Source organism: Talpa europaea (assembly GCF_964194135.1).
Source record: "Talpa europaea genome assembly, chromosome: 11".
NCBI classification, from domain to species: Eukaryota; Metazoa; Chordata; class Mammalia; order Eulipotyphla; family Talpidae; genus Talpa; species Talpa europaea.
In genome coordinates, this window is record NC_140078.1 from 73,986,608 (window position 1) to 74,058,696 (window position 72,089).

At 44.1% G+C, this 72,089-nt stretch overlaps 2 protein-coding genes and 1 pseudogene across 3 annotated transcripts in view; 1 reads left to right on the forward strand and 2 right to left on the reverse strand.

Annotated features, from left to right (window-relative positions):
• Positions 1–27,673: 27,673 nt before the first annotated feature.
• On the reverse strand, positions 27,674–28,719 carry LOC311180124 (zinc finger protein with KRAB and SCAN domains 7-like; the record flags this gene model as incomplete). The annotated part of the gene is made up of 2 exons (XM_084247785.1): positions 27,674–27,965; positions 28,297–28,719. The coding sequence occupies 2 exons, from the start codon at positions 28,717–28,719 to the stop codon at positions 27,732–27,734; spliced, it is 657 nt and encodes a 218-aa protein (XP_084103911.1). The 3' UTR covers positions 27,674–27,731.
• A 13,770-nt stretch (positions 28,720–42,489) lies between these two features.
• LOC311180016 (U6 snRNA-associated Sm-like protein LSm3) lies at positions 42,490–42,798 on the reverse strand (annotated as a pseudogene). Its single transcript has one exon. The product of its transcript is annotated as a U6 snRNA-associated Sm-like protein LSm3 (transcript).
• A 23,691-nt stretch (positions 42,799–66,489) lies between these two features.
• The window catches only part of LOC311180126 (zinc finger protein 445-like), a gene marked incomplete at both ends in the record, with an annotated part of 8,545 nt that continues 2,945 nt past the window's right edge, over positions 66,490–72,089 (forward strand). The window contains 4 exons of the mRNA XM_084247787.1: positions 66,490–66,918; positions 70,446–70,614; positions 71,214–71,414; positions 71,888–71,998. Of these exons, the coding sequence (XP_084103913.1) occupies positions 66,490–66,918; positions 70,446–70,614; positions 71,214–71,414; positions 71,888–71,998 (910 nt within the window). The remainder of the gene's footprint in view (positions 66,919–70,445; positions 70,615–71,213; positions 71,415–71,887; positions 71,999–72,089) is intronic.

Below are 72,089 nucleotides of genomic sequence, written 5' to 3' on the forward strand. Positions count from 1 at the left end.
TCATCCCATTAATTTCTTGTGTATAGAAAAATATTCAAGAGCTATTTATGTATGTATACAGAAGTATGTATGATGTTTTGTATTCTTTTTCCACAAATGATAACACATGATGAGTCAGATACTGAATTTTTTCCCCCTCAATAACAGTCTATCTTAGAGATCTTTCCTGTCAGTATATATGTCCACCCATAGAGTGGTATTACTCTATGGATACATCATAATTATTTACCCACTCCAATACTGATAGGAGATTTTTAGGCAGTTTCCAATCTTTTTTTATTAACAGCAACAGTATCATGACAAAACCTAGGGCATACATGAATTCACATGTGTGTAGGCATATAAAAGTTCCTTGAAGCAGAACTGCTGAGTCAAAATTTATGTGACTGTACTTTTGATATTACCAATCAGTCCTTTACTGGGCTTAGTTGAATGTGTAACTCACACTCCCCATCAGCGTAAATTATATGAGAGTGCCTGTCTCCTCTCTCTCTCATCAATACAGCTGTCAAAGTTCAGGATCTTTGCCAAACAAACTTGCATTTCAAGTGAGTACATTTTTAGGAATCATTTCTCTTTTATTTTCTGTTAACTATTCATATGAAAAGTCACTATAAAGCTACAGTAATCTAGACAGTGTGGTATTGGTGAAATACACAAATCAAAGAAATAGAACTGAGAGCTCAGAAATACAATCACAAAAATAAAGTCAACTATTCATTGATAAAAAAGCCAAGGCAATACAATGGAACAAAGACAGTCTTTTCAACAAATGGTGCTGGAACATCTGGATATCCACAACCCCCACAACCCTCAAGATGTTAGATGAGATCTTAAATGCTTCATAAACATTAACACAAAATGGATCTAACTGTAAAATGTAAAACTATAAGTCCTAGGAGAGAACACAGGAGAAAACCTAGATGGTCTTCAGTATTATCAGGATTTTTTAAGATACAAATTACATGCCCATGAAAGAAACAGTAAGTTGGACTTCATTAAAATGAAAAAGTTCTGCTCTGTGAAAGGCAATGTACACAGATTGGAAGGAAATATTTGCAAAAGACACATATATCTGATTAAAGATTGCTATCCTTTGTATAGTTTATAAAAGAACTCTTTTAAACTCAGCAACAAAAACCTCATTTAAAAAATGAGCTTCTGCTCTCCTGCACTGTTGGTGGGAATGCAAACTGGTCCAACCACTATGGAAAACTGTGTGGAGATTTCTTGACCTACTAAACATAGAACTTCCATATGATCCAGCAATTCCACTCCTAGGTATTTACCCAAAGGACACAGAAACATCAATTCCAAAGAGCACTTGCACCCCTATGTTTATAGCAGCACTATTTACAATAGCTAAGCTTTGGAAACAACCCAAAAGCCCAAAAATAGATGACTAGATCAAGAAGATGTGGTACATACACACCATGGAATATTACTCGGCATTCAAAAAAGATAAACACACGCCATCTGCAGCAACATGGATGGCGCTGGAAGGGATCATGCTCAGCGAAATAAGCCAGAAAGAAAAAGAAAAATACCGGACGGTCTCACTCATAGCAGGAATCTAGACAACTTAAATAAGGGACCAGGAAAAAGAATAACTATAAGAAAGAAAATATCAAAATCAACAAACAACTATGAACCAGAGACACTCTATGGGGGTTGGAGGGTGGGGAAAGGAGGGCTTGGGGTCAAAATAAGGGGGTTGTAATTGTAAGAGGAATATAAAAATAAAATTTAAATAATAAAAAAAGAAAAAAAGAAAAATGATGTAAAAAAATATAAAATAAAAATAAATAAATAAATAAAAAAACGAGCTTCCGAAAGCTTAATAGAAACTTCACCAAAGAAAATATAAAGTATTTGGGGGGTGGGGGGCGGGAGGGGAGGGATTGGGGTCAGAATGAGGGGTTTGCAATTGTATGGGGGAATATAAAAATAAAATTTATTATTTAAATAAATAAAAAAATAAAAGAAAAAAAAAAAGAAAAGAAAATATAAAGTATCCAAACAAGTGCTTGAAATGATACTCACATTCATACATCATTAGGGAAATACAAGTTAAAACAACAAATGACCTGCCACTACTTAACAGTGCTGGTGAGGATGTAGAACAAGAGAAACTCATCCATTCCTGGTGGGAATGCAAAATGCTATAGCCAATTTTGGAAAACAGTCTCACAGTTTCTTAGAAAGCTAAACATACTCTTACCTTACAGTCCAAAATTGTGCTCCTTTCAAAGGAGCTGGAAACTTATGTCAAACACCTGCAGATGGGGCCTCCCTGGTGGCGCAAGGGGTTAAGCACAGTACTATGAAGCAATCCACAGCCTCTGCAGCAAGAGGTCCATCCCTGGCCGGCCAGGGAGAAACCCACATGTCGAGCAGACCTCTCCTGTCTCGCCCACTGCTCCCCTCAGCAGTGTACTTCGGTCCATCTGCCTGTTCTGTTCCCTGCTCTGTCTCTGGTGGATCCTCTCACCCCCCACATCTCTGGCATGTACCCCAGCTCTTGTATGCATAAATAAATAAATCTTTAAAAAGAGAAAAAAACCTGCAGATGGATGAAATAGCAGTTTTATTCATAATTGTCAAAACCTCAGCAACCAAGATGTGCTTCGATAGGTAATAGATTAACTGTGGTCCATCCAGACAATGGAATATTATTCAGTGCTAAAAATAAATATGCTATCAAGTCATGAAAGAAACTTAAAGGCATATTATTAAGTTAAAAAACCCAATATGAAAAGACTATATCTATTGTACAATTTCAAATACATGGCATATTGGAATAGGTAAAACTATGGTGACTATAAAAAGATGAGTGGCTGCCAGCGGCTGGGGAGAGGAAAGGATGAGTAAGTAAAACATAGAGAATTCTTAGGGCACTGGAACTATCCTGTATGATACTCCAGTCTTGCACCACATAATGATGTTACACAGTAGTCCCCACATACAGCCTAGGTACAGGCAATACTATCTAGGTTTGAGTAAATACACCCGACGGTTTTCACAATGATGACGATGCCTAAGGTGGACATATTATATATTTGCCCAACCTATAGAATGTATAATACCTGAGTGAACCCTAATGTAAATTATGGACTTTGGATAACTATAATGTGTCGATGTAGGTTCATCATCTGTAATAAATATATTAATTACTCTACTGGGGGAAGCTGATAGTAGGGGATGCTGTGAATGGGGGTAGGGAGTACATGGAAATACTTTCTGCTAAATTTTGGAATCTAAAACTGCTCTCCAAAGAGTTTTTAAAAAATGAATAAGTAGAACATGGAAAAAAAGGAATCCGAATAATTTTTACAGCAAATTATCAGAACTCCTACTCTGCAGATACAAAAAACCCTTAAAAGTAGATCTGCCTGCTTATCAAAAATGGCTTGTGAGTTTTAAGTTTAAAAGAACAGAAGAAGACTCAGAGAAGCTAAGCAATTCACTCAAGGCCGCTTGATTAGTTAAGCTGTGGGACTAAATCGTGAACTCAGGGATTTTATTTCCAAAAGTTCAAATACTTCCATCTAAATAAGCCTTCTGAAAGCCAACCGTCTAAGCAATAGTTTCCAAACGCTACTTCACTATAAAGCCTTAATCTGGCAAACTGTAAAACGAAAAGCACAGTAATTGCACATTCACTGACAGGTTGGCCACTGCCTTTCTTGCAAAAAATAGCTTTTATTCTAAGCGTGTACTTAGCATTAAAGTACATTCTCTTTGATAATCGTGATATGGGTGATTACGTTTGTTTTTTTAAATACCATGATATTACTGAATTAAAAGATGGGAATTGGTCCATCCCTCAAAAAAATAGGGGGGAAAAAGCCCCCAGAAGTGTGGGAGCCACTCCAGGGAATCTTAAACTGTTTCTCTGCATGAGCTTAGGGAAGACTGAGGCACAACAGAAAGGCCTGAGCTGGAGCCAGGCTACCCCGACCGCTGCGCTCAGAGCGGCGGACCAGCCTGTGACTGGGGCACCAGGACAGACGCGACTCGGACGTGCCGGCCGCACTCCTTTCCCCAAGCCGGCGCAGCGCGCCCAGTCGGGGCCGCCCCAACACAGGGCGGACCTGGGCAGCGCGACGGGCCAGAGCCGAGGACCGGCCAGCGCGGGGGGCGCTGCCCCGGCGAGTTCAAGCCCGCACCCCGGGCCCCTCTCTGCGCATGCCCGCCGGGCCCGCGCTCACCCGCTCACCTGCGGCCGGGCCGCGGCTCCGGCCCTGGGCACCGACGCCTCGGCCGCGGGACGCCGGGAGATGACACGGAAGCTGGACGCGACGGCAGCCCGGGCCCAGAATAATGGCTGACCCACCCGGTCCCGCGACTTCCGGTTGCTCGGCGCGTCTCCCCCTACCCTGCTCTCTAGGAAGCCACTTCTCTATGGTTCCCTGCTTTTCCCAGAGGAGGAGAGGTTAGGAGAGGGGGTTTTCCTACCCTTGGGTCTCCGTGGCCTGAAACTACGGAGTAGAGGCTGCTGCATTCTGGACCCAAAGGATGCAGAGGTGCATAACCTGGCCCAGGTCCTCGGGACGGTTATTGCCTCCTGAAGGAGTTGGACCGAGTATCATGGCTTCTACCCCATGGGCTTTGGAAAGGCGCCAAAGTGACTGTTCGGGTCAGTCTAGTATCTCCCTGCTTTAGAAGTGTCAGTCTGGGAAACAGCAATATGCAACTGAGGCGCTTCCCTGTCCAAGAAATTGTGCAGATGGTTTCCTTTGAGTTTTGGGAAATAATGGAGGTATTGACAGTTACTATGCAAGTGAAGGGAGTATATGTAGATACTAAATTTCTTAAGTTTAACATTAAAAGCAGCTTCTGCTTACTGCCGAAAGAATATGCCACAATCAGCTCTGAACCCCAGTCACCTCTGCCTACCTGTGACTTTGTATAACTCTTGAGGAATGGTTTCTATCTATCCATCTTGTCAGCCTCCCATCTCAACTGTGCCTCATGACATTTCAGGGTATTTTGCTTCTCTGAAGCCTCAGAAGTCGGCTCAACCAGTTCTCAAGCACAGCCTGGAAGTGGGAGAAAATATTCCCAAGGACAGCCTTGAAAGAAGGACAAGTAAGAATTGGTGCGTAAATGCCCAAGCTTCAAGTCCTTTGGTAAGAAAATTCTCAGCTAAGTTCTTTATGGATTCTAAGGGGACCCCAAATGGGATTGAGCCTGTTTCCTACCATGGAACTACGCAATAACTCACTCTTTATTGGCTTTTCTTCCTTGGCTCTCCTTCTTCCTGCTCTCTCCCTTTTGCTTCTTGTTATTTGGATCACCTCCCAAATAACTTACCTCCCCTTATCTCAGGCTGCTTTTGGAGAAACTTATATAACCAACTTTTAAAAGTCAGATAAGGTTCTTCCCTCCCACAATACCCACTTTTGTGAACATCTATGTATTCCTCTGCAGACTATCTTGTTCCAGAGAATCCTGAAGGCAGTTCTTTAAACCTCTAAATAGGACTTTGGTATCCAGAGACACAGATGAGTGAGCTTCAGTAAGCCATTGTTCCGAATGATATGGTAATGAGAAGGGTCCCTAGCCAGTTACACACTGCCATGGGAAGGAAGACAGGCTCCACCAGCTAGAAGACACTGGGAATCAGCCTCATGGGGAATGCACCTTAATGAGGTGGCATTCATTTACAAAAGTAAATGAATCTTGACCTATGTTCCACTGTGAATGTAACCCAGCTGCTCTGTTTTCTTTCTACTTCTCCCTCTGCTACTCATTGCCTTCCCTCTAAGTCTTTTCTATCCCTTATAATCCCATGTTCATTCTAGTGCATTCCTTCATACTTTCTCTTCACTGTGGCTCCTAATAGATTGGCTTCTTTACATACATCACTTCAGCTTTACTCCCTGCTACCTTATTTTTGCTACTCCTAATTCAGAATTTCCAGACTCCAGTTGGCTCAGCCACTAAATGTCATCTGTTCTGGGACCATTTTTTGCCCTGGGCAAATCAGAAGTAGATAATTCACCTGGATAAAAACTATAAATATATCTGGTACCTGGAACTTGGTGGGCCTGGGAGATTAGTTTGTATGAAATTACCTCTTGTGATCTCCAGATTTGGAGTCCACTAGGCTGAGTTTCAGGACTGGTTACAGTTTTTGCATGTCCTATAATCTATATAGTCAGATGTACCTATTAGTTTGAAATGGTTAGTCAGAGGAGTGTGAACATTATAGGTCCTGTATTTGTTTCCCAGAAAGTAGTCTGCCATTTCTTTTCTTACCCCTCATAAACCTACCTTCTGGAATGGGAAAGGCCTGCAACAAACATGGCTGGTTTTATACAGCCACTTGAGGTCAACTAATAGTTCAGGTTTGAAATAGAGATGAGGCTGGGTGGGATGAGGGGAGACTGTAACTGGTTGTACAATTCTCCTAAGGAAATAACAGAAGGATACTTTCTAACAGCTAGAGAGCGCTCCTTTATGTATTCTGAGTAAGAAAATAAACTTCATGTTATGTTTGAATCAGAAACAAGCCAGAACCAGTTTACAAAAGCTGTTAGTTGCTTTTTAAAAAAAAGCAAATTGAACTGTTTTCTTCCCACTCTGAACAATGGAAGGAAGCAGAAAGGAAAAAATCAGTGATATTTATAACAATAACAGATATTTATTGGAGAAATTAGAACTATTTTGTCAAAAACAGTTTAATGACTCCAGTTTTATAACATCAGAGGTGATTAAAGACAGTCTAGTTTCTAAAAACAATCTAACATTATAGTATATTTTATTTAAATTGAGTGGAAAAAAATCAAACAGGAAGTTGTCACTGAGAACATAAGAGTTGAAATGAAATTTAGTCTTATGGGATTTAGATTCAGTTAAAGCTCGTTTCAGTTTCAGTTTTCTTCTCAGTTCCAAGTAAGAATAACACAGCACACACCACCAATGAAAAATATCCCACTAAGGCTAGGTAAACACTGACTTTGCTCTCTATGCAGGATTCTTTGTCTTTCACATTACATTTCCCACCAATCAAAGCTAGATATAAAATAAGTTTTTATTTTACACATTTCCTCTCAACTAAAACGAGATATATTTATTCTACACAAGGACAATTCTATACAACTAGGATAGGATGTCTGTGGTTAAAACTCTAACCCCTTCATAGTCCTCAGGAATATTCAGGGTACTAAAAACATAAGTGAATAAAAGTGAGTGTAAAAGAAGCCAGTGGAAGACAAGAACGGGGATAGTAAGACACTAAGTGTTTAGTGCTACACATTTCAAAAGAGCTAGACTTTGGCAGAACAGAAAGGTACATAGGTTGAGGGAGACAAAAATTAGCAATTGAGAGACCGCAGAGAAAACACTGCTGTTGGAGAGACAGGTTTCCACCAGAACAGGAAGTTAAAAAACAAAACAAAACCCAAACACATTCAAAGATATAGACCCTGAATTCCAGAGAGATCATGAAAGGGCTTGAAAGGATGGCAGAACTGCGTACTTAAACTCTGGCTGAAGTAAACTGCTTGTAGTCTTGAAAAACTCCTGGAGGAAGATGGGCAATCAGTTCAAATTATATTGTAGAATATTTACCTGGTAGAGTACAAGGACCAATTGTCAACATTTATTCCTGCAGCTCAAGACAAGTATCAGTCTAGAAGATGGGTCTATTATCTTAGCTTGCCTGGGGCAAGAAATGCCAGGATTTGTATTCATATCTCAGGGGTATCCTTCCTAGAAGTTATTTATCTCAAGATCACAGTCTTTTAAAATGAAAAAAACCTACTTGAAGAATTTCCTACACTACGGCGCAGTGATGGGGAAGTGTTTTGGTCACAGAATACCTGCTCGGCAATAATAAATGCTCAAAAAAATAACCCTGAGAGGCACATAGGATAAGTCAATTGCCTGTTTTCTAAAAGCAGTGTTAGCAAGACCAGTAGACATCTGTCATGGGGAGTTTCCATGTAGGTAACCAGCAGGTCAGGATGGCTGGCACGACAAGAGGCCTGGAAGACAGACCTTTTCTTTAATTTTAAAAGGGCATGTAATAAGGGGGAAATGATGGTAACACCTTTACTGTTGCCAGATGTGGGTAATCCTACCCTTGTGCCTGAGGAAGCATTGGTACAGGGATAACTGATGATAAAACAGTCCTACCCCTGAAAGCAGCAAATCTGTTCCAGAGCCTGAATAACTATGTAAAGAGGATCTTTTATATTACAAAATGATTTGTAAGTCACTATCCTATTAAAATAGGACAAAATCAAAACAATCCCTATTCACATATATACGTCACACCTTCTACTTCTTTCCTTCCAGCGACAGCAAAAATGAAATACATAAGCCTTGAAACTAAATTACCTGATGCAGTGATAGGCCGTAAGTCTAACTCAAGAGAAGATACCTCTTCCTTATGAAGCCATGAAATAACTGTCCAGCTATAAACACCTGTCATGGAAGGGACAACCCAGGACAATCCCAACTGGTCTCCCACTTCCATGTGAACCACCGTGGCAGGCAGAGGCACTTTGGTATAATGAAGAAAGCGTGGACTTGAAAGGCAGATCTGAGTTCAAATCCTGACTCCAACCTCTTACGAAACAGTCACCTAACATCACTAAGACTCCTTTTCTTATACAAGTATTAGATGAGATAACATGTTCTTAATTCCTGAAATAATAGATTACTTTGTGCATAAGACAAATAGCATTTAGAGTTAAGGATTCACTGTAAACAAATAGAGGAAGGCTGGATTGAGAATGGGGAGCTTTTATGTGTCCTCAGGTGGATTTTAAGGTAAGGACTTAAATGTTTAAAATATTGGTTGAAAGGGGACTAAGGCCTTTTCTGTGGACTGCACATGAAGAAAAACAGCTAGGGAGTACCTACAATTTTGATGGCTCAGTATCTCTCCCTTTTTCTGGGAAAGGCTTTTTCTCAATGATAAAAGGAGAAACAGGACAAAATCTCAGCAAGCTTCCTCACTTTCTGGCTTTGAAGGAATTGTGAGAAAGATCTTGTAGTTACTGACACCATCTTGCAACCAAAATTGACAACCCCCTGTGTGGCAGATCTGGGGTTAGAACACCTCTCTCTGATCCTAGCTAAGCTCTACATATCATATAGGCAGAATCTCCTGCGAAATTTTATAGTGATTGTATCTCTTAATGGATTATGAAACAGCAATTGTTTCAATTTCCTAAGGGTGCCTTTTTTCTGTTTTTGTAGACATGCATTGAAAAGATGTGACCTAGGTGGTTCTAATAATCTGCAGATCCCTCTACAATTGTGGGAGAGGAGGCTGTAGTAAATTTTTGCTGTGTTCTTTTAATATAATAGTGATGAAGTGGATTATACATTTTGTTGACAAGTGTAAAGTCAGCTAGTCTTAAAACTGCAAAAGACAAGAACTGATGTTTTTGATTTTACTACGCAGGAAACAGGCTCTAAAAGGAAATGATCTGCTCCTGCTTCCACTGCTACTGGGTGCCAGTATTACCTTTCAACCCCAAGACTTTAGAGCCCTGTTTCTACGAATTGAGTGAAAGTGGGCATGGACTCGTTGCATTTTAAAAATACTGCACTTCTTCCTGAATATAAAAGTAGTACATTCTCATTTGTAGAAAATCTAAAAAGCATAAAAAAGCATAAAGAAAAAAATAGAAATCACCCTATTATTCTATCATCCAGAGAAAAATCATTGTTGATATTTTGGTTTGATACTATTTTATCTTATTTCTCACACATAAATTTTTTATCTTCCATTTTATCCACGAGGATTATTTCACCCGTGGCAGTACATATTCTTTAAAAAATGTTTACAATAGCTGCAAAACTATCATATGGGTAGACCATCATTCATTTAAACCCTGTACTGCTGACGATCTAGTTTTTTTCTTTTATTTGTATACCATCCCAGCATGAGTATCCCTTCTGTTCATCTTTATCTACTTCTGATTATTTTCCCTGTATGGGTTCTTAGAAGTAGAATTAAGATTGATGATACTGAAAACTGCTTTTCCAAAAAAGTAGGAATTAGTTCTATTACCAACAATATGTGACTTACGAGGTTTCTTTCTCCTCGTTATGTTTTCTCTGGTGTTGAATAAGCTGGGAGCTGTAACGATAGGCTTTCCCACACTCACTACATTTATAAGGTTTCTCCTTCGTGTGGGTTCTCAAATGTAGAATAACTTGAGAAGTCTGCCTGAAGGTTTTTCCACATTCATTACATTTATAGGGTTTCTCTCCAGTGTGAACTCTCTGATGATCAATGAGGTTTCGATTAGAAGTAAAAGCTTTCCCACACTCATTACATTTGTAAGGTTTCTCTCTACGATGAAGTCTCTGATGTTCATTAAGGGTCTTTCTTAAGATGAAAGCTTTTCCACACTCATCACATTCATAAGGCTTCTCTCCTGTGTGAATTCTCTGATGGTCCATAATCTTTGTATTAGAAACACATGTTTTCCCACATTCCTTACATTTGTAAACTTTTTTTCCTTTGTGCATTCTCTGATGTTGAGTAAGGTTTGAACTACGGCTAAAGGCTTTCCCGCACTCAACACAAGTGTAGGGTTTCTCCCCAGTGTGAACTCTGTGATGTGAAATAAGACCTGAACTCCGACTAAAGGCTTTCCCACACTCCTTACATTCGTAAGTTTTCTCCCCGCTGTGGATTCCCTGGTGCCGAATGAGGTGTGACTTACCACTGAACGATTTCCCACATTCACTGCATTTGTAGGGCTTCAGTCCAGTGTGGATTCTCCGATGGACAACCAGGTTGGAGCTATGACTGAAGGCTTTCCCACACTCCTTACACTTATAGGGTTTCTCTCCTGTGTGAATTCGCTCATGTACTGTAAGGTTTGCACTCTGACTAAAGGCTTTCCCACACTCAGTACATACATACTGTTTCTTTTCAGCCTGAATTCTCTCATTTGTTGTTGGGTCAGAACACTGGCTACCATCTTTTTCAGATTCTTGGTCATTCACTTCTGTGATAGTTTTATTGTCTTTAACTGTCTTATGTTTGAAATTTCTCGTCTTTCTTCTCATTTTCTCTGTCTTGCAGCATCCCAGTGGCCTTTCGAGTCTTCTTTCCTCTCAGATGAACTTTCTAAATTTTCACTTCCGTAGCAACATCTCTGGAGTTCACTTGAAAGTGAGAGATTCTGATTTTTTCAGGAATAATACTTTAGAATCAACATCTCTTCAGTGCCAGTTCCACCATCTGACAGGAAAAACAGAAATTGCATATGTCACCTGTTCTCTACACTGCAGGAAGGAGAATAATCCAAACTAACAAGATGAGATAGACCACAGGGTCTCACAAAGAAGGGTAAATATTCAAAGCTGGGAGGAACTGATTGAAAAAGATGAGAAAAATGAGGTTAGCATAATTCTAAGGTAAGGGCTTGTGGAAAGCCAAGGGCTAACAGGAGCTGAACAAGTCCAGCACCAGAATGAACAATTAGCAGCCTAAAATCCATCCTGCTTTCTTCCTGTCTCGTGCTGTACTCCCAGAATTGGAGTCATCTAATCCTAAAAAAAATTGAAACATCCTTTAGTTTAGTAGTTCAAATGACTAATCTTCAGATCAGTTTGAATTTTAGTCCTTGTTGACCTGTTCCTTAGCTATCAGTTCCCTTAACAATCAGTTAAGGGGCGGTCTGTAGCTGGATTCAGTGGTATGTGCTAGTTGAGTCAGTCTGCTTTCCTCACCAAGGCAGCACTCTGACAGACTAGTCTTTGGGTGAAAACTTGAGAGGCTAAATTGGGGAAGAAGGAGAGTTAAAGCATGGGAGGGGAAACTGACAGAATCTTGCATGGTAAGGAATCTGAATGGAAAATTATCAGGTAAAAGGTTAATAGTAGGGGACATCACAGCCAAGAGAGGCTGATCCATGAAAGTAATGGTCGGGAATGAGCAGGAACTTCCCAACTGGTTTGATGTGAAATTGGGCATACAGATAACCTATTAGCAGATTTCAAATCAAGAGGAGGTTGGGTCATAAAAAAAACCTGAAACTTGACTCCATGACACAAAAACAAGACTAATTTCCTTTTAAGTATGTTTCTTTTCAGACATGCCCATATCCACCATTCTAAAGTTATAAATATAAGTAGATATAATTTTGAATCCAAATTTTACTTAATTTTATATGTATTTTCCACATTATTACTTACTATTCATATGATCATTTTATGACTATATAATACACTACTGACTGAATTCATAATTTACCTACAACTTTACTAGTTTTAGACATTTCCGTTATTCCTTGAGTTTTAATCAATGCTGTTATCATGATCACTTTACACATATAAAGTTTTCTTCCCAGTGAAATATATTCCTAGGTAAAAGTTCTATAAGGGAGTTACTGGGTCAGAAGGAATGAAACTGTTTTATAATACTGCCTACAGCTTTTCAAATAAGTTTGACCAGTTTCTAGTGTCTCAGCCTTCTGAGAAACTGAGTCCCACTCTCTGAAGGAAATATCCAATGATGACCAGCAAGAAGAACTGTGGAGGTTGGAGCTCACATCTCAAAAGTGGCAGGGTCACACAGGTACATATACACAAATTGGTGCTCAAGATATGAAAGGTAGGCAAAGAAAGTGGTGGGGAAGGGTAGGAGATTTCCTCAGAAATCCTGGAAGAATTCCCAGGGACTCTAAGGTGCAACCTTTTTTTAAAAGATTTATTTATTTATTTATTTATTTATTTATTTATTTATTTATTTATACAAGCACTGGGTACAGTCAGAAGTGCAGGAGGGTGAGAGAATTCACCAGAGCCAGAGCAGAGAGCAGAGCAGGCAGAAGGACTGAAGTACACAGCTGAGGGGAGCAGCGGGCAGCAGGAGATGTCTGCGCGCCATGCGGGACCCTCCTCCGGTGGCCGGGGAGCAGCTGGGGATTGAACCGGCACTGCAGAGGCTGCGGGCAGCTTCGCAACCCAGCACTCAACCGCTGCACCACCGGGGAGGCCCTCTAAGGTGCAATCTTAACTGGAAAAGTCAGAGGAGGAACAGATGAGACCACAGGGTGAGCAGGACACTATATCCAGGTAACTGTGCACAAAAACACAATCTCAGCTAACAGCAATGGATGAAGACCAGCGAGGGCCCACAGACCTCTGAGACACAGATCCCCAAGAGTGATGGGTGAGTGTTCTGACCTCAGCACCACCATTCATTTCAGGCTATGAGGAAACCACAGAGGGCAGAGTCCAGCTGAGAGAGACAGACAGGCCGGTGTTTTTTACCTAGAGAGGTTGTATTCCTTTATTTGCCAGCCTGTTCACATCCCCTGTGCAGCAGTCACATGGTCCTTGGTTAACAGATGCAATGGAATGAGGAGTAAGAGGTAATACCTGAAAATAAATTCCAGAGAGACAGGTGAGTGAAATATCAGAGTTGAAAAGAAACAAAAGAAAAAAGATCAGGGGACTCTTTGTCTTCAGAGAGAGGAAGGCCTAAGTCTTAGACATAAAACAAAGAAAAGCTGACAGATTTGACAGTATAAAATTTTTTTATACTTCAGAAACTACCATAACAACTCTGATATAAACTCTGATATAAACTACCATAACAACTCTGATATAAAGTTGCCTTATGTTAGAATTAGCTTTGTGTATGTGTGTATCACTCCTCCTCCTCACAGGTACACACTTAGCTCTAAGCTCTCAAACAGCAGGGCCCATGACGGTCATATGTAAACCCCATACCATACCTGGCACAAAGAGGGCCCAGTAAAAGTTGTTTGACGTGATAAGTTCAGGGTTCTAATTCTGTCAGGTACAGGATGGTAAGAAGTCATCTGCCACATTTGTGACACCATCATCCCCTCCTTACTTGTTCATTCCTTTTGTGCTTCATATTGTCTGAACACCAGGACAGTATATTTGCATTCCAGGCAATTCTGTCCCAACTAGGTCACCTGAGGGCCTAAGCTCTCTAATAGAGAAAAATACTCAGAGAATCTCAGAATATCTCACCTAGAAGGAACCTCCTAGAATACCTAGCCTTCCATTAAAATATAGAAATTGGGAAACTGGAATTTATGGGTGACCTGGGACACAAGTTCAAATCTGACAACCAAATTTGAGTTATAATGCATCTCCCTTCCTCTTATCCCCAGACTCTACTCCTCAATTTTGAGTTCTACCTCTCCCTTCCCACTTCTCTGCTTCTTTACTCCATGATGGCTATCAGAAATGCTCCCTTTCAAGGGGCCTCCCTGGTGGCGCAGTGATTGAGCGCTGGGTTGCGAAGCTGCCTGCAGCCTCTGCAGCGCCGGTTCTGCAGCGCCGGTTCGATCCCCGGCTCCTCCCCGGCCACCGGAGGAGGGTCCCACATGGCGCGCAGACCTCTCCTGCCACCCGCTGCTCCCCTCAGCAGTGTACTTTGGTCCTTCTGCCTGCTCTGCTCTCTGCTCTGGCTCTGGTGAATTCTCTCACCCTCCCGCGCTTCTGACTGTACCCAGTGCTTGTATAAATAAATAAATAAATCTTTAAAAAAAAAGAAAAAAAGAAATGCTGCCTTTCAGTCCTGCTCCCCCTATTATATATCTAAATGGCAAGATTCTTATCCCCAGACTAACTAACTTCACAGAATAGGTCTCACCTGCCCAGCACAGACAGCCTCCTCCAAAGAATCTGCCCTGCACAGACCTCTTCCTTGGGTTTGGTGAGGAAGTTCCTAATGGGGTCTTGAATCACTGTAAACAGACAGAAATGATGAAATTCTCTGACAGCTCAGCTCCAAATAGACACTCAAGGCAGTGTCCCATCACCGGGCAACTTTCCTTCTATTATTAATAGGACTTGAGCAATAAGGATGATCACACCATTTTAAAGATGAGGAAATGATGCTTCCAGATACTGAATAACATGCCAAAGTTCATATGGTTAGTGGAAGACAAGTCTTCTGTGTCTGAAGGAAATTCTCATTCCCATACGACACAGTCACTTTCTTTCACCCCCATATTCTTTTAACTGTAAAGTACATTCCAACTGAGACATTCTCTGCAACCCAACTTTCCAAGGAAAGTTTACAGGAGGGGGATGAGAGGAGAACTTGGCTGAATCAAATGTCTTTAGAGACAGGAAGACAGGATTTAAAAGAACACTAGAAGACCCCTCTCCCCACCTATTACCCATCTCTTAGGGTTACTAAGCCTCAAATATTTTGTGTGTCCCTCTCCAGATTCCCAGACATTGCTTCAACCCTTCAAACTTGTTCCATTACTTTCCTACCAGAATATATTTCTGCTATAATGCTCAGACTGTAACCCCGGACCTAGCACGCTAGTAAGTGGGTGCTCAGAAAAGTATCTGTTGGATGGATGGATGATGGATGGATAGATGGATGGATGGATGAATGAATGAATGTACGCACGCGAAATCTTGGTCAAGACTCTGTACACTCTGGGTTCGTGTCCTCATGGTAAACAGGGACTGGGCTGGTGATACTTAGGGTTGGTTGAGTCTTTGAGAACCTGGAGGGAATCTCGGCCCCTATTAGCAAGGCGGTCACAGGCTAGGGGGAGGGATGGCACAGTTCTGTCACTACTATCTGCCTGGTCCGAGAGAGCAGCTAGATCGAGTGGGAGATGAGACCCAAGACAAAGGGCAGCGCCAAACGAGGGTAGCGGTGGGCCCAAGACGACCCCGGGCGCCGCGGCTTCCCTGTCCCCGCGGCGGGCAGCCCTGGAGCCCCGGCTCACTGCCTGGCTGCCCGCCCTCACCCCCCACAACCCGGACCGACACCCCACGCCCGCCTGCCACATACCCCTCAACAAAAGCGCCAGACCCACATCTTGGAACAAAGCGGAGAAGGAACTACGTCACTGCTTCCCCAGTATCTCCCATCTTGACACTCCAGCCCTTCTAGGCTTCGGGAGGCTCCCGCATCTCGGTGCCCCGGAGGCCAGCGCCAGCCCGCCCCTCGCCGGCCCGCGCCTCCGCGCCGCCGGGCGCCCCGCCCGCCCCCCGCCCGCCCCCCGCCGGGTTGTGCCCAGCCTGGCGGAAGGAGAGGACTCGGCGGGTTCAGCCAGTGCGAAGAGCGGACTAGACACGGGCCCTGGGTAAGCGGGAAGAAGAACCAATCAGCTGGGCCACAGTTCCCCTTCCTCGAACAGGGGCTCCCTGAAGTCCCACTCCTAGCTCCGGCTGCTGAGTGGAAATGTCCTCTTTCTTTCCTCAGATCTCGCGCCATTCAGCTGCAAAGCCAGGACCAGCTACCGTTTATCTACAGCATATAAAAACACTTATTGATTGTATACGATGTCACTGTTCTAGGCGCTGACATATAGAGGTAGAGAAAATGAACGCCCTGCTCCATGTGGCTTACCGTCAAGGCAGGAAAGCAAGTATGTAGAATGTAGGAGTGAGTAAGGGAGAAGAGCACACCGTGGCAGTATTTTATAGACGAGAGGAAGGGCAGAGGAAGTGGCGACTGAGGCATGTGTGTATCTGTGGGAACTTTCCGTATATCTGGAACATCAAGAGCAAAGGCCTTGAATTGAATCAGGTACACGATTTGCACTAACAGGCCAAAAGAGCTTTGGATGTATCCCAAATAACATTGGAGAGTTTTAGGACTGAGGAGTGGCATGATCTTACCTCCCTCCCAGCCCCCCACCCCACACACATATGTTCAAAGATATGCTTAGCTATCAGGTATGAAAGGAGTCAAGAAAACTTTCACTATAAATTGTGAATTTCTTGGGGCCTCCCTGGTGGCACCAGGGGTTAAGTCTCAGCACTATGAAGCTATTGGCAGCCACTGTAGCATGAGTTTGATCCCCAGCCAGTGTGGTGACCCGCATGGTGAGCAGACCTCTCCTGTCTCTTCCGCTGCTCCCCTCAGCAGTGTATTTCAGTCCATCTGCCTGTTCTGCTCTCCACTCTGTCTCTGGTGAATCCTCTCATCCCCACTCCTCACCCTTGAACCTCTGGCCTACACCCCAGTTCTTGTATGCATAAATCAATCTTTAAAAAAAATTTAAAAAAATAGTGAATTTCTTGCTCTCAGTCCTTAGTCTTTCTGAAATTATCCTTATATTAAAAGTTTCATTCCGTGGGGTGGGGCAGCTGGGGTAGCTGGGTGCAGTCCTGCACTCTCTGCAATCGCCCACTCACCTTCCTGCTGCAGGTGTGCTGCCCAGCCACAGACACCTTCCACTGTAGCCTCTTCCTCTTCCAAGTTACACCTCCATATAGCACCTGTCTGCCAGTTTTTTTTTTTTTTTTAATAGAGGCATGTCTTATTTGTTTGTTTGTTTATACATGCACTGGGTACAGTCAGAAGCGCGGGAGGGTGAGAGAATTCACCAGAGCCAGAGCGGGGAGCAGAGCAGGCAGAAGGACCGAAGTACACTGCTGAGGGGAGCAGCGGGCGGCAGGAGAGGCCTGCGCGCCATGTGAGACCCTCCTCCGAATGGGCGGGGAGCAGCCGGGGATTGAACCGGCGCCGCAGAGGCCGCGGGCAGCTTCGCAACCCAGCGCTCAACCGCTGCGCCACCGGGGAGGCCCCAGTCTGCCAGTTTTTAAGAATCAGCTACCCAGGGGCCTCTCCTGGTGGCACAGTGGTTGAGTGCTGGGTTGCAAGGCTGCCCGCGGCCTCTGCAGCAGTGGTTCGGTCCCGGCCACTGGCGAGGGTCCCACATGGAGTGCAGACCACTCCGGCCGTGCCTGCCGCTCCCCTCAGCAGTGTACTTCGCCAGTCTGCCTGTTCTGTTCCTGGCTCTGGCTCTGGTGAATTCTCTCACCCTCCCGTGCATCTAACTGTACCCAGTGCTTGTATAAATAAATAATTTTTTTAAAAATTGCCTTAAAAAAAAAAAGAATCAGCTACCCAGGAAAAATTACTTTTTCTCATATAAGCCACCTGAGGATCCTCCCCCAGATTGGTGACTCCCTGTGTCTCCAACTCAAGTCTGGTGTTCATCACTGCAGAATCTGTTATTATTTAGGCCCTAAAACATGCTCCAGATGTCACAGGTACACGACTATAGTAAGGAACATCAGATTCTAGACTGGATGTTCATTGGGACATAAGCAGACTTGTATAAAGATACTTTGAGTAAAACAGCTCCAGAGCACTGCTTCTTTTCCAGAATTTGGAATTGTAACAGAAACAGAAGATGAGGTGTAAAACAAAGATGACTCAGATTATAGGGAGGTGGGTACAGCACACTCTGAAGAATTAGATTCCATGGTTAAAAAAAATAATAAATGCAAGGAAGGTAAATTTTAAATTCAAAAATTTTAGAATTAAAATAGACCCTGCAACAGAAAATATTCTCATATACGGCAGAAGGCTTGGACACTTCTGGATTTCTAGTGAAATTATACCCCAAGAAAAGGATTTTCCCCATTGTCCCTGCATTGCCAAGAGAATACTTGAATTGCAGTTCATGTCTCAGTCATTTCTACTACTAAAGTTGACAGACTAGGCAGGATGTTGATTGGGGCATCCTACCAATCTTCACTTGTACTGCGAGACATAGACTGGATACTAGCTACACAGTAGAATTTGTTTGGAAGAAAGATGTAACAAATACAACTTAGAGACAATGTCTAATGCTAATAATCTCTCAGACTTTGCAATTCTATTTCTAGGGCTTTGGTCTAAGAAAACAATTATACCTGAGCTAGAGGCAATGTCTCTCAAAACATAAGAAAAGTATAAAAGTGGGGCCTCTCTAGTGCCTCAGGGGTTAAAATCCCAGCGCTTTCAAGCTATCGCCAGCCACTGTGGTATGAGTTCAAGCCCCAGCCAGGGAGCAATCCACATGGCGCAGCAGACCTCTCCTGTCTTACCTGCTGCTCTCCTCAGCATTGTATTTCAGTAGATCTGCCTGTTCTGCTCCCCACTCTGTCTCTGGTGAATCCTCTCACCCCTACAACTCTAACCTATACACCAGTTCTTATATGCATAAATAAAATCTTTAAAAATAACAAAATAAGCAAAATATAAAAGTAAATTTTTTTTTACTGTAATGTAGATGGAGTTACAAGTTATAAGTGTTATTGGCATCAATAACCTCAGCCTCAGAATAATCATATGGCATAATATTATTCTTGTTTTCCAGATAAAGAAACTAAAGCCTGGATATATGAAGTGATTTGTTTATGGTCGCACAACTGCAGACTTAGACTGGGTCTTCTGACTACAGATCCTGTTTTTGTATCTGTTGACCTTTCCAACTGGATTTAAAAGTTGAATAGCAGAATTGGGAACACAAAGTACAGCTGTGCAGTATTTTCTTTGTGTGTAGAAAAGGGAAGGGTTCAGCTCTTACCAGCTCTACCATATATGATACCAGGATCTATCTCCTGGGTATTCTGATTTCTAAAAACAAAATGGGAGTTTCTCACACTGTTTATGGTTATCTTTTTTTCTGCACAGTAGATTCATGGATGAAGAAGCAGCTATGCACCATAACTAAGAGCTTTTCTTTGGCACACATTTCAGGAACCTTTCAGAAATGTAGAATGGAAGCTTTGGATGAATGTTTTTTTGCCTTCCAAAACCCAAAATAGGACTCGAAAAACCATGTAGATTTTCTGATGTCAAATAAGAAAAAAACGACAACCAAGTCTTTCTGAACAACACATAAACAGGATCTCTTATAAGTGTAGTCTCTGATGGACAATGATTTGTACAATTGAATATTTTCTCAAACTCATCTCAAAAAAATTCTGTTCTCAGTTTCAAGTTGCTGAGGCAAGATGAAAGTCTGATTTGTGACTGAAGACTTTTCCACATTCAATTCCTTTACAACAAAGCTATTCCTGGCATGTAGAAAACACAGAAAGAGACTACAAAGGGCACAGAACGAGAGCTGAGCCTAAAGGAAAGCGAGATATAAAAAGTAGTCCCTGTGTGGAAGGCTTTCAATCAGATTAGCAAAACACTGAACCATTCCTTTATTTCCTCACTGCTAATGCACAAATTAGTAATGCAGTTAGCTAACCATCTAACTTTCAACAGTTTTAGCAGCATCGACTTGGACACAAAAGGATTAAAGGAAGATCCACTTTCCATATTTTGGGGCAAATATCAAGACTAGAAAGTCCTCATCATTGAGGAAAAAACAATATATGGGGTTAATGGAAATATAAAATATAAAAGTATAAAATATATACATACATTGTGGTAGTAACAGGGCCTATCAAAAAAAATATATTGGGAATTATAAAGAGAAACAAAACAAACCTGGAAATCATGACAGAAAAATTGAAAGGGGGCCTCCCTGGTGGCACAAGGGGTTAATAAGCACAGTACTATGAAGCTAGCCACAGCATCTGTAGCACAAGTTCGATCCCCAGCCAGGGAGCTACCCAAATGGCACGGCAGACCTCTTCTGTCTCGCCCACTGCTCCCCTCGGCAGTGTATTTCAATCGGTCTGCCTGTTCTGTTCCCCGCTCTGTCTCTGGTGAATCCTCTCACCCCCTGCACCTCTGGCCATCACCCCAGTTCATGTATGCATAAATAAATAAATCTTTAAAAAGAAAAATTGAAAGGATATCAAAATGTAAAAATATGTATGCAGGAGGAGCTCTAATTACATATATAGAAAGGACTAAAAGAGCTTTTTATAAAATGGTAGGTACTTCCAATAAAAGTGATAATTTCCAGATAATACCAAAATTTAGAGTTAGAAACTTAAAAAAAGAAAAATTGTCCAAATACATTTTGCAAAGCCAGCAAAACCCTAGTAAATTCAATCTATTCTGTACTTAAAAAATAATCACAAACAATTTTATTCAGGAGTGCAAGGAAATTTCAATTATTTGGAAACTTGTCAACAAAATGAATTACAAAAAGAATAAAGGATGTGAACCATATTATCAACAAATTATTATAAAATCATGAGAGAAATCAGCAACCATCCTAATAAAAACTTTATATAATAATCACTACTAAAGAGTGAATAATGTGCCAGGCAGTTTTAAGTACCTTACATTTAATAACTAACTGTATCCTCACAGTCCCATGAGGTAGCTTCATTTCAGACACTGAAGAAGTAAGACACAGGAGCCAAGTGAAGCACCCACAGTCACACACCAAAGAAAGTAGGGGGGCCAGAATTTGAATCTACTGTGTCAGGCACAAAAACTACACTCTTAGCCACTATAGTATATTGTTTCTCCTAAAAGTAGACAAAGGAGAAAACTTCCTAAACACAATAGAATAGTAATGAGGAACCAGCAAAGTAGTAACAGCAGTAAAACTTCCAGGAGTACATGTAGAAGATATCCATGAGGCCACTACACGTGCTCTCCTATGATGCAATGTCATTTCCATCTTTAGAAAGTTCTAGATTGCTGGTAATGGTCAGGGAGTGGGAAGATGTAGGGGATTTGTGCCCAATTTAAGGATGGATCATTGGAGAGCTGAGTTTTAAAAAATTATTTATTAAACAACTAGTATATGAAATTATCTATATGCTAAAAGAAATAGCATATGCAGTCTCAATGAACCTACAAACCTTGTTTTGAAAGTATACACTTACCCATGAAGTTGAGAATAAGTTACAAGGCAATTTAGTTGTACACTGTAGCACCAACTAATTTGATCAAATATAACACTGAGATCAAATGAATTGATGTTTAAGAAGTTTAAGAGGAATAAAGACCCATTTTAAAAAATGAAAGAATTGCAGATATGTGCTGGATCTAAGGTACTGAGGAAAAAAGATTGGGAAGAAGAAAAAATTTTTGAGGTGGAAACACAAGTGACAATAGTCAAGAATAGAGCAGAGATTAAAAAGTAGAAAAGGAGGGCCACAATCAAGAGAAAAGAATGACTGAAATCAAACATTTTAGAAAGACTTATGAATGGGAACAGGATGAAATGAGGAAAATAGAATCTGAACATAGGATGCAGAAAAACAGAAATATTCTTCACATTAAAGGAAAAAAGTAACCTATAACGAAAGTATGTAGTCCTTACTTTCCCATTAGTGAGGACTGCATTCTCCAACCTTCATGACCCAACAGAGAATTTGGGTAATGTATTTAGTGGTTCCAAGAGGAGACCAGGGTGAGCATCCTTCTTATAAAGAAAGCTGAACTCAAAGTTCCTTGTTCTCTGTCTTGGAGAATGCTTTAAGACGCTCACCGAGTTAGACCTAAGTGCTTCTCTCCACTGTGAGTTCGCTGGTGGTGATTAAAAGTTGAACGCTGACTGAAGGCTTTGCCACACTCAATACATTCATAAGGTTTCTCTCCAGTATGAACTCTCTGGTGTACAATGAGTTGTGAGCTGTCGCTAAAGGCTTTCCCACAGTCATTGCATTTATAGGGTTTTTCCCCAGTGTGGGTTCTCTGGTGGACCATGAGACTGGAGCTATAACTGAAGACCTTCCCACACTCATTACATTCATAAGGTTTCTCACCAGTATGAATTCTCTGGTGTATGATGAGGTGTGAATTTTGATTGAAGGATTTTCCACACTCATTGCATTTATAGGGCTTTTCACCTGTGTGAAGTCTCTGATGTCGAATAAGACATTTGCTCAGACCGAACGCCTTCCCACACTCATTACATGCAAAAGGCTTCTCTCCAGTATGAATTCGCTCGTGGTCAACAAGTTGAGAGTTCTGATTAAAGGCTTTCCCACACTCGCTACATTTATACGGTTTCTCTCCGGTGTGAAGGCTCTGATGTCGAATAAGACATTTACTCCGACTGAAGGCCTTGCCACACTCATGACACTCATAAGGCTTCTCTCCAGTGTGGATTCTCTGATGGTCAGTTAGATTTCTATTAGAACAGAAAGCTTTCCCACACTCATTACACTTGTAGGGTTTTGCACCAGTGTGAAGAACCTGATGTCGCACAAGACTTTTACTCCGAATGAAGGTCTCCCCACACTCATTGCATTCATATGGTTTCTCCCCAGTATGGGTTCTCTGGTGGTCAATGAGCTGCAAACTCTGAGTGAAAGCTTTTCCACATTCATTACATTTATATGGTTTCTCCCCATTATGGAGTCTCTGGTGTTGAATGAGGTGGGAGCTGTGCCGATAGGTCTTCCCACACTCTCCGCATTCATAGGGCTTTTCCCCTGTGTGGGTTCTCAGATGAACTATGAGCTGAGAGGTCTGCCTGAAGGTCTTACCACACTCATTACATTCGTAAGGTTTCTCTCCAGTGTGGATTCTCTGATGACCGATGAGGTGTGAACTACGATTAAAAGCTTTGCCACATTCATCACATTGATAGAATTTCTGTCTCTTCAAAACTTCTTGATGTTCTGTAGGACTAGAGGACACATCTCGATGTTCTATAGGATCCTTATATTCATCCCATCCATCTTTTGTGGATTTTTTATCCTCATGTATTATTTCCAAGGAATCACTTCCCAGAGTGCTCCCTTCCTCATCTGAGGGCTGGCCTTCCTGCTTGTCTAAAGCATCTTCACAGGCATCTCTAGACTCTGGTTCTTCAGGAATCACCCCATAGACTCCTCCTGATGTTCTATCACATGATGCTGATCCATTAGAAATGTTCTGCTTGGAAGGCAATTCTGACCTCTCCATCCTGTTCTCACCTGCTGCCAAAAGAAGGAAACAACTCTTACTCATTCTTGTCTTGTTGAAAACACAGAATAATCAGGATTCTCTGTAACTGAAAAAAAAAAAAAAAAAAAAAACCTTCACATTATGAGTAAGGAATCAGAGGACACATTGAAAAACAATGGGAAAATGCTCATTTTACTGTACAGAGAGAAAGACAAAGAAGGGAAAGAAGGTCAGAGGAAGCAGATGAAGACGAGCTACAAGGACAAATATTCAGCCAACACACCCCAGCGAGCAGGCCCACTAGATGGCAAGAGACCAGGTTATGAATTATGGTGTAATCTTCCAGAAGTTGCTTAGATGCTGCTTCTTCAGTAAAATGATGAACTCTGAGGTTCTTTCCAATAATCACATTTTATGGTTCCAAGGTCTCAGATGTTTAGGAAAAAGAAGGGAGCACATATCTCAAGTTAAATATGAGGAACGTTGTGGAGCAAATATGAGGGTTGAAAGGACATTTTAATTATGAAGGTATGATTAGAAAAAGTGTATGAGAAGCAGGCATTTCAGAATGACTAGATAGTGACAAGATTTGGAAGCCCCAGTTTAAGGCAAAAGTATGAATTGGGAGCAGAAAGCTCTAAAAGTGGGAATCCTTCGTCTCTAGAGCACTGAATTTGTAGCAGCCAATATTGTACTCCCCAGAATTGAGAAAGGCATCAATAATTTTTTTTTAAAAGATTTATTTATTTATTTATACAAGCACTGGGTACAGTCAGAAGCGTGGGAGGGTGAGAGAATTCACCAGAGCCAGAATGGGGAGAAGAACAGCCAGACAGACGGAGGACACTGCTGAGGGGAGCAGTGAGCACGGCAGGAGAGGTCTGCGCGCCTTGTGTGACCCTCACTGGCGGCCGGGGATCGAACCGGTGCTGCAGAAGCTGCGGGCAGCTTCGCAGCCCAGCGCTCAACCGCTACGCCACCAGGGGAGGCCCGGCATTAATAATTTTAAATATATTAAAACATGTCTCTGATAGCTTAGTTACATGGAATTATAAGGAAAATAAACAGCTGAATATTTGCTTTTATATTCTGTATGTTTTTAATACAAAAGCTGTGAGACAGGAGAATAACTACAGTCGTAACCACTAAGAGTGAAAACGTTCCTTCACGAAGAGTGAAAATGTAGACCAGGACTACAAACCATCACACTACTTTAGTATGCAGAAATTCTAGATGTTTAAACAGGAGACCCCAGAGTAGGCTATTGTCCTGGACTTGTCAATCACAGAACTTCCCTGACAATAGTCCGTTCAAGGAAATTGCCTGGACTCTGCTCTTTCTAAAGGGGACTCTGAAACAACTGAGCTTTGTGCCAAGCAACCTAATTCATCCCTTGACAGACCACATGTGGTAAGACCAGGGCCAGGACTAGAACCAAGTGTAGTTTATCTATAGCAGTAACCACAGCTGAGGCCAAAATTCTGCCCAAACAGAGAAAATATTCTATGGCTGTACCAGCATTAAAGTCTCGATAAGTAAATTCTGAATCAAAAGAAAGAATGGCAAAATGAAGAAGGGGCGTTCAAGCTGAAATGATGCATTGAGAGAAGCCAAGCTATCAGGAGCTACAAAAAGCAAAGTATGAGTAAATGGAAAAGTCAAATTAAGATTATCGGGAAATTCAGAGTGAAGCAAATGGGGTAGCAGTGAGAGGACAGAAAATAAGAGAACAGTTTGTCACATTCATGGAGCAACAATGGCACAAAAATTCACTTGCTTTTGCTCCTGAGGCTTCTGAGCTGCCCTGTGTCAAGGGCCCAGTTTCCAGAAGGCCCTGATTCCCAAAGTCGTCTAGTTGGTTGGTGTACAGCATTTCCATTCCTTTAACATTATGGTAAGTATCACTGCTCATTACTTAACATAACCTGGGTGGCTCTCTTCCCTACAACTATAAAATCTAAACCATCCTAGGTCAATCAATAATAAAGGGAATGCTGATAATAGTTAAAGCTCGTTGATGACTACAGAAAGGTCATTATATTATTCTCACTATTTGTATATATTTTCAATTTTTCATAATAAAACTATAAGGAATATAGCAACAAAAAGGTAGAGAAAGCAGACTCTACAGGGAAACAAAATCGTTACCCAATAAGGCCAAGCTGTGGTAATTTTCTGGCATGATGTTCTGGTACCAGGCACTCTGACTCAGTGCTGGACCTTTCCATTGCTTCTGAGAACAGCCCACAGACAGGAACTGGAATGCTGCAGACACCTGGAATGACAAGCTTTTACTGCTCAGGGACATTCCCAGCCCGAAGGCCGGAGTCATCAGGGCTACCAAGGGCACAGGGGAAGGGCCCCAGAGGGCAATGGACTCGGGCAGGGAGAGAAGCTGGGATGTGACAGAGTAAAGAACAAGTCCAAGGCAAAAATGGAGTCCATGAACTCAGCAGGCAGGACCCAGTCCAGGGAAAGGCTGGAAAGGCTGGCAGGCCGCAGGCTGAGACAGGAGCAGTCTCCCGTTTCCCACAGCCCCGAGGAAGAGCTGCAGCTAGGCCCAGGCCACAGCCTTGGGAACTCAGCAGAGACACAGAGAACCAAGCTCACCTGAGGCCTGACCATCTGAGGCACAGCAGCTGCTGCTTGGTCTCCTAAGTCCCCAGCTTGGGGAAGGGCAGGCGCTAGGGAAGCACAGTGAGCTGAGGGAGGAAAGAAAGCTGTGAGTGGGACAAGCCCTGTCCTTGTTCCTGTAAGGTCTGTGTCCCCAGAGAGTGTGTGCAGGAGAACCAGGGAGCTGCACACGCTGACTCTCATCCCTGTTCACAGAGTACCCGGCATGCTGTGAATTTCCCTGGGGGCACCGCAAGCGGTCCCTGGCCAAACTGAGTCCTCCCAGTCCTCAAACCTCTCTCAGGAGGAGCCTTCAGCCTCAAGGAAGTGACACTTCCCACCACTTTCTCTCTCCCATGGCTTCCCCAGCACCAGCCCAGTCCAATTTTTCCCTCACCTATCTGGCCCCTTGTTCTCCGGTTTCTTTCCTTTCTGCACTCGCATTATGGAGACTCCAGTTGTTCTGATCTCAGAGGCTCCCTTTCTTCTGTCGGAGGTCACGCTGATGCTCACTGCTCTAACACTGCTCTCATTTTCTCAGTTCACCTACACCGCTATCACAAGCTCCCTACACCTCTATTGGTCATTTCATCTGGGTGTCCTGCAACACCTTCAATTCACTGTCTCAAATGCACATACTTATTGTGTTCCTTTCCTGACTTTCCCAGTTTTGTCCATGACTCTAGATATTGGTCATAACCCTAATTCCCCCTCCTCTGTCATCTCATGGGCTCTTCCTTCACAGCCTCTATCACATATATCACTCTTCCATTTCACTGAACCCCATTCAGACAACAATCAGCTCACATCTAGGCTCCAGTGCCAGCCCCTTACTGAGGTTCCTGGTCACTGGTTTCCCTAGTCAATACACAGTGCTCACATGTGCCAGATTAATTTTCTGAAATACTGTTTCTAATACAGCATCAGGGTGGAAGGCTGCAGGCTGAGACAAAAGCAGTCTCAGACTGACCCAGAGTCCTGAGGAAGAGCTCTAGCTATGCCTGGGCCATATACCTGGGTACTCAGCAAAGATAGAGAACCAAGCTTACCTGATGCCTGACCCCTGAAGCACAGTAGCTGCTGCTTGGTCTCCTAAGATCCCAGGTTGGGTAATGGCAGACCCTGCACAAGGAGACCCTAAGCTCCCAAATGATCCTTGCTGACCCCACTCACGAGGGCCAATGAACTCCCACTTATAGTTTTGCTTAAATCATCTGCTCTAGTACATATCACTTTCTCCCCCATTTTTCACCATCTAATTCCATTGCTAAGTCCTCAGTGAAGCAGTCCCTGCCCCATCTACTCCACAATTAACTTACTCACCAGTTACAAAGTCATGTTACTTGCTTTGACAGCATCAAATGCCTGGGGGCAAATATCTCTCTTATGTATCTTAAAATACATAAGATGTATTTAAAATGCAGTTGCCTTTTCTTGCAATTATGATCGACTTTCTAACTAGATAAATCATCTGAAAGCAGAAATGACATCTCTCTCTGGTTCCCAACAGTAACTTCTCATGACAGGTGCTTGACAAACACATGAAGGATTGGAGATTAAGCAAAAAGAACAAAGTCACTAGAAGTCAGTGCAATAGAGGATTCCAAAGAAAAGGGAGGCATGACTTGAGGCAAGAGCTGGGGAGGTGAGTACCTGAGTGCCCATTGGGGAGGCAGTGTGCTCCTGGGTCATGAGGAAGCATCAGATGGGTTCCAGGGGCTGAACCCTTGCTGAGGAGTGAAGAAGGAGAGGTCTTCGTTCCGCCCAAGACTGTTGTCTCCTCCAAGTGCATGTCCTGTTCCTGGACTGGGGCTGAGACCTAGAGATATGGAAATAAAACTGGGTTCAAAGAGCATCCTGAAGGTAGAATATCCAAAACCTTTATCAAGCAACCCCAGAAAGAAAGTCTGGGAAAAGAAGAACCAAAGTGTCTTTGCACTATCACCAGTAAAGCCTATTGGAGGAAAATTGTGAAAGCAGGACCTACAGTTACAATCCTACTGCCATTTCTCTGTTGACTCTCTTGGTAGGAGCTTAAAGATCACATCACATAACCACTTCCACTGTGACACAAATTTGCTTATGAAGAACCAGGTTAACCCAAGGACTAGAAAATAGTTCCACCTGCTATTCTAGAGTAGACTACTCACCTGTCCTGGCCCACTGAGATGTCTCTGGAAATCCTCCACCACAGCCACAGCCTCCTCACCACTTTCAGGGTGATGCAGCTGCACCCATGTCTGGAGCTCTCCAGGCAGGATGCTCAGGAATTGTTCCAATACCAGCAGCTCCAGAATCTGCTCCTTGGTGTGTACCTCTGGCATCAGCCACCAGTGGCATAGCTCCCGGAGCCGGCTCAGTGTCTCCTGTGGCCCAGACATCTCGTGGTAACATAACTGTCTGAAGTGTAGCCGGAAGATTTCACAGACAGGAGGGTGGTTCTTCTGGAGACTGTAGCTCTGCCCCCAGATCTGGCTCCCTGGCTCCTGCTTCACAGTCAGGCGCCCCACCTGCTTCTGGAGATCAGCACCCCTGGGGATGAGACCGAAAGCTCCCCTGCTCTGGCTGGACATTGTGATCCCAAAGAAAAGCTCGTCCCAGCAGCAGTTTGTCAGACTGAAATGAAGGTCTATAATTCAGGTTTCAGGAGCTGTTTTTCAGAGTTGGGGGCATGGGGTGATGGAAGTATCACCTACAGAAACATCAAGAGAGAAATCACCATTCCCGAAGTATTCAGTCCCAGGCTGATGACACTCAAAAGTTAAACAGCAAAGCTCCAGGAAAAAAGAAGCCAACCAGGGCAGTCTCTCTAGGCATCTCTCCAAGTGACTTCCCTTCTTAAACTTTCCGTGGCTCCCATTACCTATACGATAAAACCTAAAAGTCTACATTTAGTGTTCACAGTCCTTCACAACCTGGCCTTCGGCCTCTATCCTAGCCACAACCCCCTAAAACTCTCCCCAGGTAATCAGGCTAGAAAGGCAACAATGATCTCAAAATGTGGGATGTGCAAGGTGACCCAAAGGGTGCAAAGGAAACACTAATTTATTATTTAACACCTATTCAATGTGTATTTTTAGTGTGCACTGGCATTTGTAAAGGAGACTCTATCTTTAATCTACAAAGAAACCTATGTTGGAAGTGTACATTCACAACTCTTCTACTTAGTATTGTTAGAGAAATACACGATAAAGTTTGGAACTAAAGCCCTAGCGACACAGCTAGAGGTCACACATACTCTTTCCTTGTCTGGATTTTTCACCTTCCTTTTAATTTTTGACAAACTGCTACTTATCTGTCAAGACCCAGTACAAACACCATTTTCTCTTGAAGGTCCCTGACTGCTCCATAAAGGAAAAGAGAAGGTGTCTTCCCTCTCTGTCCTTCTTGTTATAAGATGTGTTTTAACTAGCCTATGCACAACTCCACACCTGCACCCCCCAAAACTGCTGGATGGCCACCAAACTAAAAGACCTAGTGGAATCAGAACAATACCAGACCTTTATCTACTCCTATCTACTTTCCTGATCTCTCCAGGATTAAGTGTGATTATTGCCTCAGTGAGTCCACTGGCACCTTTTTCATTCAAACTTCCTCTAGAGCACTTCTCAAGCTGTAATGTTTTGTGGTTCACAGAACAATCTCACCCACTTCCTGGGAGGACTCAAAGGGCAGAGCTGGTTCCCAGTCATCTTTATGCACAACACTGGTACATGGCATACAGAGGTACATATTTTGTAAATGAGCGTCTTATTTAGTTGATACTGAGGAGGGGAGGGTAGAGGGGAGACTCTTAACTAGTTAAAATATTGTAAAACTGAAAATCAGCACCTGCGCTCTGCTCCCAATTCACCATACATCCCAGTACCCTGGTAGCTATGTCTCTCTAGGTCTCGGCTTCTTGAAAACACAAAGATGAACTCAGTATCTACAAACTCGGTTCTGAGATACACCACTTGTAGCAAGAACAAGCCATTTTCCTACCCCCCTTACTGTTTCGAACGCCCTGCAGTTTCTCTCACTTGGCAGCCCGCCTCTCCAAGTTAGCACTCCAGGTTGGAAATTCCGAGACTGAACCACTTCCGACGCTTCACACTGTCCTACAGGGCAAGGCCGGGCACACACCTATACTTCGCCTTGGATCAGGTTTCTGCGGCGCCGCTCACCTGGCCACGTCTGCTTCGCTCATCGCTGTCCCCGCAGGTGCCAGGTTCCGCGCCGCTCTGCAGGGCGGTCGGGGCGGCGGGACCGAGATGCGGCCCTACTGCGCGCGGCGTCTCGGCGTCACAGGGTCCGCGCCGCAGCCGCCGGGGCCAAGCGTGGGCCGGGCCGGCGTCGGCGATGTGGGCTGCGGGAGGCCGTAGTTCGGGCCTAGCGGCCCCGCTCCGGGCAGCGTCCCTCTCCCCGTGCCGAGCCAGCGCTCGGGGTCCAGTGGCGGTAACCCCTGGGAGCGCGACACCTCCACGCCCGCCGACACAATCAAAAACAATGGCTGAACCGGAAGCGAGATATTCCCACTTCCGGGATCCCTGGGGATCCCGGAAGTGCCTGTGGGGGCCGGGGGCGCGCCCCCGAGAGCACTGGCGAGAAACCTGGGGCTCGCGGACCTTTGATTCCTAGGTGCGGCTACTCGCGTTGGGAGCGGCAGTAGCACCTCAAGTGAGGTTTTAGGTTGCGCGTGTCCAGCTTGCGGACTATGCGAATCCTGTGACCCACGCGTATCCCCACCTTTGCCCCTTCCCCTCCGGATAACCTTGAGAAAGATGCCAATTTCTGAAGCTGTTTTATCATCTGACAAAGGCAGAGACTAGCGTGTCCCGCACAGGACTACCAGTGCTGAATGGGGTAACATATTGACACGACGGAGCAGAAGGCCTGATTTGTCCTGAGCATTCATTCAGTTACAATATGTGTGATGGCCCGGGGCATTTTCAACCCTCTCTGAGTGAGTCTCCAAGAAATGAGCAGACATCACAAGCTTTGCTCATCCAATCTCTGTGAAGAAACAGGCCCACCAAAAAGACTGTGATATTTCTGTTTATAGATTTGATTCATCTTTCCTAATACAGCATTGTTACGGACCAGGAGTAGTGCATTCTTAAGTTCCTCACTCGAAATGAGGCCTCCTACAAAAGTAATTGATATTGAAACTGAGATTTGTTGAAGCAATAGAGTGACAGAAAGCTCCAGGGCGACCCCAAGGGTGAGTGGTTCTCTGAACACCGGTCTCTCTCTTACATAGGCCCCAGGAAACCCAACACAAGGGATCTCATTAAGCTACATTGGGGTTGGGCCAAGGGAGGGAGAAGGGAGGAGGTTTTGGAGTAGCCTTGTGCAGCTGCTATAGTGGCACCAGTTTCTTCTTGCAGCACATGTTCAGAAAATGGAGGACAGATCTCACCCAGAGGCGGAGGTCTCACTATTATAATGAGATCAAAGTCTGAGTAGGGTCGGGATTCTTCTCAAGACACATCAGCCTCAAACTGGGTATGACCTGTCTGTGTTCCAGCAGCAGTTCTGCTTTGTCGTCATTGGACTGCTGAGACAATGGACTAAAACAAAGAAATTAGTGGGGACAGAGAGTAAATAATGATTTGCTGTTAATTATTAAGCTATGATTTATATGCACTATTGTTGGTGTTCTTGTTTCTGAGTCTACACGCCAGGAGAAAGAAACAAGCACTTCCAAGAGGCCCCCTGTCTCAGCATGGATGTTCTAGTACCCTAAAGAGGGCCAGTATGGGGACAACATAATCTAGATGTAGTTGTCTAGTATCTGGGAGGTAGGTGTTACTCAGGGACTTCATCTTAGAGTGTTTTGCATATAGAAGCAGGTGTAAAGAGGTTCCTACTGCTAGTGGTATTAAGCAGGCCCTGGAGGCCCAATTTCTGGGTGTAATGACCATGAATGATCATCTATAATGACGATTACAGAAGGGCAGAAGATAAGAGGAACCACTTTCTAATAATTCGTGTATCTTAACTATGTATATATTTTCTCACAGACCAACAGGTAGGTCATTTACAGGCTTCAAAGTAATTCTCCTGGGTTGTCCAAGGATCAGTAATATCCCAAGCATATTTTGGGGCTACTTTTGGATTTGACATATGTCCTTCATGTTTCTGCACAAGTCAGGACAGAAATAAAGGCATCAGAAATTTTAATATCTTGAAGAAGGTCCATTGGACCAGTCTTTGCCCACTGAGTGTAATGAGTGCACTCTTGATATTAAGGCAACCCTCTACATCTGAAAACCTCTCAGGGAGGTCTTGGCTATTTGGTCCTGGCCTGTGCCTGATATTGCCACTGAGAGTAGCCCATTGGTTCATTAAGACCTCAAAGATTTATGGCTCCCGAATAGGAAATCTTGTAAGGCGGAGGCAAATGTTAACTCTGGTATTCATGGGTTGTCCTGCAGCTCTGGGTACTTCATATGTAGGAGACACAGGATTTGGAAAACAAGCCTGAGTTATTTCTTAGAACTGTTTCATGCTTAGGAACATCCATTATATATGTTATGCTGCTTTGCACTTACAGTACCTCCGTGAAAACAGGATCTTCAGTTTGCAGGTGATGATTCTGAGGCTTGGCAAACATCCTGCTAGTCAAATAACATTTTACTGGCCGAAAGGCAAGGATGTCACCTTGGATTCAAGTCTATGAACCTCCCACTCTGCTTTCAGTCACAAGGTGCTGTCTTTCTTACCCTTATTCATTCCTCTGTTCTTTAAGTGTCTGAGTTGACTGCTGGTGGAAAAGGAACCCAGGTCTCCTGCCCCCCATTCTAGAGTCTCTTTCTGAACTAGTGTTTGGGGCCTTGATTCTCCTAAAGCACAGTTTTGGTCTTCGAAATAACAAACTTGAGGTTGTAGTCTTTCAGATTCTGAGTATTCTTGGAATACTCATATACCTCATATTTGAAATCCAAATTTCTTACAGAAGCATCTCAAGCATATTCTGGAATTTCTAGTCTGTGAATACAGCAAACCTTGCTCTGCCACTTACCTGCTGGGATTTGTGACTTTGGACGAGTTATATATTTACTGAGTCTTACAATTTGTGAAATATAAAAACACACAAACAAAAACCCCAAAAACAATCCATGTGTGCTTACCCTCAGAGACAGGAGAATTATGTGTCCTATTAAGCACTATATAGATATAACAAAGATATTAATGTAAGAAACATTTTTTAATTTACATTTTATTTTTATATTCCCCATACAATTACAACCCCCCTATTTTGACCCCAAGCCCTTCTTTCCCTGCCCCCCAACCCCCATAGAGTGTCTCTGGTTCATAGTTGTTTGTTGATTTTGATATTTTCTTTCTCATAGTTATTCTTTTTCCTGGTCCCTTATTTAAGTTTTCTAGATTCCTGCTATGACTGAGACCATCCGGTATTTTTCTTTTTCTTTCTGGCTTATTTCACTGAGCATGATCCCTTCCAGCGCCATCCATGTTGCTGCAAATGGCATGTGTTTATCTTTTTTAAATGCTGAGTAATATTCCATGGTGTATATGTACCACATCTTCTTGATCCAGTCATCTATTTTTGGGCATTTGGGTTGTTTCCAAAGCTTAGCTATTGTAAAGAGTGCTGCTATAAACATAAGGGTGCAGGTGTTCTTTGGAATTGATGTTTCTGTGTCCTTTGGGTAAATACCTAGGAGTGGAATTGCTGGATCCTATGGAAGCTCTATGTTTAGTAGGTCAAGAAATCTCTACACAGCTCTCCATAGTGGTTGGACTAGTTTGCACTCCCACCAGCAGTGCAGGAGAGTTCCTTTTTCTCCACAACCTCGCCAACATTTGTTGTTTCTAGTCTTTTTAATATGTGCCATTCTCACTGGTGTAAGATGGTATCTCATTGTAGTTTTGATTTGCATTTCCCTGATTACAAGTGATGTTGAACATTTTTTCATATGCCTGTTGGCCATTTGCATTTCCTCTTCAGAGAAGTTTTTTTTAGCTCTTCTGCCCATTTTTTGACTGGATTATTTTATTTGTTTTTGTTGAGTCTCATCAGCTCTTTGTTGATTTTTGTGATCAGTCCTTTATCATTAGTGTTGTGTGCAAAAATGTTCTTGCAGTCGGTGGGGTTTCTCTTTGTTTTTGTTATTCTCTTTTGCTGTGCAGAAGCTCTTTAATTTGATGTAGTTCCAGCTGTTTATCTTTGCCTTCACTATCATTGTTTTGGGTGATGTGTCTGTAAAGATGTCTTTGATGTGCATATCATGTAGTGTTTCGCCTATGTTTCCTTCTATGTATTTTTATGGTTTCAGGTCTTATGTCTAATTCTTTAAACCATTTTGAGTTGGTTTTTGTGCATGGTGTTAGGTAGTAGCCAAGCTTCATTCTTTTGCATGTAGCGACCCAGTTTTCCCAGCACCATTTATTGAACAAACTTTCTTTGCTCCAATGCATAGTCTTTGCTCCTTTGTCAAAGATTAGTTGTCCATAAATCCGTGGGTTTATTTCTGGATTTTCTATTTGGTTCCATTGGTCTGTGTGTCTGTTCTTGTTCCAGTACCATGCAGTTTTGATGATTATGGCTTGTAGTATAGTTTGAAGTCTGGGAGTGTGATGCCTCCATTCCCTTCTTTTTTTTTTCAGGAGAGCTTTGGCTATTTGGGGTTTTTTGGTGATTCCATATGAATTTCATCAATAATTGTTCTATTTCTTTGAAGAATGACATTGAAATTTTTATTGGAATAGCATTGAATCTGTATATTGCTTTTGGTAGGATGGCCATTTTAATAATGTTTATTCTTCCAATCCATGAGCAGGGGATGTCTTTCCATTTCCTTGTGTCTTCTTCTATTTCTTTTAACAGTGTTTTATAGTTTTCTTTGTATAGGTCCTTTACCTCTTTTGTTAGATTTATTCCCAAGTATTTGATTTTTTTTGTTTCGATAATAAAAGAGATGTTTTTTTTTTATTTCTTCTTCTTCAGATTTATAGTTTGTGTATAGGAAGACTACTGACTTTTGCATGTTGATTTTGTATCCTTCTGTGCAAGAAACTTCGGACTGTAGGAGGGAGACAGGGGAGTAAGAGCTGGACCTTGGAAATGTCAAAGTCAAAAGGCAGGCAGATACCAGTGATTAACAATGTCAATATGTAATTCTTGGCATAAGAGAAATTCAGTAAGCCAAGGGAGGGATTGATCTTGAAAAGTACCAGATGCAGCCTGAAAGCCAACAGCATTGAGGTAGGCCTTGAAGTAGAATTTAGACATGTATAGGAGGAGAGGGGCAAACACAAACAAATGTTCAGAGATGAGAGAGAGAGAGAGAGATTGAGATTATTTTAGTTCATGTTATTTCCTCTTGTAAGCTGTAGAGAGTTAAGAAAAGACAATGATGTGATCTCTAGGTTAGCTATATATAATCTGTGTGCCCTTCTGCATCCATTTCAGGTGACATTGACTTTTGAAAATATGTGGCCAAAGGTCACTCACTGAAGGTTTTTGATTTCCCACATGTGCAAGTGGGTGAGAGGGAAATCTAGAAGCTCTGGGGAGGAAGAGTATGAAGAGTTTTGGTGTCTCACCCTCTTTCTGGGAAAACTTCTCTAGTCACAGGGATATTTTATCTGTTTTAACCTTAATACCTTTTGTATAAACAATGCATGTTAATTTTTTATTTTTTTATTTATTTATTTATTTTTTTTTTTAGACGCATGCTTTATTTATTTGTTTGCTGGTTTGTTTGTTTGTTTTGTTTTTTTATACATGCACTGGGTACAGTCAGAAGCGCGGGAGGGTGAGAGAATTCACCAGAGCCAGAGCGGGGAGCAGAGCAGGCAGAAGGACCGAAGTACACTGCTGAGGGGAGCAGCGGGCGGCAGGAGAGGTCTGCGCGCCATGTGGGACCCTCCTCCGATGGCCGGGGAGCAGCCGGGGATCGAACCGGCGCCGCAGAGGCCGCGGGCAGCTTCGCAACCCAGCGCTCAACCGCTGCGCCACCGGGGAGGCCCTGCATGTTAATTTTTTAATTCAAGAAATATAGCTGGTAAAAATCCCTCATTAACTTTTCATTGGGAGGAAAAGTACTTTCTTGTTTTTGCTGTTTGCTTGACATGTTTCCTTGGGAAATGGATTGATCTCTCACTCTGTGTTTACCTTGTGTATTTTAAAACTGCGCTGATAGGTGCAGAGGTGCTTGTAAGTTTGACAATCTTTCAACACATATTTATTGAGCATTTACTCTATACCAGGTACTGTCCAGGGTCCTGAGAATGCAATCACAAACAGGATTAGAAGCGCCTCCTACTGGACAGAAAAAGACAACTATATGAGAAATTTTTAGGAAACCGCTTTGCAGAGAAATAGGACTATTTGAAATTTTTGTTTTCATCATATATTTTTCATCTTACCTATGTCCCTCTCTTCCTGCTCTTTGGTACAGTAAAAAAAACTGAGTGAGAAAACGCTTAGTAGGAAGTTAGTGTCATAGAGTAAACATGAGACAACTATTGTCTGAACTGGGGTCGTGGGAAACAAAGGGAGGATGCAGGAGACAATCTCAAGGGATAATGGGCGGGAGGGAGGGAAGGACTCACAATTATGGCAGGTAGCTGTGAAAATGCTGAAGTCTGAACTGTGGCACAAGGAAAGACCATTGATTTTATAGGAAAAGAAGATGAATTTTTAAACATGGAGTTTAAAGTGGTGAGGGAGATCCAAGTGAAATGTCCAGTAAGAAATAGAAGATGTGGGGCCTCCCCGGTGGCGCAGCGGTTGAGCGCTGGTTTGCGAAGCTGCCCGCAGCCTCTGCAGCACCGGTTTGATCCCTGGCTGCTCCCCGGCCACAGCCACCACAGGAGGGTCCCACATGGCGCGCAGACCTCTCCTGCCGCCCGCTGCTCCCCCCAGCAGTGTACATCGGTCCTTCTGCCTGCTCTGCTCTCTTCTGGCGAATTCTCTCACCCTCCCGCGCTTCTGACTGTACCTAGTGCTTGTATAAATAAATAAAAAAATAAAAATAAATCTTAAAAAAAAAAATAGAAGATGGGCCTCCCTGGTGGCACAGCGGTTGAGCGCTGGGTTGCGAGCTGCCCTCAGCCTCTGCGGCGCTGGTTCAATCCACGGCTGCTCCCCGGCCACCAGAGGAAGGTCCCACATGGCGCGCAGACCTCTCCTGCCGCCCGCTGCTCCCCTCAGCAGTGTACTTCGGTCCTTCTGCCTGCTCTGCTCCCTGCTCTGGCTCTGGTGAATTCTCTCACCCTCCCGCGCTTCTGACTGTACCCAGTGCTTGTATAAGTAAATAAATAAATCTAAAAAAAAAAAAAATAGAAGATGTATAGGAGTTTCTGGTATTCAAAGACCCTGATATTCAAAGGCTCATGGGAATATATTTACCACATGGCAAATCCATCAGAAATGAAATTAGCCTGCAGTCTCCTTAGTCAAGTTAAATATCAAAACTATTCAAGAAAAATGTGTCAGACACTGTATTACAGTAGACACCGAAGCAGCTGATGGCCTGAACCAAGTGAGAAGAGAAGAACATGGGATGGATTGCCACTTTTTGGATCACTGAGTAATATTCCATTGTGTATATATACCATGTCTTCTTGACCCACTCATCTATTTTGGGGGCATTTAGGTTGTTTTCATATTTTGGCTATTGTAAATCATGCTACAATGAACATAGGAGTGCAGGTTTCTTTCACATTAGTGTGTTTGTGCTCTTTAGGTAGTTACCTAGGAGTGGAATTGCTAGATCATATGGTAGATCCATTTTTAGTGTTTTTTTTTAAAGATTTATTTATTTGTTTGTTTGTTGTTTGTTTGTTTATACATACAAGCACTGGGTACAGTCAGAAGCGCGGGAGGGTGAGAAAATTCACCAGATTAGGGAGCAGAGCAGGCAGAAGGACCGAAGGACACTGCTGAGGGGAGCAGCAGGCGGCAGGAGAGGTCTGCGCGCCATGTGGGACCCTCCTCGGTGTCCGGGGCGCAGCCGGGGATGGAACCGGTGCGGCATCGGCTATGGGCAGCTTCGCAACCCAGCGCTCAACCGCTTCGCCACCGGGGAGGCCCCATTTTTAGTGTTTTGAAGAACCTTCACACATCTTTTCTTGGGAGCTGGACCAGTCTATATTCCCAGAAATAATGTAAGAGTGTTCCTTTTTCTCCACACCCTCTCCAGCACTTGTTTTTGTTTTTAATATGGGCCATTCTCACATGCGTGAGGCGGTATCTCATTGTGGTTTTGATCTGCATTTCCCTGATGATAAGTGATGATAAACATTATTTTCATGTCTGTTTGCCATCTGCATGCCTTCTTTGAAGAAGTGCCTATTTACCTCTTCTACCCATTATTTGATAGGGTTGTTTCTTTTTGTTGTTGTTGAGTTGTATAAGTTTTTTGTATATCTTCCATAGCAGCACCTTGTCAGATGTATGGTGTGAAAATATTTTCTCTCATTCAGGAGGTTGTCTCTTCTTTTTTATTGTTTCTTTTACTGTACAGACTGTACTTTGATGTAGTCCCAGTTGTTCATCTTCTCCTTTGTTGTTCTTGCTGCTTTGTTTTTTAGAATTTTTTTTAAAGATTTATTTATTTATGCATATAAGAGCTGGGGTACAGGCCAGCGATGCGGAGGGTGAGAGAATCCACCAGAGACAGAGTGGGGAGCAGAACAGGCAGACTGACTGAAACACTGCTGAGGAGAGAAGCGGGCGAGTCAGGAGAGGTCTGCTGCGCCATGTGGGTAGCTCCCCGGCCGGTAATCGAACTCATGCTGCAGTGGCTGAGGATTGCTTCATAGGTTTCATCTTAACCCCTTGTGCCACCAGGGAGGCCCCTGTTCTTGCTGCTTTGGATCCTATTCTTTCCTAGGGGAAGGAAGCCTATAGGGCAGCTCTGCACACACATAGGGAGGGATTTGGGAAGACTGTTCCGAGATGAAGGAACTCTGGGGCCCGCCCAGATTGGCTTCGCCGACTGCAGCAGGGTGGGATTTCACCTGAGGGTTGGGAATGTGAGGGGTTTGGGAACCAGCCTACAGGCTAGGCTCAGAGACCTGACCTGGCTTTGGGCTGGGGAGAAGGCAAGATGTTGGCCCTCCCAATTTCCTAGAGAGACCGCGGCCGGCGGCGACGCGCGTGCGCGCCCTGGGCTGGCTGCGAGTCCGGCGGCGCCGGGCGGCGGGGCGGCTTCGGGAGTCGCGGTGGGGCGGCCGCGGAGTGGGTGAGCTGCTTGGGCTGGGTGCCGGTAATCGGAGCTGGGTAATCGGAGGGCGCGGGGTTTTTTGGGGAGACCCAGCCTGAAGGCTCACGTTGAGCCGGTTAGTCTGACTCTGATCTCCGCCGGCTTCTCGCACCCCGGGGCGCCCACGTACAGAGAATTTGGAGTAACTGCTTCATCACCTCTTATGCAGAGGAAACTAGTTACAAACCATTACACGGCGCGCTTGAGCGTAAGAAAAATAATAGTAGCTGCAATCCCTAAATATTTTCCTCCGATGGCTTCCCAACATTTAAAAATGTGTGCATAATTATGCAACTAAAATGCGTACCATTTTATAGGAAACGAATTATCCTATTACTTTTAGAAAGCATTACTGTGAAAATAACAATGTTGTGATAAATATACATACATAAGAATTTACATCCAATGTGATATAAAAACATTTACTCTTCTAACCATTGAAAAGTGTAAAATTTAGTGGCACTAAGTATATCCATACTGTTACATTTTGAAAATTATAGTATTCAGTATCTTCAGCTTGCAGAACACATTTATTTATGCATTGGCTAAATTGGTGCTAGCATTTAACCCCAGGCAGTTAAAATTGAAAGAAACATTTGTCTCTAGGTTTTTTCCCCCATCCTACACATTGCATGAAGCAGTAACTGCTAAGCAAATACATTTGTAGGGGAAATAGCACATTTGTTTTTTGGAGTGATTGTTTTTGTTTTCAAAATGAAAAAGGAGTATATAAAATACAGTGTGAAACATAAGGTATAGCTCTAGTCTCTAAAACCATACTACTATCCTCTGACTTGTATGGATCTAAGGAATCTAGTATGCTCTCCTTCCTAAATTAAAAGCAGTGGTCAGATAAGAACACCATCCGTTTTCAAACTTTTGATAATGCAGTCCTGAAAACCCATTAATACTGGTTTGGTTGTTTTGCAAGAAAGTGTCAACAAGTGGTTTTAGCTGTAATTTTTTTTTTTAAGATTTATTTATTTCTGTATACAAGAACTGGGGTACAGGCCAGAGGTGCAGGGGGGTGAGAGGACCCACCAGAGACAGATTAGGGAACAGAACAGGCAGATCCACTGAAACACACTGCTGAGGGGAGCAGCAGCAAGACAGGTGAGATCTGCTGCACTATGTAGGCTGCTCTGTGACTGGCAGGGGGGAACCACAGATAGCTTCACAGTGCTGTGCTTAACCCCTTGCACCACCAGGGAGGCCCATTTAGCTGTAATTTGATGAAAGAATTTCAGGAAACTTCCAGCTCTTGCACACATGTGTATCTGTGCTATCCACGAAGTAATGATGAGGCTTTTCTTAGCTGTTATATGAATGTTAATACTATGCAGACAAATTTGGGAATGTTTTGAAGATAAAATTCAATATGTACTTAAAAGGGAAAATAGACACATGAAATAATGTGAAATATATGGGTTCTACCTCCATTAAGTTTTCTGGGATTCTGGTATCCAAGGAGGTATTGGTGCCTAAGCCTTCTGTGATGCCAGAGTTAGTTGCTTGAGAGTGAAATCATATTTAACTTTAATAATTTTGCAGTCTCTATACAGTATTACTATTTTTTAAAAGGACTGTTTATGTATTTATGCGTAGAAGAACTGGGGAGTAGGGCAGCGGTGTGAGGGGTTTGTGTGTGAGAAGATTCACCAGAGATAGAGGGGGGAGCAGAACAGGCAGATTTACTGAAACACTGCCGAGGGGAGAGATGGGTGAGACAGGAAAGATCTGCTGTGGCACATGTGAGTTAGCTCCCTGGTGGTTTGGGGGGTGGGTGTATCGAATTCAGGCCACTGCATTAGCTCTGAGATTCAACGCCTTGGCCACCAGGGAGGCCCCAGTCTCTATATTGTAATGTTAGTAACAATGTGAGCTCCCTCAGGTGAATCAAGACAAGTTCTCCAAGCTTGAATTCTTTTTTTTTTTTTTTAAAAAGGCATGTATTTTTATTTATGTATTTATTTGTTTGTTTGTTTATACAAGCATTGAGTACAGTCAGAAGCGCGGGAGGGTGAGAGAATTCACCAGAGCCAGAGCAGGGAGCAGAGCAAGCAAAAGGACCAAAGTACACTGCTGAGGGGAGCAGCGGGCGGCAGGAGAGGTCTGCGCGCCATGTGGGACCCTCTTCCGGTGGCCGGGGAGCAGCTGGGAATCGAACGGGCACTGCAGAGGCCGCGGGGAGCTTCGCAACCCAGCACTCAACTGCTGCGCCACTGGGGAGGCCCAAAGCTTGAATTCTTGAACTTGTACTTTTCCTCCCTTGAACTGAGACCACTAGGTCTCCTTCTTGGTTTTGATAGACTATATCACCCTCACTGTCTAGCGTGCCATATATTTTATTTATTTCATCATCTGTCATAGCGTTCTCTATTTACTGCTGAGACTTTCATACCTGCAGTACAGTAGTAGGTGCTCAATAAATATTGGTTGAATTAATGAAAGAATGAATCCAAACTGGAGAGAAGATTTGACAGACTTAATATCCTTGGTTGCCAATTAATCCTTGACATCTAAAATAGAATGAGAATGATGACAGCTCAAACTGCTTTACTCTAAAGCCTTTGTATTTTGAATAATTGTATACTTAACAGCATTCCCTTAGGCTCTTTCCCCACTTGCCAAAAAGTTAGTATCTCCACCTATCACCATAAGACAGTCATCCAGCTTAAGAAATTTACAGTGGAACAGTGCTATTAGTTAAACTGCTGACTTTACTCAGTCATCAGTTTTCCGCTAATGTCCTTTTTCTGTTCCAGGATCCAATCTGGAGCCCCTCGTTCCATTTAGCTGGCACCCCTCCTTAATCTCCTTCAGTCTGTGACAGCCTCTCCTTGTTTTTCATGATCTTGATGCTTTTATATATATATTTTTTTTTCCTGAAAAGGGTTTTGGCCTTGTTGACCACATTTATTGGAAGGGTTGGAGAAAAATAAAAATGCCATTTAGCTTAAGAAATTGTGAGTTATCTGCAAATCAACACATTTCAGGAGTGGAAGAATCTTTGATCATTTCTTAATATCAAAATTTACGCAGGTGTCTCTGAGCATCTTCTACATCTAAAGAGCAATCGCACAAAGTCTCCTATTTTCCACATGGGATAAATTCTTTGTTTCAGCCAACTCTCAATGGAGGGGCAACTAGAACAACACCATCTCCCCAGACAAAGAGCATCAGGATATTCCATTTTGTTGCTTTATAGATTTCTTCATATGTGTCCTCATCAATTTCTATAGTAGTTACAGTTTCTTCCATATCTCCCAATATCATATTTAAATGTTGATCATAAGCATGTAATCTGCCTCAGAGCTCTCTGTCATTTCTCATTTTCACATAAATTCGTTCATCCAAGCTGAGCCTAATGAGATCCAGGGGTTCTTCTACAGTGTTTGTAGTTTGTTGCTGGTCCACGTCGTCTGCCATGTTTCAAACCCTGCGCCCTATCCCGCCTCTGCTTTTATATTTTTTGAATGAGCCTCAATTTGGTTTTGTCAGATGTTTCCCCCCAGCTTGGCATGAGGGTGATGTTGATGGCATATGTCCTTTTTTTTTTTTTTTTTTAAAGATTTATTTATTTATTTATACAAGCACTGGGTACAGTCAGAAGCGCGGGAGGGTGAGAGAATTCACCAGAGTCAGAGCAGAGAGCAGAGCAGGCAGACTGACGAAACACACTGCTGAGGGGAGCAGCGGGCGGCAGGAGAGGTCTGCGCGCCATGTGGGACCCTCCTCTGGTGGCTGTGGCCGGGGAGCAGCCGGGGATCAAACCGCTGCTGCAGAGGCTGCAGGCAGCTTCGCAACCCAGCGCTCAACCGCTGCGCCACCGGGGAGGCCCATGGCATATATGTCTTATTACTTGTGATCTTCATCTCCATCTACTGTAAAGTTATTGCCTTTTCTTTGTAATCAGTATATAGAGAGAAGACTTGCTCCAGCTCAGATTGCTGGGCCCCAGGGCCCAGGTTGATAAATGAAGCTTTTCTTCTGTCTTCAAAAGCTAGTTGGGGGCCTCCCCGGTGGCGCTGCGGTTGAGCACTGGGTTTCGAAGCTGCCCGCGGCCTCTGCAGCACTGGTTCGATCCCCGGCTGCTCCCCCGGCCACCGGAGGAGGGTCCCACATGGCGCGCAGACCTCTCCTGCCGCCCATTGCTCCCCTCAGCAGTGTACTTCGGTCCTTCTGCCTGCTCTGCTCCCCGCTCTGGCTCTGGTGAATTCTCTCACCCTCCCGCGCTTCTTCCCAGTGCTTGTATAAATAAATAAATAAATAAATCTTAAAAAAAAAAAAAAAAACGCTGATACATATTTAAAAAAAAAAAAAAAGCTAGTTGGAACTTCAGAGGAATCCTGAGCCCTAGGATGCCTGCCTTTAATTGGGCAGGTTCAGCTCATGGGCCCCTGTCTCTTCCCTCTGTTCTGACTCTTTCATTCAGCTTCGAAAGCCACAGAGGTCTTTAACTTTCTCTGTGTTGTTGGTTGCAGGGGCTGGGCTAACCCTTTCTTTTTTTTTTTTTTTTTTAATATCTTTTTTTTTTTTTTAAGATTTATTTATTTATCCATTCATTTATTTAATTATACAAGCACTGGGCACAGTCAGAAGCGTGGGAGGGTGAGAGAATTCACCAGAGCCAGAGCGGGGAGCAGAGCAGGCAGAAGGACCGAAGTACACTGCTGAGGGGAGCAGCGGGCTGCAGGAGAGGTCTGCGCGCCATGTGGGACCCTCCTCCGGTGGCCGGGGAGCAGCCGGGGATCGAACCGGCGCTGCAGAGGCTGCGGGCAGCTTCGCAACCCAGCGCTCAACCGCTGCGCCACTGGGGAGGCCCTGGGCTAACCCTTTCTTTGACAGAAGGCCTGGACGCCTTTGCCATATGCCGGCAGGGGCCCTCATTTCTATTTGTGGGTGTTCTTTGCTTCTTTGCACTGACCTCTTTGGACATTTCCGCAGCGACTGCTTCTGATCATGCCAGTTTGGAGGCTTCCTTCGGTGGTAACTTCGCTGTGGGTCTTTCTCAATTTGCTGACATAGGGCAGGGTCATTTATACTTCCTGCTGGATGCTTTTCCTCAAAAGATCTCCTTCTGGACTCAAGTGCATTGGCTTTAGCTTCACTGTCAGATTCTCTTCACCCTGAGAGGCATTCTAGTTCTTCCATCCTTTAGGTTTGCTTCTCTTCTCCAGTCTGTTCTGCAGGTGCAAGTCTCTCCCTTTCAGCCTCCTCATGAGCCTTTGTTTCTGCTTCCTGTTTGTGCTGCTGGAGCTCAGCAAGACTGCAGCCTGCCCCCCTTTGCCCCTGAAGTGCCTGTTCCTCTTCAGTCTTCCTGTGTTGTGTTTTGTCTTCCTGGCTCTGTTATAAGCCTTCAGTACTTTATCACTTCTCTCATTTTCCTCTGCTTTCGTGTTCTCTGAGCACTTATTCTTCCCCGTCCCCCTTTTCCACCACGGCGCTTCATTTCTCTGTCAGAACTCTGGCAGCCTCGTCCGCGTGCACGGCCCCCAGTGCAGTTCTCTGCTGGTCTCTGTGTGGCCCCTGGAGCAGGCTGCAATGTCTTCCTTCAGCTGCATGAGGAGTATTTGCTGCTGTGCCTCTCCCAGGCGCTCATAGTCATGTGTATTTTGACAGTGTTGGGTGGGCTTGTGAGTCAAGGAGACACTGACCAGGTGTTGGTGTCTAGGGAATGGAGGGTGTGTGGGCTTCTGGCTTATGTCATGGCTGGAGGTAGTGATTTCTTCAAATTTGCTTCAGAGTTGTGGGATTTGGGAGGTCCCACTTTCGAAAAAAAGCTGACTGTGGACTTAAAGTTTTATTTCTGGTCTTAATCTGTTTCACCGATGTCAGTGTTCTTTACTATGCTGCTGCTTTGTATAGAAAATTGTAAATTTAGGTTTGAAATATTTATATAAGTTCCAAGTTATTTTTTATTTTTCAAGATTCTTATGACTGTATTGGAACTCTTGAGTTTAATATGAATTTATTATCAGCTTGATATTTACAGAGAACCTTGGGATTCTAATATGGCTATGTTGAATCTTGCATTGATAGGAAGAGCAGAAGGTTGTGAGTTTGAAGAAAGGAAAGAAGGAATTTAGTTGATGTCTGGGGCCTCCCCAGTGGTGCAGCGGGTTGAGTGCAGTGCTGTGAGGCTGTCTGCAGCCTCCGCGGCACCAGTTCGATTCCTGGCTGGCCAGGAAGTTTCCCACACGGCGTGGCAGACCTCTCCTGTCTCGCCCGCTGCTCCCCTCAGCTGTGTATTTCGGCCCTTCTGCCTGTTCTGCTCCCCACTCTGTCTCTGGTGGTTTCTCTCACCCTCCTGCGCCTCTGGCCTGTACCCCAGTGCTCATATAAATAACATAAATCTTTAAAAAAAAAAAAAGGATTAAAAAAAAGTAAGTTGATGTCTGGAAACCATTTACAGATCCTGGGAAATAGGAAAATTAAATGGTCAGAATATGCATTGTAGACAGTGATACTGTGGACCACCATGTGAAATGTCCAGTAGGCACCTGGATGCTTGTGATACGGGTGAAGAGAACTAGGTACAGTGGGTGCAGCATTAGAGCAGTGGGCGACAGCGTGACCTCTGACAGGAAAAGGAGACAATGAGATTGGAACGACTGGAGTCTCCATAATGCGAGTGCAGAAGGAAGAGAAACCGGGTAACAAGGGGCCAGATAGGTGAGAGAAAAATCAGACTAGGCTGGTGCACGGGAGAGAGAAAGTGGTGGGAAGTGTTGCTTCCTTGAGAGAGGCTGAAGGCTCCTCCTGAGAGAGGTTTGAGGACTGGGAGGACTCAGTTTGGCCAGGGACTGCTTTAGGTGCCCCAGGGAAGTTCACAGCATGCTGGGTATTCTGTGAACAGGGATGAGAGTGTGCAGTGTGTGCAGCTCCCTGGTTCTCCTGCACACACTCTCTGGGGACACAGACCTTACAGGAACAAGGACAGGGCTTGTCCCACTCACAGCTTTCTTTCCTCCCTCAGCTCACTGTGCTTCCCTAGCGCCTGCCCTTCCCCAAGCTGGGGACTTAGGAGACCAAGCAGCAGCTGCTGTGCCTCAGATGGTCAGGCCTGGTTCTCTGTGTCTCTGCTGAGTTCCCAAGGCCGTGGCCCAGGCCTAGCTGCAGCTCTTCCTCAGGGCTGTGGGAAACAGGAGACTGCTCCTGTCTCAGCCTGCGGCCTTCCAGCCTTTCCAGCCTTTCACTGGACTGGGTCCTGCCTGCTGAGTTCATGGACTCCATTTTTGCCTTGGACTTGTTCTTTACTCTGTCACATCCCAGCTTCTCTCCCTGCCCGAGTCCATTGCCCTCTGGGGTCCTTCCCCTGTGCCCTTGGTAGCCCCGATGACTCCAGCCTTCAGGCTGGGAATGTCCCTGAGCAGTAAAAGCTTGTCATTCCAGGTGTCTGCAGCATTCCATTTGGCTTTATTGGGTAATGGTTTTGGTTCCCTGTAATGTGGAGTCTGCTTTCTTTACCTTTTTGTTGCTATATTCTTTTTCTTTTAAACTTTTTAACATGAGAAATTGTAAACATTGACAAAGTAAAAAGAAAGATTTAGTGACCCTTTCTGTATTTTTCATCAGCTTTATCAGTTATCTATTGATAACGGATTAATGATCACTATGTTAATCATTGACCTAGGATGGTTTAGAGTTTATAGTTGTAAGGAATAGAACAATCCATTTGTAATTGTAATAATCAGCAATTTTATGTACAGTAATGCTAAAGAAATGGAAAAGTTGTACACACCAACCCACTAGACCAGAATTTAGGAAACAGCCTTGCGGCAATAGAGATTATGGAAGCCTTAACAGTAAAGACAAATAATATTTTAACTGCACATGTAATGCAGTTGTGTCCTATGTATCTGTTTCCCCCCTTTTATTCTCTATCTTTTATCCCCCTAATCACTCCTCCCTAATTAGACTTTCTGTTCCCAAATATTTTCTGCTTCCTGTGACTCTGAGTGATTTTGCTTCTCTCCATATATCAGTTCATATTTAACTCCTGCTTGTACTGTAATTTCCCTCATTTTGCATCTCTTACAATTCAGAATTTACTTATAGGCACTCCAAGGGTGGTTCAGCCATTAAGTGTCATTTCTTGGCAGAACCTTTATCCTGACCACAGAAGTGGTTGGTGATTAACTAATGTACACATAGTTACACTTGGGTCTAGGGCCTTGCCTTGGTTGAGTGATCTGTGTTTCATTGTGGGGTGAGCTTAGGTTTAGGCACAAACATGGCTGCCTCAGCTTTCCTGTCTGCAAAGACTGGGATGGGTCACTTTCCTTGGAGGTTCTGGGGGTAAGGGAGGTTCTGTGATTGACACATCCAGGATAATAGCCTACTCTGATGAAGGTGTGAGTAGGAGGCAAGAAACCAGGTATCTTTACATTCCATATGGTAAAATGCTGTGATGGCTTATCACCCTTGTTAAGATATGACTGAAGGGAATCAACTTTTTTGTATGTTTATCTATGACCTTGATTGCTCTGCTTTCTCCCGGCTTTTGTGGTCAAATGTTCCAAAATTCATAAGCAAATATTCAACTGTTTCCTTATCACTCTACATTATCAAGATACCATAAACATACTTTGATTTTTACTTCAAAAGTTGAAATAAATGCCCCTCTTGGTTTTCATAGGAGTGCAACACTGCCTTCTACAGGTTCAGGCTCTAGGTGATAGTGGATCCCCACTTTCAGTGTTCTTCTTGGGTTCCCTTCACTACTCTTTCTCAGCATTCATAAGCCTATGGCTTATCCAAATGTTGTCACAATGCGGTCATATCAGAATTCCTCTTTTTTGTACATGTTTCCCTAATTATGTTTACCCACAGTTTCTCATTTTTGAATTGAGATATTTGCTACCACTCTCTCTCTCCAACATTTTATCTGTAAGCCATAGAGCCACACAGAGTTATGGTTTGAAAGGAGCTTAGAATTTATCATTTTATAAGGAGACACAGCATTTAAGTGATGCTGTAGGGTCATGCCATTTTTTAAAAAAGATTTATTTATTTATACATGCAAGAACTGGGGTACAGGCCAGAGGTTTGGGGGAAGGGGAGGGTGAGAGGATTCACCAGAGAGAGAGTGGGGAGCAGAACAGGCAGAATGACTGAAATACATTGCTGAGGGGAGCAGCGGGCAAGACAGGAGAGGTCTGCTGCGCCACGTGGGTAGCTCCCTGGCTGGCTGGGGATTGAACTTGTCCTGCAGAGGCTGCAGATAGCTTCACAGTGCTGTGCTTAACCCCTTGCGCTACCAGGGAGGCCCCAGATCATGCCATTTTTTACAATCTTGTCTCGTGTCTTCTAGTTGTCCCTCTCACTTGGCTATACTAGCTCAATATTTGTCTGTTTTGTTAGCACTTCTTCCACCCTCCTCTTCAGATCATCTTCCCCCTCTTTGCCTTTGTGCAGTAAAATAATGAGCTTTTTCCCATTGTCTCTCCTGTTTTCAAGGTGTCACCTCATTCCTTATCCATAGTGTGAAGTTTTGTTTTTTCAGATACATAGACTCAGATATATAGACTCCCAATGATTTTCAACAGGACTTGAAAGAAATAAGGTTGTTTCTTTCTTTTGGCAGCAGGTGAGAACAGGATGGAGAGGTCAGAGTTACCTTCCAAGCAGAACATTTCTAATGGATCAGAGTCATGTGGTAGAACATCAGGAGGAGTCTATGGGGTGATTCCTGAAGAACCAGAATCTAGAGATGCCTGTGAAGATGCTTTAGACAAGCGGGAAGGCCAGCCCTCAGATGAGGAAGGGCGCACTCTGGGAAGTGATTTCTTGGAAATAATACATGAGGATAAAAAATCCACAAAAGATGGATGGGATGAATATAAGGATCCTGTAGAACATCGAGATGTGTCCTCCAGTCCTACAGAACATCAAGGAGTTTTGAAGAGACAGAAATTCTATCAATGTGATGAATGTGGCAAAGCCTTTAATTGGAGTTCACACCTCATCGGTCATCAGAGAATCCACACTGGAGAGAAACCTTACGAATGTAATGAGTGTGGTAAGACCTTCAGGCAGACCTCTCAGCTCATAGTTCATCTGAGAACCCACACAGGGGAAAAGCCCTATGAATGCGGAGAGTGTGGGAAGACCTATCGGCACAGCTCCCACCTCATTCAACACCAGAGACTCCATAATGGGGAGAAACCATATAAATGTAATGAATGTGGAAAAGCTTTCAATGAGAGTTCCAAACTGTTTGACCATCAGAGAACCCATACTGGGGAGAAACCATATGAATGCAATGAGTGTGGAGCAGCCTTTAGTCGGAATAAAAATCTCATACGACATCAGGTGCTTCATACTGGTAAGAAACCTTACAAGTGTAATGAGTGTGGGAAAGCTTTCTGTTCTAATAGAAATCTAACTGACCATCAGAGAATCCACACTGGAGAGAAGCCTTATGAGTGTAATGAGTGTGGCAAGGCCTTCAGTCGGAGTAAATGTCTTATTCGACATCAGAGCCTTCACACCGGAGAGAAACCGTATAAATGTAGCGAGTGTGGGAAAGCCTTTAATCAGAACTCTCAACTTGTTGACCACGAGCGAATTCATACTGGAGAGAAGCCTTTTGCATGTAATGAGTGTGGGAAGGCGTTCGGCCTGAGCAAATGTCTTATTCGACATCAGAGACTTCACACAGGTGAAAAGCCCTATAAATGCAATGAGTGTGGAAGATCCTTCAATCAAAACTCATACCTCATCATACACCAGAGAATTCATACTGGTGAGAAACCTTATGAATGTAATGAGTGTGGGAAGGTCTTCAGTCATAATTCTAGCCTTATGGTCCACCAGAGAACCCACACTGGGGAAAAACCCTATAAATGCAATGACTGTGGGAAAGCCTTTAGTGACAGCTCACAACTCACTGTACACCAGAGAGTTCACACTGGAGAGAAACCTTATGAATGTATTGAGTGTGGCAAAGCCTTCAGTCAGCGTTCAACTTTTAATTATCACCAGCGAACTCACAGTAGAGAGAAGCACTCAGGTGTCGCTCAGTGAGCTCCGTAAGGCATCGTTCTCCAAGACAGAACAAAGAATTTTGAGTTAAGCTTTCTTTATAAGAAAGATGTTCACCCTGGTCTCCTCTTAGAACCATGGACCATTACCCAAATGTTCTGCTGGGATGTGAAGGTTGGAGAGTGCGATAACATTGCAATCCTTCCTCACTAATGGGAAAGTAAGAATGACACACTTTATTTACTTGTAGATTTCTTTTTTTTCAATATCAAAAAATTGATCTTATTCATCCCATCATTAGATTCTGTGCTTCTTAAGGATAAAGGTTGCATCTTCCTTGTTCTACATTCATCTCACCGTTTACATAAAATCTTCCCCAAGTCACTGATAATATTGTCTTTTTCTTGGCTATGGCCTTCAGTATCTACTTTTAAAATTTATGCTCTATGTTAGAGCCTCATCAATTGTGCTTCCCATCTGAAAACCTTTTCTTTTTCCTATTTGTGGTCTTTGTCCCTCATTACCTTCCAGATCTCTGAAGGGTGTTCCTCAATTGCTTTTTCATTCCTACTAACCTGTTGATTTAACCTCAGTGCTCCAAATTAGCCTGTGCTGCAATTAGCAGTTTTTTTTAAAGATTTATTTATTTATACATACAGGAGCTGGGGTATAGGCCAGAGATACAGGGGGGTGAGAGTATTCACCAGAGACAGAGCGGGGAACAGAACAGGCAGACTGATGAAACACACTGCTGAGGGGAGCAACGGGCGAGACAGGAAAGGTCTGTCGCGCCATGTGGGACCTTCGCTGGCCGGCCGGGATTGAACCTGCACTGCCGAGGCTGCAGACAGCTTCACAGTGCTGCGCTCAACCACCTGCGCCACCAGGGAGGCCCTTGCAATCGTTTTAAACTGACTTTTCAATTATTCTATTATTATTCAATTATTATTATTCAATTATTCTTTTTTTTTTTTGTTTTTGTTTTTTTTTTTGTTTTTGTTTTTGTTTTTGTTTATACATGCACTGGGTACAGTTAGAAGCGCGGGAGGGTGAGAGAATTCACCAGAGCCAGAGCGGGGAGCAGAGCAGGCAGAAGGACCGAAGTACACTGCTGAGGGGAGCAGCGGGCGGCAGGAGAGGTCTGCGCGCCATGTGGGACCCTCCTCCGGTGGCTGGGGAGCAGCTGGGGATTGAACCCGCACCGCAGAGGCCGCGGGCAGCTTCGCAACCCAGCGTTCAACCGCTGCGCCACCGGGGAGGCCCTATTCAATTATTCTTAATGCATATGTGTATGCTTTCATACCAAAGTATTGTAGGTCGTTGAAGCTGGGTATGGTATTTATTTCTTTTAGCATACATCTAACATGAGTAATAATTATGGATATACTAGTTGTTTAATAAATAATTTTCAAAAACATACCTTTCCAATGGAACCATTCTTAAATGTGCATATACTGTCATCCTGCCACTGGGCCAGAAGCTTCTAAAGATGAATATCAGACACAAATGTCTCGTTCATATCTTCTACTTGTACTCCTGGGAATCCTACTGTTACCATCTGGTGGAATTGGGCTTTTGATTTCCTTACTGAATAATGCAATGAGGACTCTAACCGTGGCAGTTAATTTTGAAGCTAAGATTTATTGAAGCTACAGAATGACAGAAAGTTCCAGGGAGACCTCAAGGGTGAGTATCTCTTAGAGGAACAATTGCCTCTCTCTTGAATAGACCACAGAATATGTATCATTTATTCTATTGATACATGGGGGGGAGGGAGAGGTTTTTTTAAGTCACCTTGCGTAGCCTCAGTAGGAAAACTCTTCATGCAGTGCGTGTTCTGAAAATGGAGGACAAATCCAACCCACGCATGGAGATCACAGTATAATGAAGATGAGGTTGTAGTAAGCTTAGGGTTCTTCTTGAGAAGGATGCCCCACAAACTGGATCTGACTGTTCTGTTCGTGGTCCAGCAACTGTTCTGCTTTGTGGTCACTGTACTTCTGAAACAATGGACTAAAAGTGGTTGGTAGGGATAGGGATAGAGAATAATGATTTGCTGTTAATCATTAAGCTGGGCTTTATATGCACCACTGTTATTGCTATTGTTTCCAAGACTACATGCAAGGGGAAAGAAGCAAGCACTTCCAAGAGTTCTCCTGACTCCCTACTACTGTTAGTTTTGCAGACCTAGTGTACTTGTGTGCATATGTAGGGTGCAGTACATGGCCAAGCCAAGCAGGCAGGGCTGGTGCAGTAGTTGGGGTCCAGGCTGGCAATGAATGATGCTCTGGGCCACCCCTGACATCCTGAATGCACTCCACTCTCTGTTTCTATGTGTGCATTTAATTTCTATTTACTATTTCAGAAGTTTGATTTTATGGAAATCTTTGTGAGAGTAAGTGGTTTTTGTTTGTTTGCTCTCTGAGTCCTAGTTAGACCCTTCCCTTATTTTTATTTGGTGTGTGAGACCATGTGTCAACCTTCCAGCCTTGCTTGGTCAGAGATGACTTCTGAACCATTGTGGCAAAGTAACTTCCCTTTTCTCCTTCCAGCATCTGAGGTTCCCAAAGTGGCAGGCTGCTCTGGAACTTGCTTCTTGTCCAGAATTTTAATTCTTTCCTTTAGGTCACTTTCTAAGAGTTTGTTTTCAACCATTATTTGTTAACATATGCTAAGTTCTGTGAGGTTGGTCTTTGTTTGTGACTATTAAACTGTTTTTCTCCTTTCAAAGTCTAAGGTAGGTAGGATGGCATCTGGGCCCATGTGGCCTCTGCTATTGGCATGCCCCAGCTTTGGAAATTTGATTTTGATGCCATGGAAAAAATTTGGTTTTCATTTTGGCTCATTTGATTTGTTTTTCAACTTCTTGTGAAAACATTTTTCTTAAATGGGCATATGTTTGAAATTTTTTCCCTTTTGTCTCTTTGCAGACCATTTTTGCAGGTATATGTGCACTTCAGGTGAGTGAACAGTGTGAGTACTTGAGTATGCATAGAACTGCTTCTCCCTCAGGCAGTGGTGAGAGGAATCTATCCTCAGAAAAGCAGGGAATGCAAAAAAGCTGTGTCTTTGCAAATATATATATAAAATTACATTTGTATAAGATGTTCCATGTGGCTTAAATGAAAACTAAAGGAGCGGAATGTGCCACACTAGAGTTTGATCACTTTACTTTGATGTGTATGGGTGGGCGTGGACCCTTAGAATGAGCAAATTGGTTTGCTCCCCTGAACAGTGTTGGTTCCCTGCAGATTTGTTGGGTACCAAGTGAATGTGTGTTTCTAGGTACTGAAGTGGACAAACTGATTCCAGTTCTGCACCAGCTGGCCCCATCCTGCTGCCTAAGTAAACAGCTTAAGAACATCAAATTTTATTCCAAAGAAGAGCTGACTTTCATGCTGCAGCAAAGATGATTGAAAGTCCCTGTTAGAAGCATTTTTGGGTGACTGGAATTCACAGTGATGAGGTTTATGGCAAGGTAATAGAGTTAAACTAATCTAACTTCCTTATCTACCAGTTTTCTCTACCCTCTAATTTAAAAAAGAGAGGTATAACCTCAATTATCATAATTATCTTCTGAACCTACTTTCATTCCTCAAAGGTTTAAATATGGGAAACTCTTTTCAGGCATTTCATCTCCTTGCAATTGGAAGTGAGACATGAGCTTGAACAATTTTTTCCTCCTCCTCTTGTAGTGCCTGCTTGCTGGGGGTGTGGGGAGTGTCTTTGCCTCTGGTGTCCATCTGCTTTCCTCTTAGCAGGAGGATTGGTTGGCAGTGTGGAAAAGGCAATGGTGATTAGAGGGGCAGTGTCAGATATGCCACCTGGAGGGGAGAGATTTTTGTGAACTGTGATTTGTTTCTGAGACAGTGGAGAAGGAAGGAAAGAGAATTGAGGCTCAATAAAATAATAATTAGATGTAATTCTAGGGTTATTAGGGTTAGAAAGAACATTTATTGGGGGCCTAAAAAATTACTGAACTGGTATACACAGCAGCCACCTTCTTTAAAGAGATATGTTACCAATACTGGGACAACCTGGTGGCAGGAATCATCATCTTGGGCTGGGACACATAAAAAGGAGGACAGGTGTATGCAGCACCTATGGGGGACATGATGGTAAGTCAGTCCTTTGCCACTGGGGGCTCTGGGAGCGCCTGTATCTACAGCTGTATTGATGCTATAGATTGGGAAGGCATGCCTAAGAAAAAGTGTATGCATGTCAACTGCCAGAGCTCTTGCTTTGGCTATGGAGCAGGATGGCTCTTGTAGAGGGGTGAGCTGCCTGGCAACATTGCAGAGTTGGGTAGAGTGGCAGGTACTCTTGGGGGAACAAGATTTCCAAATTAATCATTGCCTCTTTACCACCTCCCTGAATCCTGGGATTCTAGGATACAAGAAGAGAGACATTCCATACTTACACAAAATTCAGTTAATATTATCACAGAGGGAAAAAAAAAAAACTGATCCTGGAGACCGAAGATATCTACAAAAAATGACAAAATCCTAGTTAAAAACAGCCTAGATTTACAATCACCATTATGGAGACCATTCCAGTTAGACAAGATCATTGAAGAAGTGCACTCCAAATCAAACAGATAGGATACCATCAGTAGCTTGTGCACTGGTAAAGCCCCCAAAATTGATGCTGGAAGCAGAATGGCATAACTCTAAGAAAGATAGTAGATCTTTTATTTGCAGATGCCCCCCCCCAAAAGGCTTCATTATCCCAAAATAGGGTCATTGAGAGATTCATTGTAAAGGTTAATGAAAAACTGAGGGCAGAAGAGGTGTTTCAAAACAAAGAATACATAAAGCTGACATTTCTACTGCTCCCCTCTATCCTTTACCTAAGTGCTCCCAGTTAGGACTTGTCTTCCCACTCTCAAGAGACTGTTGAATAGCTACCTTTTAAAATAAGACCACACAAGGTTGCTGGTGATCCCCTTCAGGTACCTTTTCCTTTTTGGTCACAGACCAAACCAAGAATAATATATAATACTTAACTCTGGAATTTCTTAAGCTCAGGGAGGATGCTCAAAAGTTTTTTTAAAAAATATTTAGAGTCCTTATTAGGCCTATGACTTCATCTTGCGCACTGGTAAAGCCCCCAAAATGTATGCAGGAAGCAGAATGGCATAACTCCAAGAATGATGTTTGAGAGCTTTTATTTCCAGCATGATACCTTATGAATTAGAAAATATTTGCAGAGGGCCTCCCCTGGTGGCGCAGCAGTTGAGCGCTGGGTTGTGAAGCTGCCCGCAGCCTCTGCAGCGCCGGTTCGATCCCCGGCTGCTCCACGGCCACCGGAGGAGGGTCCCACATGGCGCGCAGACCTCTCCTGCCGCCCGCTGCTCCCCTCAGCAGTGTACTTTGGTCCTTCTGCCTGCTCTGCTCCCTGCTCTGGCTTTGGTGAATCCTCTCACCCTCCTGTGCTCTGACTGTACCCAGTGCTTGTATAAATAAATAAATTAATTAAATAAAAATAAATAATTAATTAAAAAAAAGAAAATATTTGCAGAATAAGAATAGTTCTTCTAAAAAAGATTATTCCTGTAGTTTTCCCTGTTCATGTTGATTATTTTGTTATTCAAACCTGTCAACAAAAGAGGGAATCTGTGGGGTTTTCTTCCGGCAAGGGGCCCATTCCCGGCAAACTGAGAACCTGGAGTTGTATCGGTTAGTCCCCTTCCTGGGCCACCCGTCGTGCCTCTACATCCGCCATTCGATTGCCCTGGGCTTCTTGGGTTCGGGCAGACTGATGCCCCCTGCAATGCACAATAGCCAGTTTCTTTGGCAGGAGGATGGCCTGAAGGAGGTCCTGGATGTGCTCTGCATGTTTAATGGGTCTTCCTTCGGAAGTTAGGAAACCCCTTTCAGCATATATGGCTCCATGTACATGGGCGGTGGCAAAAGCATACCTGCTGTCTGTGTACACAGTCAGATTCTTCCCCTCTGCCAGCTGTAGGGCTTTTGTCAAGGCTATCAGTTCCGCCTTTTGAGCCGACGCGTCATTTGAAAGACCAAACCACTGAGTCCAAACTGACCACTGCTGCCCCCACCCACCGGCGTCCTTCCAGAACAAGGCTACTACCATCTGTGTACCATACCAGGTTGGCATCGAGCAGGGGTGAGTCCCTTAGGTCAGACCAAACTCCTGCTGCCTGAACCAAAATTTCCTGACAAGGGTGAATGTCTGTCCCCATGTCCGGATCTGGTAACAGGGTTGTGGGATTGAGTCCTGAGGCAGACTTGAGCCGAACCCAAGGGGTATCTAGGAGCAAGCTCTGATAATGGGTCAGCCAGGCATTGCTGATCCACTTACCCGGAGGATGGCGCAACACCCCTTCTAGCATGTGGGAGGTGGCCACTGTTACTTCTTGCCCCAGGGTGAGTTTATCGGCATCCTTCAAAGTGACTGCGGCTGCTGCTATAATACACAGGCACGGTGGCCATCCAGCCGCAACTGGATCCAGTTCTATGAAAGGTATGCCACCGGTCTCACCCAGGGACCCAGGGTTGGGTCAAGCACTGCCTTTGCTATGCCATTTTTTTCGTGCACAAAGAGGCCGAAGGATTTTCCTGGGTCTGGCAAGGCTAGGGCTGGAGCAGTCAGAAAGGCTAGTTTCAGAGAGTCAAAGGCCCGCTGCCATGCCTCCCCCAGGAGAAGCAGCCTTTTTTCAAGCCGAGTTCATAAAGAGGTCCGGCTATCTCCTCAAACCCAGGAATCCAGAGTCTACAATAACCCACAGAACCAAGGAATTCTCGAACCTGGTGCCGGTTTTTGGGTGGTGGAATGTCCAGAATGGTGCGTGTCATAGCCTCCGTAAGCCATCTCTTACCTTCCTTAAGCCGGTATCCTAAGTAGATCACTTCTTGGCAGCAGACCTGGGCCTTTTTTGCGCTGGCCCGGTAACCCAGGGAGTCCAGGGTGGCAAGAAGGTCCTCTGTTCCTTGGATACACAGCTCCTCGCTGGAGGTGGCTAAAAGGATGTCATCTACATACTGGAGGAGGGTCAATTGGGGCCGGGAGCTGCAAAAAGGCATCAAGTCCTGAGCCAAAGCCTCATTAAACAAGGTGGGTGAATTTTTGAAGCCTTGCGGTAATTGGGTCCAAGTTAACTGTTCGGAGAGGCCATTGTCTGGGTCCCTCCATTTGAATGCAAACAATTCCTGGCTCTTGGGGGCCAGTGGAATGCAAAAGAAAGCGTCCTTAAGATCTAACAGTGTACCATTGGTGGGTAGGAGGTAGGGAGCTCAACAAGGTATATGGGTTAGGCACAGTGGGGTGGATATCAGCCACCCGGGTATTAACTTCCCACAGGTCTTGAACTGGCCTATTGTCCCCTCTATGCGGTTTTTTAACTGGCTGGAGGGGCGTGTTCCACGCAGAATGACAGGAGCGAAGGATCCCAGCAGCCCGAAGTTTATTGATGTGCCTAACCGGGCTTCCATCAGCATAGGGTATTGCCGGACACGAACGGGCTCTGCCCTGGGCTTAAGCTCGACGAAGATGGCTGGTTGATTGACCGCCAACCCTGGCCCTCCTGTTTCAGCCCATGCCGTTGGAAAGCGGCGGAGCCACTCCTGCATGTCTTCAGACCGCTTGATAGGTGGAGAGTGTAATCGAAATTCATCTACCAATGACATAGTCAAAATGACAGCAGGTTTGTCCGACCCTCCTAGGAGGCGGCCCCGGCATCAAAAACCTCTACTCCTGTTGAATCCAAAGGCTCTACTGGCTCCCACTCCCAAAGGCTCTACTGGCTCCCAAAGGCTCTTCTGGCTCCTTGGTTAAGAGATCGTCCAAGCAATGGCATTGGGCAATCAGGGATTACCGTAAAGGAATGGCTTACCATGCCAGAGGCCAGATCGACTCTCCTGGCCGTAGTCCATCCACATAATTTAGATCCAGTGGCGCCCTGGACCAGGGTGGTGCGCCCGGTGCTTTCCCCTTTATCAGCCAATAAAACTGAGTGTTGAGCGCCAGTGTCCACCAAGAAATCAACTTTCTTCCCCTCCACTTTGAGAGTTACCCTGGACTCCGGTAGGGGCACCGAACCCCGACCCCCTCACTCACTGTCATCCGAAGCCGCAGGCCCGGCCAAGAGAATAGGAGTCTTCTTTGGCTTACTCTGTGTCTCTATTATTTCTGGGCACTCCTTAGCCTAGTGTCCATGCTTTTTGCACTGGGCACACTGGTCTTTATCCAGCCTGGGGCGTCTGGGTCCTTTACCCATAGACCTTCTGCCACTACCAGAAGTCTTATCCTGGGGTTGTTTGCGCACTGAGGCTAGTAGGATTTTGGCCATTTCTCGCGTTTGTCTTTTTTGTTGGGCGCTCTACTTTCGAGGGACTCTGGGTCCAGGGGAGTGAACTGCCTAAAAGCCTCCCTAATGCGCTCTAGGAAGGCGGCTGGAGTTTCAGATGGCCCTTGACGAATATCTCCTACCTTAGCCAAATTGGTGGGTTTGTGCGCCGCAGCGCGGAGACCGGCCATAAGAGTCTGGCGATAGATTCGGAGGTTCTCCCTACCTTCGGGCGTGTTGTAATCCCACTGAGGTCGCTCCGTGGGAAAGTGGCGATTGATGATTGCCTGATCCTGGGTGGGCCGCCCGTTGCCCCCCCCGGGACCTGACGGCGGGCTTCCCCCCAAATCCTGTCCCGCTCTTCCGTGGTGAACAGGACCCGCATCCCACATGGGCTGATGGGTGAAAAGAATAGACTCAAAGAGGTTAATGAGTCCCCTAGGGTTTTCCGAAAAGGGAGGGTTTTGGTGTTTCCAAGTATGTAAGTCAGAGGTAGAAAAGGGCCAATACTGTAAGTTTTGTTGGCCGCCCTCCCCAATTGGGCCCACTACCCTCAACGGGGCCAATGTTGCCGGTTCGGCCCGCTCTCTCCCCATTCCTTGGCGATTTCTGGTCGGTCCGGGCTCCCACAGGGGAGCATGGCGGGGTATGGTGTAAGTTGTCTGGTTCTGGGTTACCCCCTGGACCTAGGGCGGGATAAGGAGGCGGTGGTGCCGTGGGCTCGAGGCTCTCGTCAATGTCCTGGGGGGTAAGAAGAATTCTGTAGGACTGGCTCTTTTTTTCCTTGTGCCAGGCAGATAAGGGTTCCTCGCCGCCGCCCAACCAGGGCTTGGCGCTGAACGAACGGCTGAAGCCATTCAGGAGGGAAGGTAGTGAGATCGTCCCAAAGAAGGATATAAGGGATTTGATCAGGGTGAGAGGCCATGATTCGTTTGTTGACCTGTCTGATGAAGCTGATGTCTAGGGATCCTCCTCGCGGGCGCTGGATACCAGAAAATGATGGCCACTCGCTGGAACAGAAAGCAATCATTAATTTTTTTCTCACATCAAGGCTGAGATTTTTGACCGGGGTCCGGACCTCCGAAAAATGATCCACCACGAGGGACAATGGTGTGGTTTGTCCCTGGCCCATCCTAAAGGGAAAAAATGACCAACAAGGACAACAATCCCTAGGAGACACAGACAAAGGACTGCAGACAACAGAAACAGGCCCGCGAGCTTACCGGAGAGGACAATGATTGTTTCCCAAATCTGCCACAGAGTCCCAGCCCGTGCCTCGGGACGGGTTCAGAACCGGGCCTCGGACGCCCCAGAAAAAGTTGAATTTCTCTAGGCGTCGGCCTCCGCGGCTTTGAGACGTCTCTCCAAAACCCGTGCCCCTGGTCCTCTGGCGCGTCCGCCTGACTCAGCAGGCTCATGAACCAAGAATCAACGTCCTCCTCCGGCCTCAGCCTTCCCCTGACTGTCCCATGTAGTTATTGGGTATCCCGGACGAGCCCCCAAATGTTAGGCGTTGGCGCCTCAACTCCGTCCGGGGTTCCCAAACACCACACGGAGCCAGAGATGCAAAGGCAAAAAGGCTTTATTGCTAGCTTCAGCTAGGGCCCAACTCTGCCTGGTACACTGACGCAGCAGGTTGAGAGAAGGGCCCCTTCTCTCTCTCCCATCAGGTTGAGAGAAGGGCCCCTTTGCAGGGCACAAGGCTTGCTTTCTACCATATTGTCGGGAAGTGGGACTTTCCAGTCTTAGCACCGGGTCTATTCTGATTGGTTGATCTGTTTTCGTTGGTCTGAGTCTCGTTAAGTTCTGTTTTCCCCGTTTGCTGTGGTCTCTGTGGTTTCTGCACAGAAAGGAAACACAGCTGTGCCCTCCCTAAAATGGCTGCTGCCCAAAATGGCTGCTGTCTTGTTCATCCTCCTTGATAAGCTCCTGCCATCCCCTATAAGGAAAGGAACCTTTCAAAAAAACCCCCTGCCTGCCTTTTGCCCATTATAACTTACGTGTTCCTACCCCTCTGCTATAAGATCTCTTTCTTTGTGTATCTCTTCGGAAATCCTTTACATCTGCTAGATTTGATGCTTTCCCTTCATGAATCACTTAAAAGATAACAAAACATTTACTCAGTTGTATTTCTTGAACAGCAGTAAACAGCTGGAGGCCAGAAAAGGCACAGCTTTTGCAGGCCTGTGGGCTGGGAATGCGCAGTTACCCCCTATGTGGTGACAGGGGAAGGGGTCTTGTTTGAGACTAGCCTCCCTTAGGACTGGTTACCCTCTTTCTCTTTAAGAGTTCCCCCGAGGCAGAACAGGTCAGCAGGAACTATTTTGAAAGCCTAGCTTTGGATCCTATTCTTCCCTGGGGTGGGGAGGGAGGCTTCCAGGGTAGCCCTACACACACTCTGGGAGAGAAGTGGGGAAACCGGGAAAGGCTGACAGAACTGCCGTCGGCCTCAGGGCCCTGCAGAGTGCAGAGGCGGGGTTGGGGGAGCCCAAGTACCCGACTCTGGGTTTGGCTCGCAGACCCCACAGCACGGCTTTCAGCCGGGGAAAAGGCGAGACGTCGGCCCTCCTACTTTCCTAGAGAGACCTCCGCGGCCTGGGCGGCGACGCGCGTGCGCGACCTGGCGCGGCGGAGCGTCTGGCCCGGGGACGGCGTGGGGCGGGCCGTGCGGCTTCGGGAGTGACTGTGGGGCGGCCGGGGGGCGTCGGTGAGCGGCGCGGCGGCGCGCGGGGGGTGCTGCGGGCTGCCGTGCGGGGCGCGGGGTTCCCGAAAGGCGCGGGACCTGCCCTCGGGGGCGGCGCGTAAGGCCGGGCCCGGGGGCTGCGCCTCCAGCGGGGTTGGTCCAAGTCGAGTCCCCACCGAGACGAGAGCTTGTGTGGATCCGCGTCGCTCGGGGCGCCCAGGTGGAGAGAGTAGATTTCTGTGTTTTAGCACTTCTAATTATGCAAACAAAGGGAAGTAATTACAGACAACTAGATGTCGCTGGTGAGTAAGAAAAGTAAAAGTAATTGGAATGTCAAAATATTTTCTTCCTGACGCTTCCAGATTTTTAAAAATGTGTGCATAATTGTGCAAACGCCATTGCTTTTTATTTTTTTTTAATTAAAAATACTGTGATGAAACAATGTTGTGGGAAAATATACATGTTTGCCGTTCAAAGGGTATAATGTACTGGCACCAGGTATATTCATATTATTACATTTTGAAAATTATGTCTTGCAGAATGCATTTACTTATACATTGGTTAGAATTGGTGCTAGCATTTGACACCAGGCAGGTGTAATTAAAGGAAACATTGGTCTCCAGGTTTTTCCCTTCTACACATTGCATGAAACTGTAAGTGCTCAACAAGTATATTTGTATGGGAAATAGCAAATTTTTGTTTTTTAGGGTGATTGTTTCTGTTTTCAAAATGAAAAAGGAATATATAAAATACAGTCTTGAAACATAGGGTACAGCTCTAGTTTCTAAAGCCATCTAGTATGTTCTTCCTAAATTAAAAGGAATCTAGTACGTTCTCCTTCCTAAATTAAAAGCTGTGGTCAGGAGAGAACACCATCCAGTTTCAAACTATTGATGATGCGGTCCTGAAAACCCATTGATATTGGTTTGGTTTGGTTGTTTTGCAAGAAAGTGTCAGCAAGTGGTTTTAGCTGTAATTTGATGAAAGAATTTCAGGTAACTTCCAGCTCTTGCACACATGTATATCTATGCTATCCAGGAAGTAATGATGAGGTTTCTCTTACATATTATGTAAATGCTGAAGCTATGCAGACAAATTTGGGGATGTTTTTAAGATAAAATTCAGTATGTACTTAAAAGGGAAAACAGACACATGAAATAATGTGAAATATGTGAGCTCTGCCTCCTTTAAGTTTTCTGGGATCCTGGTATCCAAGGAGTTATTGGTGCCTAAGCCTTCTGTGATGCCAGAGTTAGTAGCTTGAAAGTGAAATCATATTTAACTTTAACAATTTTTTAGTCTCTGTATTTTAATGTTAGAAATAACTTGAAAGAGCTCCCTGAGGTGAATTACTACATGTTCCACAAACTTGAATTTTTGAACTTACACCTTTCCTTCCCTGCACTTAAACCTTTAATTCTCCTTGGTTTTGATAGCCTACATAGCATCTGTCACTGTCTAGCATGCCATGTATTTTATTTCATTGTCTGTCAAAGCAGTGATTTTTGCCCTCTATTTACTGCTGAGACTTTCGTACCCGCAGTACAGTAGTAGGTGCTCGATAAATATTTATTGATTTCATGAAAGAATGATTCCAAACTGGAGAAAAGATTGACAGACTTTAATATCCTTGGTTGCCAATTAACCCTTGAGAGCCAAGATAAAGAATAACAGCTCAAACTTCTTTAATCTAAAGCCTTCGTATTTGAATAATTGCAAATTTAACAGCATTCCCTTAGGCTCTTCCCCCAACTTGCCAAAAGTTAGTATCTCCACCTATCACCATAGGACAGTCATCCAGCTTAAGAAATTTACAGTGGAACAGTACTATTAGTTAAACTGCTGACTTTAGTCAGTCATCAGTTTTCCACTAATGTCCTTTTTCTGTTCCGGGATTCAGTCTGGAGCCCCTCGTTCCATTTAGCTGGCACCCCTCCTTAACCTCCTTCAGTCTGTGGCAGCTCTTCAGCCTCTCCTTGTTTTTCATGATCTTGATGCTTTTATATTTTTTGAATGAGCCTCAATTTCGTTTTGTCAAATGCTTCCCCTGCTTGGATTACTGATGTGTCTTATTACTGGTGATATTCATATTGGTCCATTATAAAGATACTGCCGTTTCCATGTAATTATTAAGTATTTGGGGTCAGACACTTTGAGACTGCTTGAAAATATCCTGTCTCTCGAACTTTCACTCACTAGTCAGCAGCCATTGGTGGATCTTGCCTAGTGTCTTCATTAACTGTAGTGGTTTGATGGTGACTTTCATTTCTTTCTACACTTATTAAATGAACTTTTTTGGTGAGAAAAAGTTGTGCCTTATTCTCCATTTGTTTATTCATTCAATAAGTTATATCAGTGAAATATTGGACATTCTTTTCTTTCCCTCTCCATCACTGAAATCAAGTACTTCTTCAAGAGCCTTGGTTCCCTTTATTGGAGAACAGTTTATAAAAACCAAATTTGGGACACTAGGTTTAAACTTTCCAATAATTATTAAATTGGTTTTACATTATTAAATATATACTTCAAACAGTTTTCTTTAGTGGTGAGACTTAGTCATTTGCTTATTAACAGTGTATAAAATAAACCTTACGTACACTTAACACTGGTGGGAAAAACAGAGAGTAAGAGACAATGAGAGTTTTAAAAGGAAGAAAAGTACACTGCATAGGAGATGAAGAAACAAAAGAAGAAAATGTCCCTGAAAAATATCCATATGATTGCTTGGGATTTTTCCATATCTTTCCGAGGCCATTTTCATTGTGGGGATGAAACTGAGTTCAGATATGAAGCTCTGGGAGACACGGCCAGCTTTAGCTCAGGTTGCTGCAAAGCCCCAAGGCCTCCCATTTATTAGCAAGTTAATAAATGAAGCTTTTCTTCTGTCTTCAAAAGCTTCTTTCCATTTGGTAAGTTACCTGATTTTCTTTTCCTTTTGCATTTTAAGCTGCAGCTACCGGCCAAGAGTGTGCTGCTTCTGCTCCACATCCACCCCTTCACTTTAGGGAGCTGTAACTTACTTGATTTGTTTTTTAGGAGAATTTGTTTATTAAGGAGCCAAGAGTGTGCTGCTTCTGCTCCACATCCACCCCTTCACTTTAGGGAGCTGTTACTTATTTGATTTGTTTTTAAGGAGAATTGTTTATCACTTTGCTGATTATAAAAGTAACACATAACACTTTAGGGTACATAGATAAATAGGAAAGCCCTGTCATTCTACCTGCCAGAGGAGATAATGACTGGAAACATTTTGGTGGAGAAGGCTTAGGAATTTTATTCTGAATACGCAAGCTCTGATTTATTTTAAGGCCTAAATGTTTCCCTAAGTGTAATTTGGAAAACTTTTAAATATACTTTTTATTTTGGTTATTTGGGAAAAGACCAAACATATGAAACAGAAAGTAACAGGCAGGCATATTTCCAACACAGGCGTAATCACTTTTGATTTGCTTGCATTCATCATTTTTTTCCGTAGTCTTAAAGAGGACTCATACATAAATGTGATAGTAAAACATCAAATCACCATAAATAGTATTTATAACAATTACTATTCCCAAATATTCCAACCCCCCAATTATTAACAGTTTTTGTTATCAAGCCAAGTTACTACAAGGTTGTGAAATAAAAGCAAAAGTGATTATTTGGTGACTGGGGAATCTCATTTCTGGCACACAGTCCAGGGTAGTTCTGAAGAGTGTACAGGAGAGGGGATTTGTACTGAGATTTTCATATGAATCTTGAAGAATTTAAGCCTAAATGACAGTCTGTTTATAGTATGTAATAATTGATCAAAGGCCAACATCTTTATAGTTCATTGGAATTTACCAAGTCTTCCCTATTACCTATAAAGTCCTTACTTTCAGTAGGTCCTGTTTATTATAACATTCAGAAGTTTCGTTTTTAGTTGTCAATAGAGTGATAAGAATTCATCAATACTGTTAGTGAAGCTTAGGGTTTCCCATCTCTAAGATGGAGCTCAGTTCACAAAATGCCATCAGTGCTGCTAAATGTTCACACAGTGAACGCTTCTAGGCCATTTTTAATTTATTTGAGTACTTATATGTATTTCACACATGTACATGCTTACATGCACATAGGTAACACTGGTTTTTTCCCTACAAATTACATCTAGAATGCACTTTTTAACAGCGTATGTTTTTGCTGTGGTTGGTAAAGGCAGTCAAATGCAGTTTTTCCTCTCTGGCATACAGGCTTTAGAGTGGCCTTGAGCTGGCAGCATTTCTTTGCAGAGAGATAAAGTGCTCTCACAGCCGGTGTTGGACTTATGCCTTGCGAAGGAGTGTCTTTTCCTGCATAGTGCTCAGTGTATATCCCTTTATTTTGCTTAAGAGCCAGTGTCAGTGACCATTCTCCACTGCTTTCTGTATTTCAGACTCCACAGGTGAGAGATTGAAGTGTGGTTCTTCTGTCCACACCATCTACCCAGCTTTGGCTGCAAAGTGGACCTGTTGGTCATGGGGGACCAGTGGGTTGCAAGGAGTTCATTCTTGTATACCCTCTCTCCTCTCTTGCTTCAGTAAACCCTCTACTGCTTGAGTCTGGCGTGAATGTTGTCCGACCATTCACACCGTGGTCTCCTCTGTAGGTGACACTTCTCTGCTATTTTTAACCTTGACCACATGCCTAACCATCCTGTAGAGAGGAAATAATTATGTTGATACTTAAGGGTCTAATTTAGTCTTTTTGTATTGTATGGTATTTGATTTGTAAACTGTTGTACTTTTATTTTGCTTCATTGATGGGCAAGTCAGTTATTTTCCATATTGTATTATAGTGAACACCTGTGCAAGTGTCTGTATATCTATGCAAGTATTTTTCTGGGGAGATTCCTAGAAGTGAAATTCCTGGGGCATAAGTAACAAGACTTTTTAGTTTTACTTGTGTGCTCTTTGCTCTGTATCTAAAGATGAGCCAAACTAACAGAATCTAACTGCGCCATCATTTTCACATTCCTCCTGAAAAATAATATCGGTTATTTCAGTCTCTTGCCAGTGACATATGATGCTCCAGCAAATGGCATTGCCACTGAAATGCTGAAAAGATACTCCTGAGGTCCCAGCAGCAACACGGCTAACACAGACTTGTTTGCCCTCTGCTGGGTACACCCTGAACGAGAGTGATGACTCCAGGCAGGTGGTATGCAGTCCGTCCAGCTCAGGCCCAGGCTTCAAGGGAGCGGGGGCGCCTGCAGATGGTAAAGAAGGAGGAAGAGGATGAAGGCTACACTGCAGTGCAGGTGGCAAGGCCGCAGACACTCAACCGCCCTGGCCAGGAGCTTTTCCGCCAGCTCTTTAGGCAGCTTCGCTATCATGAGTCTTCTGGGCCCTTAGAGACTCTCAGCCGGCTCGAGGAGCTCTGCCGCTGGTGGCTGAGGCCTGATGTTCTTTCCAAGGCCCAGATTCTGGAGCTGCTGGTGCTCGAGCAGTTTCTGAGCATTCTTCCAGGGGAGCTCCGGACCTGGGTGCAGCTGCATCACCCTGAGAATGGTGGGGAGGCTGTGGCCCTCCTGGAGGAGTTACAATGGGACCATGATGGGACTGCATGGACGGTGAGTGTGAGCAGGTGTGTTGGGCGCTGATCTCTGCCTGGCAGTGATCCAGCTTGTCTGGGTTTGGGATGGCCTCTGACTCCTCAGCATTGAGCAATGTAGGAGAACTCTTCCTTTCTCATTCCCATGGCACCTGAGAACTACACCCCAGGCTGAGGACTTTCTAGCCGACAGGCCTCCCCGTCTTCCCAAAGGAGTATCCACTCCTGGAAGAGGGTCAGCAAGTACCCATAAGTAAAAGTACTGAGGTTTTGACCCAGTAACTTAGAGTAGAAAAAGTTCATCTCTGCATATTATCTCATTTGACTCATTGACCTGTTCAGTGAGGGTGACGTCTTCCTTGTAAGGTGGGGGGAGCGTTAGAACAGGACTCTTGGCTTCTGAGTACATGAAGGGCTTAGAAGAGCAACCTCCATATACCATATTGCTTCTTTCTCAATACGCTTTTGAGGATTTGTTCTGTGCTGGGGAGAAAGGGAGAAGAGTGCTGAGGGATAGCCCAGGGCCAGGAATTTGGAAGACCTCAACTTAGATTTCATTCCACAACCTCAGTATCCTTGCCCACATTGTACTTTTCAAAGTCTTGGTTTATTGGGAAAAAAAAAAAGCAAAAATGATCTAATAGTGAGAATTTGTTCATATGTATTTGAGTGCTTACCAGGCCTTAGTGCTGGAAACAGGTGGCATTGGTAGAGCAGCAGGTCATTTAACCCTTTGCACTCCGAACCATTCTGGACATTGGCTACCACCAGGTACTCGACTCTACTTTGCGGCGGAAACGTGCATTTACAGACCCTCGTATTATTTAGTATAATTTTGGAACCAAGTAACGTATTATAATGATATTGGACTTATATGAATTGGGTGACATCGAGGAATGTATATTTGCAAAAAAACACAATATTTTATTGTTTATAATTTTGTACAGTATGATAAGTTTTGTAACACTCCCCAATATGCATTGCAGGCTGATTAGTGCATGTTTGACATGTCTGTGTAGAGGTCTATCTGGAGCTCATCTTCACTACTACTTGTGTCATGAGACTCATTCGTGGTTGGACACTTTGCCATTGTTCTAATAAAAAATATGAATAAATGCATGGGTTGAAAATTTCTAATTGTTATTACTAACTGACAAGATGATATTTACCAAAATAGCTTTCACCAAACAATTTATTCACTAAGAAAAGAATCACTTTTCCGATTTTCTCCTCGTTAGATCTATGTGCACTGCTTGAAGCTTCAAACCAAAATGAGCTCAGCTTTGAAAATCTTTTCCTCCAGATGTAGACTTGTTTATTTGTAATTATATATCTCACTATACAGTGCGCGCTATGTTTGAAAACCGACCTTTCTTCTACAAACTCCCCTTATCGCTCTTTTCAAGTGGTGTCGCGAAGTGCTCAGACCATCGTGAGCACGCATTTCACGTTCTCGTCCGACACAAAACCCGCTGACATTTCTTGTATATATCTTTTTTTTTTAAAGTTCTTTTTTTAAATATATTTTTTTAAGATTTATTTATTTATTTATACATGCACTGGGTACAGTCAGAGCACAGGAGGGTGAGAGAATTCACCAGAGCCAGAGCGGGGAGCAGAGCAGGCAGAAGGACCGAAGTACACTGCTGAGGGGAGCAGCAGGTGGCAGGAGAGGTCTGCGCGCCATGTGGGACCCTCCTCCAGTGGCCGGGGAGCAGCCGGGGATTGAACCGGCGCTGCAGAGGCTGCGGGCAGCTTCACAACCCAGCGCTCAACCGCTGCGCCACCGGGGAGGCCCCTCTTGTATATATCTTAGTAATTTTACGATATTTTGATTTAATTTCTTGTGCCATTTCAAGATAAAACTTCAGGGAAACATGCATGTCTCAAAAAGTTGCGTTGAAATAACTCAATTCCCCGTAATCACTAATAAATTGCAATGTCCCCTGAGATGGGACATCCAAGTGATATGCTAGAATTCCGATGTCCCCTGAGAGGGGACAGCGGAGTGCAAAGGGTTAAAGTGCCCTCCTCCTGGCCCCTCTACCCCACCCAGGTGGATTTCCCAGTGCTTCCTGTATCTGAAGTTTTTTTTTTTTTTAATGAGCATTTATCATTTTTGTAGACTTCTTTAATATTATCATTTCTATAAAATATGTATAATTCTACATATATGGCTCATGCAAAAGGAACATTACTTTTAAGATTTTTGGAGAAACTTTGGACATTCCCCCAAATTTAATATAAGCATCCAAAAATTTAATATAAAAATTCAATCAAATAATGCATCTGAACATGGCATACCAGCAGTAAATGGTAATAAATCAATGTTAGGAGTGACTAATTATAAAGACAATCTCTTTGCTTAATATTGGATACTAATTTTTAAAAATCTAAAAGCACACTCATCATTATAAACCAAAATGATGGGATGTTCAAAATAATCTAAAAATAATTTATTAAAGCAAGTAAGGCAAGCAGTAGGTATAAACTTGTGGCTTGGTTATATTCAATTCATTTAGAGTTAGACATAAAGTTCAACCATAATGTGAAAACATTGCCAAATGAGCAGAAAGGGCTAGTAGAAAATTGGCAAACAGAAAATAGGGTCTGGGAGAAAGCCTCCTTATTCTGAAAAAATGAACAAAAATTCTCAAGATGCATATGAAGTCATAGGATCACCTTTTGGTTCAGCAGAATGAGAAACTAGGGCCTGAGAACATTTGTCCTCACACTTTTGGCCCTTGCTTCTGTATTCTTACAGTTTCTTTGTTTGTCAGGAGGGTAGCTCTATATCAGCTGTTTAATGACCTCAGGCTAAGATTTGTCCATGTACATGTAGAGAATGAGTTGGCCACAGAACCAGGAAACTTGAAGCTCGTTAATTGTAGTTTCCGTTACTCACACAGCAGAGATAGCCTTGCCTCAGACAGAACTAAGAACTCTTTGAAGTCCCAGGACAAGGAACTCTTCCTAGGTCTCTGCTTGGATGGGTACTGCCATTTTTTGTACCTGGGACTTTTTCTTCTCTGATCCCATGACTGACTCCCAGATGGCATTGTCTCTCTAGTCAGGCTTGTAGACTGGGAGCCTCTTTGATGTCACTTTTTATGTCATTGCCTAGAGCATACGTGATACATGGTAGACATTATCCAGCGGCATCTGTGTTATGAACCATTATGTGTTTAACTCTCAGGGATAAATTTCTTCTCTCATTTCTGAGTTCCAGGCCAGGGGTGGGGGCTGAGGGCTGATGACAAATGGCAAAGTGTCACTGCACTTGCAGCCTGACCCCAATGCTGTGAGCGACTTGCCAGTTGCAGGTCGAGCTGGGAGCACTCCATCTCTCTCCCCTGGGGCTCATGCTGGAGCCCAGGGATATTAAGTGCTCAACGACTACTTCTCCTTTTTCTTTTCCTCTCTGCATGTAGGCAATAAGAGGACTAGCTCCCCGGACCTTTGCCTTTTAGAGACTGGCCATTTGGCCTCTTCTTTGAGTTTGCTTTCTGTTCCTGTGGGGCTCCTCTCACATTTTCTTCTCACCAGGACCCAGCCCCTGCCCAGAACCCGGATGTGCAATGGATGGGTACGAGAGCCCTGCAAGCCACACAGACATGGCCCTCAGCCTCACCTCTCAGGAGCGGCTCTGTTCTGGGGGACCACCTGGAGCCTCCTTCTGAAATAGGAAAACGTGACTTCCTGGCTGGGCAATCTGGTACTCGCTGCCTGACCCTGAGACCCCCGCCTTATGCCACAGCGCCTGAATTTCCTATAATGTTATCTTCTCACCATCTGTCCTCTCATGAGAATCTCATTTTGTCTGCCTTAGCTCCGTATCCTTTCTACCCCTTCTGTGGCCCATGTCTGGCCAGCCCGTCTTCCCCTGGAACTCCCCTACCCCCCCCCCACCCCGTTGCCCACTCCCAGCAGACTGGGAAAATGTGAAATGGGTGTTTAACACTGGTCCAGACCTGCCTGTGGGCCCAGATTCCTGTGTGTGGGAGAAGAGTGGGCTTCTTAATAGGGTACACTTTCTCATAGCTCTTCCTTCTCTTTCAGATTCTCCTGCTACCCAGGTTCCTTCCCAGAGAGAGGGGTGCCCAGGAGACCAGGAAACAGCCCAGCCTCAGGTGAGCCACAGGCATTGCTGCCGAGTGGAGTAACCGCAGCTTTCCCTCATCCTGGGTCTCTGTCCAGTGACCTCACATCCCCGACCTCACATCCAGAGACCCACGTCCCCGAAACCAGATTATTCCCCTGAGCCCAGAGAGCTTTCGCCCTTATTAGGTCTGTGCTGTATTTACTCAGAGGCAGCCCCATTCCCTTGCCCCCTTCTGAAAGCTGGGACATGTGAGTGGGCTTTAGGCAATAGGATTGTATCTTTTCAGGAGGCCCTGACTTTTAAGGATGTGGAGCTGACCTTCTCCCAGGATGAGTGGGGATGGCTGCCCCCTGCCCAGAGGAACTTGTACAGGGATGTAATGCTGGAGAATTACAGGAACGTGGCTTCTTTGGGTAAGGCATCAGCATGCTCATGCTTCCATGACTTTGCTTCTGTCTTCTTGGTTTTCATTATGGTGCTGACCTGGGCTCTATAATTACCAATCTAATTACTTAATCTATCACCTCAGTTTCCTCTCTTGAAAAAAATGGGGATAATAATGGCTGCATGCTGGCTTGTTATAGGTTTTAAGTAATATATGTCAGTCCCATTCATTTAGACATTCAGAAAATGGTGGCTGATTGAAATGATTGAGTTGTCATGTAGAGAATCCTAGTGATCCTTTTAGCTGTGACTTGACTCAGCTTGTCTAGTCTCTGCTCAGGGCTGTCAGAAATGACTATCTGGGCCTGCTGCCTTAGCTTTCTCCACTTTTCCACTAGCTTTTCCCTCCTGCCTGCCAGGACCTCAGGCCTGAGAGGGTCATAGAGAGTTGGTTTTTATTCATCTACTGTTACGTCGTGTTTCATTCCTCTCTGTTCTGCAGTAGGGCCATTCACCAAACCTGCTCTGATCTCCTGGCTGGAGGCACGGGAGCCATGGGGCCTGAATATCCAGGGACCTCAGCCCAAGAGTATTCCAGCTGCTGCCCCTACAGGTGAGTTCCAGAGAACCTGCCAGGTTCTTCTCCTCTTGAATCTGCTCTTCTCTTCCCTAGTCTTCTATGCCAGGTAAACCACGGGGACCTT